Consider the following 72,089-nt stretch of genomic DNA (forward strand, 5'->3'; position numbering starts at 1 on the left):
ACAGATATCATACAATGGGTTGGCTTAAACAGGAACTTACTGGCTCATAGTTTTGAGGCTAGCAGAAGTCCAAAATGAAGGCATCACCAAGGCAATGCTTTCTCTCTCTCATCCTGATGCTCCGTTATTTTTCTCCCACTTCCTTCAGCTGCTTGAGTTCAGGAGAATGGCAGACAGTTGAGTTTCACTTGACTTAGAATTTGGCAAGGTGTTTATGGCAGAGGGAGAGAGGAGCAAAGCTCCCATAATTATATTGTTCTCTCCAGTACCATCTAACTTTTACTGTCTGATTTTCCTTTGGTATAAAAATATGCTCCAGTATCTATCATCCTTAAATAATAACAAAATACAAAGAAAATCTGATTTTTGTCCCATTTTTCTTAGAAGAGCCAAGCTACCAGTTTCTGTTCCCCTTCAGAGCGATTTTTTAAGTCTCTGCTCCATTTCCTCAAGACACATTTTCTCCTAACCCATTCCACTCAGCCCTTTCTGATCACTCTTCTGAGACTGTGCTTATCAAAGCCAGTGATCATACTTGTACCAAATTAATAGTCAATTCTCAGTCCTCATCTTACCTGACCTCTCAGCACTTGACCACTTTCTTCTCTTGGCTTCCTTGACACCATGCATCCCTCTTTCCCATCCCACCTCCCTTTCATTGGCTATTCCATGGAAGTTTCCTTTGTTGGTTTCTCCTCCTCTGCAGGACTTTTAAATATGGAGAGCCCATTCTAGGGGATCATCTTAATAATCAAGGTTTTCAATGGTACTTAATGTCAGTGACTCCCATGAATAGATTTTCCAATGTTGGAAAATCCCTGCATTTCTAGATCTTGATGCTTATGTTGTAGTGTTGCTTTTTTGTAATTGATGGGTACAACTTGCAAATGCTTTATTTAAGAGTTTTGCTATATATTTATTAGTGAGATTATCTAGAATTTCTTTTTTTATACAGCCATTGTGCAGTTTTTGTTGTCAAAATTATTGTGGTTTTGTGAAATGAGTTGGGTAGCTTTGTTTCCGTTATTTGCTTTCTTTTTAAGAATCATATTTTAGGTTAGGGATTGAGTATTTTTGTAAGTGTGGTAAAAACTGACTATGAAACTGTCTCTTACAGATTTTGGAGGAAGGTTTGGGATCACAGATTACATTTCTTTGACAGTTATGGTTTAATCTGATTTTGCATTTCTTGTTGAGTCAAATTAGGTAATTTGCATTTTGATTTTAAAAAGTCTTTTTTATCTAAGATTTTCAAAATCTGAGCAAATTTTTTTCATAATATACTTTTTATGGTGGAAATGGTGAGCTGGCACTTGGTATCTATTCACCTTTTGACCATTGTGCCTTTCCCTAGGCAGAGGGTGGAAAACTAAGAACTGTACTTTCCAGATGCTTTCTTACAGCAATTGTTCTGGATGTAAATTAGGTTCTGCCAAATGAGTTGCTTAGTTGTGATATTTGGAAAGTGAAGCAAAGCACAGGTCATAATACTGTTGCTCCATTTGTTGCTGCTGGCCAGTATGGTCTTTGACGAGGTAGGTATTGGATTTTCATTACATCTGACTTGCAATGTGTGGCAGTTTGCAATTATTTATTAATCCCAAAGAGAAAGATTATATTTGCAAATTATATACCCTTTGATTGTATTAAATTCAGCTGTGGAGCCTTTGACTAGCTTGTCCATTAAATTTAGGGTTTTTTGATTTGACTAGTCAGTGGGCATGACTCAGGTTGAGTTTCCCCTTGCTGGTTCTGATATAAAGGGACACTCGCACTCATTGAGTCACAAGGGAAGAGAGCACAGTCATTTTGATCCAACCATGTGACAGAAAGAAGGGTCAAACAGCTGAAGCCACCGGGGAGAGGAGTCATTTTGCCTGATAGCTTACAGCTGACCTTGGGAAGAGAGCAGGACAGCCCAGACTGATATAATAAGCCCTAAGAGACAAACCCTATGCCAGGTTGTGGCTGAAATCAGGAAGAAGTGGAGCAGCTGAGCCTGAGAGAGGACACCCAGAGAGGAAGGCTGAAACATCACGGAGGTGCCCGCCATCTTTTTTCAACAAGTGGCAGCTGACTTTGGTAAGGATGCACCTCTTAGGGTACCTTGAGTTGGACTTTGTGAGCTTTTATCCCAAAGAAATACCCTTTATTAAAGCCAACAAATTTCTGGCACTTTGCATTGACAGCCCTTTGGCAGACTAATACACATTGTTCAGATACTAGTTTTATGAATGTTGAGAGGCAGCTGTGACAGTGGCAGTTGCATGATCCCTGAAACACAATTAATGCTGTGTTCTTAACATTTCTAGTGGGAGCCTCTGGATTCCCAAATTTCCTGATTGTATCACTTAGTAGTTTTTCTACTGTTGGGTAATTTGCAATTTTTTCATAATAAACATAAAAAAAAAATAAAGGAAAAAAATCACAAACTATTTCAGCCCAAATAGCATAACTTGTCTTCTGAGTGACCTGTCCTGAAGGCCACAAACTTCAACTTCTACTTGTCCTATTGGACTGTTTCAGTTACATGAACTTTACCTTTCTTGAAAAAAACAAAACTCAAATTTTATTTTTATATTTATTTTAGACCTTATATCTTATGTATTTATATATATATATATTTTTTTTTTACCTCATTTGGGGTGGCTTCATCTGTTGACTCTGTATGCCATCTTCACTCAAAGTCCTCAGCAGGAGATCAAAGGGAGAGTGGGAGGAAAGATAGTGGCTGTAAATTGGATGTATCCCTCTACTGCAGGCTGCATATCCTGTCAGGTAGCCATCTCCACCATCTGTCTCCCTTTCTGGCTTCTGGTAATTACGCTTGCCCCATAACCATTCAGGCCCAGGAGTGGTAACATCATCCTACTCTTTCTAGCTCTGGATTACTGAACTTTTCCTCATCTTTTCCCTACATCTCACCCACACTTTTGTAAATAGTTTCTGTATTGAATGCTACTAAAATTACCCAATTTGACACAGAGCATGCTGTCAAGGGTTGCCAAACTCTTAGCTTCTGGGATAAATACTAGCTCTGCCCTTCTGAAATCAGCGGCCTTCCCACAACTACGTTGTCCCGTGTACAAGGGAGCATCCAGAATATTCACTTGTGCCTGCAGCAGCACTCAAATCTGCTTTTCTCTTACCTATTACTGCATCCAGCTAATTCTTTAATCCTGCCAGCAGTTCTCTGTGGTCATGGAGGAAATGAGCAGAGAGTTAACAGCGTAGGCCACCCTAGACTGGCTTCTCTTTCCAACACAGAAGCCATTCAATCTTTCACAAGAAAGGATGAGCTGCTTATCTGAGTATTTTGCTTATACTTCTAACATTTTAGGATGACATTACATTTCTGGCTCTTCTTTTACTCATCCTGTCATTCCATTAATAATGAATTATGTTGTCCTCAATTTATAGGAAGTCTTTCAAGTTGAGAAAAGTGATTACATAAAAGATAGGGTTGGGTTTGGGAAAGACTGAAGGTAAAATAAAGTGGCTTGAGGGAAGGATGGAAAATTCAGATGCTCAAATTGCAAATCTGCTCAGACTCTTCAGTCTGGGACAGGCCACTCAGAGGGCGAGTTATGTACTCTATGCAGAAAAAGTAATTATAATCATCATCATTATAATTACCCCTAGGGTGTACTGTGATTAACTAGCAGTTGTATGCAATTGTAAGGTGTTATGGAATAATCAGATAACCATGAAATATGGAATAACTGAAATCCAGTTTGAGACTTAAGCTGGAACTTTTAAAGAGGGAGGTTCAGAAGTCTTCAATCCCAGAGGGAACAGGACACGGAAGCCAGAGGTTGGAGGATTTGTCTGTGAGGACTGTTGGTAACATATCTGCGGCTGTTTTAGGAGCCACACAAGGCTTAAGAGCAAGCCCCTGAGTGGGAGTGTGAAGACAGTTGAGAGACTTTACTGAGAAGGAGGGGTGTTGTACAGGGATGTCTCCTCCCAGCAACAATAGCTCCTCTCAGAGACTGACAGTTTTGTCAGGAAGAGCTAGACAGAAAGCAGACCTTCAATCAGGGCCCACAGCTCCAGTTTTGCCTCAAAGATGGGCATGTATCCAGTGAATCCATTTTTCATGGTTTGGAGAAGGGTACAGAGGCAGATCCAGAAGCTTTAAAGTATCATGACTGCGTCATCCAAAGGTGAGAAATGCCAGCAGTAGAGGCCATCGTAGAAGTCTCCATCATTTTCTTCGCTCGGTCATTAAATCGATTTTGAAAACAGAAAAAAATAAAAATAGCAAAAAAGCAAAACAAATGATAAAAGCAACCCCAAAGCTGTAAAGTATCACTATCTCTTTGATGGTTCCAGCTCAAGAGGTGAAAACCCTACTGCCCCATCCTATTCAGATGCAATTATTGGTGGGATCCTAGAGGTCCCTGAAGAGGCACCAGACATGACAGAGGCTTAGAAAGAGCCCTGTAATAGCTAGATCCTGGGACCTCACAGATGGGCATGTGTAGCATAGCAACCCTCACCTCTGTTTACTCCCCACAAAGTCCAAGGCCAAAGGCAAGCCGGCCTAGGTAAAAGAGAGGCAGAGGCCTCCAGCCTCTGGGTATTGTAGAGCCCCAGATGATGGTTTGGACTGTCCGGCAGACAAGGATCAGGATCAGGACCCAGTAATTCCAGAGGTGAGTACCAGACAGGGTCTTTGGAGGCCTTGTCCTCTACACAGGTGTTATATGAGTGTTTGTACATCCTTATATTCTGGTCTGTTTCCAAAAGAATTAGATAGCTTACAGAAACAAAAAACAAAACCAGTAAGAATTGAATCAGGGTGACAGAAAAATGATGTTAACGATGGGATTTGTACACAACAGTGCAAGCTGGGAGGTTTTGTTTTAAGGTGTGAGATACTTGAATGTAAGCATGTCACCATGCCAAGGGAAAGGGAAAACTTATAGACAGAAGAGCTGGAGGCGATGACTGCTGGAGCAAGGCAGACTAGAGAGGATGGGATCAAAACCATGAGGATGAGGGTGGGGTGACAGTTGGTCCCCCATGAAACTCAAAGGATGTGTCATTTGTACATAGGGAAGAATCAGCAATGGTTTGTAAGAATCAATATGGAACAAGAAGCAAGCCTACTTTCCTTGTGGTCCTAAGGGATGTGGGGAGTGGAGAACAGCCTCAAATATCCAGTGAGGTCTTGTATTCAAAGATGGAAAACCTGTGTTCTACTTTCCTTTGCCTTTCTTCGCTGCCAGAGTAAAATGCATGGATTCTGCTGCTCATGTGGCAAAGTATAATTTCTCAGTGGTTTATGGGACCACTTGGAGCCTTGGAAAAGATTTGATTATTTTATACACGGCAACCTTTGGCCCTTCATTCGCCTTGACAAGTATAAATTAAAGCCATAGTCCCACTTTTTCCTACCTTTTCCACTCTCTTTTATTAAAAAAATATGAGTTCGTATAAGTCTTACCACCAGCCCCCTTCCATTTTTTAAAATTTTGTCCAGTTTCTGAGGTTGTTGCTAATGAGGAGTTCTGACTCTAATCCAGATAAAAACTATTAATACATTCTATCTTCTATCCAGCAACAAAGGAGGTTATAATTAAACAGTAAGGCCACACACCTTTTTTTTTTTTTTTTTTTTTTTTGCCACACAACAGAGTTTTGAGGACTCTGGAGCCAAGAAAGATCTTGAGGCCACCTAGTGAAACCCAGTCCTTTTATTTTAAAGATAAAAAAATTAAGGCCTCAGATAACTTAATGCAAGCACAAACCTAGTAAGACACAGAGCTGGAACTAGGAACCCTGATCTCCTGCTACTTAGGCCAGTGCTCTTCCTGGCTCACCAAATAAAGCTGGGATAGTGGACTCAAATTTCACAACTGCAGATAGGCATTTCTGAGGGAATAAGATCAAATTTACCTTCCTGTGTGAGCTATAGTAGAATATCAATATTTGCATTTAAAGTGCTTGTTTACCACGGGAGTTATGGTCATGGCCGATGGGGTTAACTACCAGGGCAGATGGCCCCTCTTTGGAAATGGTGTTTATGTGTGATGAATCTGGACTCAGATGGGATCTCCCTTCATAAGACTTTCATGCTAATGTGCTGGAGGTGCAGTTAATGTTGGGGTTTAAGATATATTTAGGGGATTTGAATCTCTGGACTGACAATGTGATAGCCAGGTCCTGAGCCTCAACAGACTCCAGCACCTACAATCTGATTTATTGGACTTACCACACTCAGCTAAGATGGAGTTGAAGAAGGACAACCACCACACCATGGAGCCTAGAGTGATTACAACTGAAAATGGGAGGATTGCATCCAGCATCCATGTGGAATCTGAGCCTCCTCTTGACATAGAGGTGCAATGGACACAACCAATCCAATGTCCACATAGAAGAGGTGGCATTGGATTGGGAAAAGTGGACATGGTGGACGATGGGTATGGGGAAAGGCAGGAAGAGATGAGAGGTGGAGGCGTCTTTGGGACATGGAGCTGCCCTGGATGGTGCTTCAGAGGTAATCACCGGACATTGTAAATCCTCACAGGGCCCACTGGATGGAATGGAGGAGAGTATGGGCCATGATGTGGACCATTGACCATGAGGTGCAGAGGTGCCCAAAGATGTACTTACCAAATCCAATGGATGTGTCATGATGATGGGAACGAGTGTTGTTGGGGGGGGGAGAGGGGGGGTGGGGGGGTGGGGTTGAATGGGACCTCACATATATATTTTTAATGTAATATTATTACAAAGTCAATAAAAAAATAAAAATTAAAAAAAAAAAAAAAGAAGTTTTGCAAAGGAGACAAGAGCCTTGAAGATGAAAAAAATAAAAATAAAAAATAAAGTGCTTGTTTTTGGAGCACTTATATTCATCCTTCCGTTAAAGCAGGCAACCACTGAGTACAAGGATTATCAAAACTTAACAAAACAATGGAAGGAACTAGTGCACTTTCATGTCTAATAATTTCACCTGTGAACTAAGTGCTCTGATCTCCCAAGGAGTTTCCAGGACAGATGTATGTCAGGCTTGAAGGTGGGAAACTAAGATGGCTAAATCATTACGTGTACCACAGATTTAGTACTTGCAAGACCAATTTCTTGGCATTTTGGGGTTTGGGGTGGGAGGGCTATACTGCATCGCTCTGGCTTCTAACTTACTTTTGTGGTCACAGAGTATCAAAGCTGGAAGTGGCCATTTTGTCTATACAATTTAGATGAAGGAACCATGACTCAGAGATTAAGTGGTTTGCTCAAGGTTTCAGAAAAACAGAAAACAATTCGAGCAATTTAATCTCTGATTTCTTCTCATGGATTAATTCAATTCCACCCCCACCCCCTCATGGTATACTATGATCAATCCCAGTTACTTCGATTTCGATTGCTCTTTAATCTCAGAGGTATGCATTAAAAATAAATCTACCTGGGATCCAAAATTCTTCCTGGCCTTATATTTTACCACTTCAGTTAGGACTGTATGGCGATACAGAATCTTGACTCTGGAGTTCCAAGAAAATATTGCCTCCTTCTTAACTATCAAGAAACACAGCTTTCTAGAAGTAGTTCAGACAAAGCAACCTCAGAGAAAAATCAGTGGCATTTACAAGATAGTTAATTTTAACCATATGGCTAAGTTTAACTTATTAGGCTTCTGTTCAAGGCTTCATTATAGTCACAGTAAAAACACCTGAAATGAATTAAAAATATTATCCACATTATAACATATTCTGCAATTTTTATATTGGATGCTGGTTTATAAAAATGTTGAAAGACAAAGACAAAATCTTGAAAGCAGAGAGAGACAAAATGACTCATAACATATAAGGAAATCTCATTAACAGCTAACTTCTCATCAGAAATGAAGGCCAGAAGGAATACTCAGAGTGCTGAAAGTAAATAACCTGACAACAAAAAAGTATTTTATATCCAGAAAAAACTATCCTTCAAAAATGAAGGTGAAGACATAAAATACATCCTCAGATACACAAAACCAGAGAGAACTAGTTGCTAGCAGACCTGCCTTACAAGAAACACTAAAGGAAGTTCTTCATTAAATTTAAGTGTTGAAAGCAAGTGACCCCAAACAGTAATTCAAATCCATACACACAAAACAAAGAGCACCAGTAATTATTCATGATCATGTAATCATAAAAGTTATGTATTATATTTTTTTCATTTCTTATATTAAATTATTTAAAAAGGAAGGCATAAATCAATATCTGATTGTAGGCATAGAACACAGTGAAATGTAATGTATTTGACAATAATAACACAAAGGAGGTAGGTGGAGCAAAGCTGTACTGGAGTAAGGAAATGACAACAGATGATAACCAGAATCTATAGGAACAAATGTTTAAACGTAACAAACTCTCTATATAATCTTGTTCTCCTTTCTTTTCTGCTTCTTAAAAAGCCATTTAAAGGAATTAAAACGTTACACTAGAAAATAATCACTATCAATGCAAAAGAAAGCAGTAATGGAGGAAAAAGACATGAAACACATAAAAAAGGTAGTAGACACAACTCTATCAATAATAAAATTAAATGTTAATGGATTAAACAAACCAAAGGGCAGAGATGGTTAGAATGGATAAAAAACAAGATCCAACTACCTGCTGTCTACAAAAAATACATTTTAGACTCAAAGACAAAAATTTGTTCAATGTGAAGGGATGGTGTTTTAGTTTCCTTCTGTACTCAAATATCATGCAATAGGTGGTTTAAACAATGGAAACTTAATGGCTTACAGTTTTAAGGCTGGAGAAGTCCAAATCAATATGTCACTGAGGCAATGCTTTCCTCTCAAAAAACAGGCAATCTGGGGCTGGCTGCCAGTGATTCGTGGTCATGGGCTCCTCTGTCACATGTTGGCTTCTCCTGGCCTCTCCTTTTTTGGATTCTGTTGATCATCAGCTTCTTGCTTTCATTGGTTTTCTCTCCCTTTGTCTGAATTTCATTCTGCTTATAAAGGACTCCAGTAATAGAAATCAAAACTTACCCTGATTTGAATTGGGGTATACCTTAATTGAAGTAACCTCATGAAAAGGTTCTACTTAAAAGAAATTCCTAGGAATGGATTAAGTTTAAAAACATGTTTTTCTGGGGTACCTAGTTCTAAACCACTTTAGATGGAAAAAGATATATCAGGCAAACATCAACTGTAGTAGGCTGGGAAAGATTTATAGAAAGCTATACTAATGACAGACAAAATAAACTTTAAAACAAAAAGTGTTACTGAAAATAAACAGGGACTTTTTAAAAACGATAAAGGGACCCTTATTCACGAAGTTTTAACAATTATAAACATATGCACTTAACAACAGAGTCCCAAAATATATGAAGCAAAAAGTAATAGAATTTAAGGGAGAAATAGACAATTCAACCATAATATTATTGCAGAATTCAATATCCCTCTTTCAATAATGGATAGAAGGCAGAAGACCAACAAGGAAACAGAAGACCTGAACAATACTATACACATATTAGACTTAACAGACATCTTATAGAATATGCCGTGCAACAACAGCAGAACATATTTCTTTTTAAGACACATAGATCATATGTCTGGTCATAAACAAAAATTCTATAACATTGAAAAAGATTGAAATCATACAAGGTACATTTTCTAATGACAATGCAACAAAATTAGAAATAACAAAGAAAATTTATAGTTGTAAATGCCTACATTAAAAAAGAAGAAAGATCTCAAATCAACAATCTCACTTTCTAGAAAATAAAAAGAGCAAACTAAACCCAAAGCAAGCAGAAGGAAGGATATGATAAAAGATTTGAGCAGAAGTTAATGAAACAGAGATCAGAAAGGCTATGATAAATCAACTCAAAAGTCGTTCTTCAGAAAGATCAACAAAACTGACATTCAGCTCGACTAACCAAGATGAAGAGAAACCACTCAAATTACTAAAGAGGAAATGACTAACAATCTTACAAAAATAAAAACAACTATAAGGCAGTATAATGAACTGTATGCCAACAAGTTAGATAACTTAGATGAATGGGAATTCCTATAAAGACACAAACTATTGGAACTGACTGAAGAAGACATAAAACATTCTCTAAAGAGACCAACAAGTAAAGCAATTGAATTAGTAACAAAACTTTCCAAAGAAAAAGTCCAGGACCAATGGCTTCAAAGGTAACTATCAAACACTTAAGGAAGAAGACCAATTCTTCACAAATTCTTCCAAAAAACAGAAGAGGAGCAAACATTTCCCAATTCATTATATGAAGGCCATATTACCCTGATACCCAAACCCAAAATATGTAACGAAAGAAAAATGAAGACCCATTTCTTATGCATTGATAGTTTGCTAAAGGCTGCCAAAGCAATATACCAATATTGAGTTGCCTTTTATAATGGGGATTTATTAATTTATGAGCCATGAAAGTGTCCAAATCAAGGCATCATCAGACGCTTTCTCCCTGAATTGCAGCTGTGGGTAAGATTGGGCATACGGTGTGTCCACCCATCTCTGCCCTCTCCTCTGGACATTGCTGCTTTCAGTTCTGGCTAAAGTGGCTTCCTCTCAACTGTGTTCCATTGATTTTAGCTTCTGCTCCACCTCTGCCTCTCCAACTTTTTCTGTATCTGTGACTTTTCATTTTTCCATTTATAAAGGACTCTAGTAAGAGATATAAGACCTGCCCTAAATCATGCAATGATTTAGGCCCTTAATGGAAGTAATTCAATCAAATGTTCCCAGTTCCCACCTACAACAGGTTTAAACACACAGGAATGGATTAGCTTAAAAACATTTTCTGCGGTCCACAAGATTCAAACTGCCACATACATAGAGATGCAAAACATCCTCAAAATACTAGCTAACAATACAGCACATATAAAAAGGATTATACATAGTGACCAAGTGGGATTTATTACATGAATATAAGGTTGGTTTAATATTTGACAATCAATTAATGTAATACATCGTATCAACAGAATAAAAGATATGTTTTAGTTTCTTGCCTGCTGAAACAAATACCATATAGTAAGTTGATTTAACAACAGGAAATCTTTTGGTTCATGGTTTCAGAGGCTAGAAGGTTTGCTTCTTCCCGGGGTTAGTATCTTCTGGCTGGATGGCAAATTTGAGTTTTCTATCACATGGCAATGCACATGGTATCCTCTCCTTTCTCTACTGGGTTCCCTTAACTTCCAGCTTCTGGCTGCTCCCTATGGCTTCTTCCTCCATCTTACTTTCAACTCTGCTTATAAAGGACTCCTGTAAACTGGATTAAAGCCCAACCTAATTCAGCTGGGCTACACCTTAATTAAAATAATATCTTAAAATAAATCTTATTCACAATGAATCCACACCCATCACAATGTGGACCAAGGCGAAGAATATGTCCAAACTGAAGTATAGAATCAATCCATCACAGGACAAAAACTACATAATAATCTCAATAGACAGAGTTAAAGTATTTTACAAAATTCAAAACCCTTTCAGAATAAAAAACACTCAAACTAGGATTAGAAGAGAATGCCAAGACAATTCAATGGGGGAAAGAAGAGTTTCAAAAAATGGTGCTGAGACAATTAGATAGTCACAGGCAAAAGAATGAAGCTGAACTCCTACACCTCACACCACAAACTAGAAATAACAACAACAAAAAAATGAATCAAAGACCTACATGTAAGAGCTAAAACTAAAGAACTCTAGAAGAAACTAACAAGAGAGTATAATGACAGCCCAGAAAAAGAGAAAATATTTGTAAATCATAATGGGCTAGTATCCAGAACACTTATAACTTAATAAAAAGAGGAAGGACTTGAGTAGACATTTCTTCAAAGAAGGTATACAAATGGCCAATAAGGACATGAAAAGATGCTCAACATCATTAACCATTAAGAAAATGCAAATTAAAAGCACAGAGATACCACTTCACAAATTAAGTGTGAAACCAAAAGACACATAATAACAAAAAACACAAAATAACAAGTGTTGGTCAGGATAGAGAAACTGGAAACCCCATATGCTACTGACAGGAACACAAAATGTTGCAGATAATTTGGAAAATAGCTTGGTAGTTCTTTGAAAGAGTATAATTACCAAAGGACCCAGCAATTCCATTCCAACGTATATATCCAAGAAAAATGAAAACAATAAGAAGAAATGAAGTACTGATACATACATGCTACATGGATGAATCTTGAAAACAGGCTAAATGAAAGAAGTCAGTCACAAATAACCAACATACATATTGTATGATTCCATTTAGATGAAATATAATAGGCAAACTTATAAGACATAGAAGATTAGTGGTCACTTAGCACTGGGGGTATTGGAGGGAAATGGGAAACTAATAGGTATGGAGTTGCTTTTTGTGCTGATGAAAATGTTCTAAAATTGATTGTAGCAGTAGTTGCATAACTGTGAACATACTAAAAATCATGAATTAATACACTTTAACTGGGTCAACTGACTGGCTTGTGAGTTATAATCCAATAAAGCTGTTTCTCTATTTAAAAAGCGATTAGAGATACATTGAACAAACCTGAAGCACAGACCTTACTAGGACACTGAATCACACTAAAAAGTCATTTGCGGTAATTTTGTGAACATTCATTATGCTTTGCAATTGTGATTATTCTTCACTGTTTTTGTGCTAATTTTTAATAAAAATTTTATAGAAGTATATCATGGAACTGGAAAACTCAAAATGCTAAATGGTTAAGATGTAGCAATATCATTACTTTAACACAATACAGAGGGGACTTGGATTCTTGTTTAGTAACAATGGACTTTGGTTAAAAACAACTAACTCAGTATCCATAGTCAAGAGAACAATACCAGCTCTTCTTATGCCAGGCTGTTATGAACATTATATATACACATAGAGTAGACAAGTCCTTACTTGAAATGCTTGGGGCCAGATGATTTGCATTTAAAGTTTTTCAGATTTTAGGCAGCCCATATATTATACAAACCCTTAAGTGGGGTCAGGGGAGATAACATAAAATCAAATACATTTCTCTAAGAGAAATAAATAAACTAAGGGGGGAAAATCAGCATTAAAACAGCCTCAAATGTAAAGTACTAGAAACAGTTCAGATCATGTTTTGCCACCAAATAAATTCTGGTGTCAAACTTAAAAACACTGTCAACAAAGGCTTTTGATTTTTACAACTTTTCATAGCTCAGAATCACAGATAAGTTACATAATATAAAAAGTAAAGCCTGTTAATATATAGCATTTTAAGAGCAGAAATAACATTAAAAAAGATGTTTCTGGAGTATCAACATACAATAAAAAACAAAGTGCTACCCCATCCCTTCTCCAGTGCTTAAAGAGCAGTTATCCAGCTGTAGTCCACTTTCCTTAATTTTCTCAGTTCTTTTTCTTCAGATTTTGACAATTGATGTATATCTTCTCCTAAATCTGTGTTATTTGTATCCTGGACTTTTTCAGTAAAATCATTCTCCTTATCTGAATCATCACTTTCTTTTTCTTCTTCCATATCAACATCATCAGAAATTTCTTCAGCACTTTAACAATAAAAGAACAAAACGTAAGTATTTACTATTAAAAATACATATTTTCCAAACAGTACCTTAGAAATTTTAGACACCTTCATGAAAATATAATAATCATATGGACAGAGTAAATAAAAAATCTTGTGGGGGAAACGGACTTGGCCCAGTGGTTAGGGCGTCCGTCTACCACATGGGAGGTCCACAGTTCAAACCCTGGGCCTCCTTGACCCGTGTGGAGCTGGCCCGTGCGCAGGGCTGATGCGCGCAAGGAGTGCCGTGCCACGCAGGGGTGTCCCCCGTGTAGGGGAGCCCCACGCGCAAGGAGTGCGCCCCATAAGGAGAGCCGCCCAGCGCGAAAGAAAGTGCAGCCTGCTCAGGAATGGCACCGCCCACACTTCCTGTGCCACTGACGACAACAGAAGCGGACAAAAAAAAACAAGACGCAGCAAATAGACACAGAAAACAGACAACCAGGGGAGGGGGGGAATTAAATAAATAAATAAATCTTTAAAAAACAAACAAAAAAATTAAAAAAAAAATCTTGTGATTGTTCTTCATAAATTATAAATTACAAAGATAAATTTATAAAAAGTACAATTTTGAATTACATACAAAATCCTTAAAACATACTCAAAAGATATCTGATCCTTCTTTTCAATGCGCTTTATTGATTTAATAATGCTATATCCTTTAACTACTTTTAAAAACAGAAATAAGAAATACGATGGAAGAATATCCTCATAAAGGATAGGAAAACACCCCAGGAACCAAGCTGTTTTCCCAAATATAGAATATCTAAACATATTTGAAAAACTGTTTTACCTCTTGGTCTCTTTAGACAGCAGTAATGAATTTATAAACATGGAGCACAGAAAAGAAGCAGATGGCAGGACGTGGGCTGGAGTGTGAAGAAGCTAGAATAAAAAACAGCAAAATGTTTCATTTAAAAAGATTAACCCTTGGCACACTGTTCCTTCCAGTATCATTTATAAGTACCTTTCATTTTAAATGCCAAGAGTTAAACACAAAACACAACCCTCACAGAAGCAGCAAACCAAAGAAATACACTTCCATCTTCCTAAATTTCTGCAAACAACCAACACCTGCCTTCATCCCAGGTCCAGGCCAAAAAACATAAGGTTATGCTACTTGATTTGGGTATTAAAGTTGCACAAAATACAAATGACTGTTCAAAAGTTGTTTGTTACAGAATGATTGTATAAAACTCGAATTTAAAGTGCTTCAATGCATTCAATCTGCTTCACATTGTTTGCTTTAAATAATTAACTTACCTCATTAATTGCAGGTATGTTTTCTGTTAAGGGTAGTTGTACCAGTTCATTCCCTAAATCTTCATTTAATTTTTCATGCTGCTGTTGCCTGTGCTTTCCCAGTATGAAATAAAATGGGGTTGTTGGTAGACTTTCTTCTGCGAGTAGCTATAAGGATTTAAGACAAAGAGAAATTATTTCAATACAATATAAAAAATGTTTGGATATTTTCATAGTGGTTTCAGTTAAAAACGACAACTGAGGGAGTGCTGAATTCCTAGTCAGGGGAGCTCTATCACATTCCTCAATGGAACAGCAACAACCCCCCAAGTGCAATGGCAAAAACCAATAAAGACGGACGGTCCAACAATGAGTGCTTGATACTGATGGCTACTATTATGAGCCTGTGAACTATGAACTAGGCCTAGAGCTGCAGGGTGCCTAAGAGTTACTTCCTGAGAGCCTCCACGCTGCTCAATTGTGGGCGCTCTCTAAGCCAAACTCAGCATGTAAATGCATTATCTTCCCCCTAGCATGGGACATGACTCCCGGGGATGAGCCTCCCTGGCTCAGAGGATTACTTCCAAGCCCAGCTGATGATGTAACTAGAAAAAGACCTTGAATAAAAGAGTCAACTCAGACCAGCAGGATATCTCAGCCTACATGTAATATCAGATGTTAAAAATAGCTTTTTGACTTTGGATAAAGAGGAAATGGAAAGGACGAATGAGTTTATATGGCTATGGGTCTCCAAAAAAGTCAGGAGGTCATCAGAGGGGTAACGCTTATGCACGCCTTAGCAGAGTACCAGAGACAGCCAAAGTAGAAACCCAGTTACTGGTTCTCCTGAGGGCTACAGAGACCCACAGATTCTATGGTCACGGCACATGACTCTGGAGTTCAATGCCACGTCAGTTGGCCCTACTTTGGAGTTTGTGTTCCTAAGTGTGATGGAGTTGGACTCAGATACGACCTTTCTACACATGCCTCTTCTGTTACTTTTACTGGACCTGTGGTTGGCACTGGGGTTGATGTATACTCAGGAGACCTCAATCTCTGGACTGTCCGTGTGATAGCCAGGCCCTGAGCCTCAGTAGACTTGCAATTCCTACCATCTAGTTTATTGGTCTTACCCTGGCCAGCTAACAGGGAGATGAAGAAGGTCAACCACCACACCAGGGAGCCAAAAGTACTACAATTGCAAGCAGGAGAATTGCATCTATCATCCATGTCAAATCTAAGCCCCCTCTTGATGTAGAGGGGGAATGGACATAACCATCCCAGAGTCCATAGGATGGAGGAATAGAGTATGGATTAGAGTGGATGTACTGGTGTTCTGTTGTGGAACTATTGTGATTAGTAATGGAAGAAATTGTAGCACTGATGTGGAGAAAGTGGCCATGGTAGCTGCTGCTGATAGGGAGAGGGAAAAAGAGATATGATGTGGGGGGCATTTTCAGGATTTGGAGTTGTCCTGGGTGGTGCTGCAGGGACAGATGCTGGACATTGCGTGTCCTACCATGGCTCACTGGGTGGACTGGGGGAGAGTGCAGACTACAATGTAGACCACACCACTGTCCATGTGGTGCAGCAGTGCTCCAAAATATATTCACCAGGTGCAGTGAATGTGCAACGATGATGGGAGAGGTTGTTGATGTGGGAGGAGTTGGGTGAGGAGGGTGGGGATCTCATATTTTTTGAACGTAACATTTAAAATTAAAAAAAATTTTAATTAAAAAAAGAAAGGAACTTTAGAAATTAACTAATATGATCCTCTCATTTTATAGGTAAAGCAACTGAGATCACTTACTATGGAAAAAGCAATAAAATGGACACTTAAATGACTAAATAAAGTATGTATTTAACACTGCTTCCTCCCCAAACGGTACAAAAACGAACGAGTTTACCAAAAGGAATATACCCACAATGATAAAGGAAGTGGGTAAGAAGGTCATAGGAGTAATATGCTGGAAGCTGAAAAACAGACTGAAGGGTGGTAACTAACTTTGTAGACCAGGGGAAGGAGAAAGCACCTGCATTTATATTGAAGAGTTCCACAAATGCTCAGAATTGATAATAATACCTCTGTAAGGAGGAGTAAAAGTGGGACTGAAAGAACAGGTAGACAGGTTGCAAGTATATTTAAAAAAGCACGCATGAACTACAATGCAAACTATGGTCCATGTGGTGTGGCAGTGCTCCAGGATGTATTCACCAAAAGCAATGAATAATCCTTACTGATGAAAGGGGATGTTGATGTGGGGGTGGGGTACATGGGAACCTCAAGTTTTTTAATGTAATGTTTTGTATGATCTATTTATCTTTAAAAAATAAAAATAAAAATAAAAAAAAGCACTCAGATTCCCAACTCTGCCCCTCAGTCTTTATTTTTTGGAGAGGGAAGAAGAGTGTCTTTGGACTGGGGAGGTGTCTGTCATAGCTGAAGGGAGCTATACTTACTATAGGGGTTCTTAGAACACTAGCAGCCAAATCTAAACCCATTAGGAAAGAGCTTAGAAGAATTCTCTCTGGGCGATTTGGCCACCTTAAGAGAAAAAGACCAAAAAATAATGACATGGAGATTTTCTCAATAAAACAGTGCAGCTAGAGAGTGGAGAGCAAAGGAGACATGTTCTATCTAGGCAGAGAACTTCCAAATGGCTTTTTTTTTGCCCACTTGTAGATAACAGCAGACAGCCAAGAATCATCAGATTGATGAAAACCTCTAAAAATGGGAAGCGGATTTGGCTCAACTGATAAGAGCGCCCACCTACCATATGGGAGATCCAGGGTTCAAACCCAGGGCCTCCTGGCCCGTGTGGTGAGCTGGCCCATGTGCAGTGCTGATGCTGATGCGTTCAAGGAGTGCCATGCCACGCAGGGGTGTCCCCTGCATAGGGGAGCCCCACGTGCAAGGAGTGCACCCCGTAAGGAGAGCTACCCCATGCGAAAAAAGCACAGTATGCCTAGGAGTGGCGCTGATGAAGGAGCAAGATGATGCAACAAAAAGAGAGACAGATTCCTGGTGCTCCTGACAAGAATGCAAGCGGACACAAAAGAACACACAGCGAATGGACAGAGAGGGCAGACAATGAGGGGGTGGGGGGAGAGAGCAATAAATTTTTAAAAAACCCCTCCAAAACGAAAGAGAACAAAATAGAATGAAAAGGAGGAAATAAGAAGCTGAAGAAAAAGGACTATGCAAAATAAGAGATTAGATAAAAAAGATGAGGAAATCGCCCAGAAAACAGAGAAAAGAGAAAGTAGAAAAAATTAGATATTGAGCAGCATTTTAGGAGGTCCAGCACTAAATAACAGGAATTCCAGAAAAAGAGAAAAAATGAAAGCAAAGTAGTAATTAATCCCTCCCTAGTCAGTTCTTTGCTCAAAACTCTCCAAGGATGTAAAATGGTGCAGCTGCTATGAAAAACAGTTTGGTGGTTCCTCAAAAAATTAAGTACAGAATTACCAAGTGTTGGTTTGAGTCTTTTATGTAGACCCCAGAAAATTATGTTCTTAAACCAAACCTACTATGAAGCTATAATTAAATCAGTTAAGGGCCATTTGATTAGACTGCCCCAGTAGGGCAGGACCCAGGGTGGGTCTTAATTCTCTTACTGGAGTCCTTTATAATGCAGGAATGAAGCTGTAGACACAGGAAAAAAGCTGGAGAGACAGAGACACATTCAGAAATTGAAATCAACAAATCTTGGAGAAAGAAAAGCCACAGAAAGAGCAGCCTGAAGGTGAAGCTTGAGGCCTGGAGGAGAGGGGAGAGATGAGTGGACAACTACCATGTGCCTGACTGCCCACAGCTGAGCCTGGGAAGAAAGTAAGCCTGGAGAAGGCAGAGACCAGCAAAGCCACCACTGTGCCCTGCAACATGGCAGGAGTCCTGGGTTGCCAGCTGACCTCTGGTGAGACAGCATCTCTGATGATGCCTTGATTTGGACGTTTTCACAACCTCAGAACTCTATGTTTTTAACCTAATAAATTCCCATTGTAAAAGTCAATCCATTTCTGGTACATTGCATTGAAAGTCTTTTGCCAACAAAAATACCGTGATTCACAATCCCACTTGCAGATATATACACAAAAGAAATGGAGGCAGGTACTCTAACAGATATTTGCACTCGTCATAGTAATATAGCCTCTGCATGAATTCAAACTTATCTAATTCTGTATCCAAGTGTGTCTAGTTTCTAGAAAGCCAATTAAGTAATATAGGCTCTATAGGCTTTAAATATTCAGAAAGGATGTAGACTGAATGTGTATTCAAAGTTGGGCAATATGTTAATCCAAGCTTACCTGGAGGGGGGATGATATGTTAATGCAAGCTTACCTGGAATGTGGGTGATATGCTAATGCAAGCTTAGGTGGTATTCAAACAAATGGCTAAACCCTAAAAAAACTAACAAACAAAGTCTTTTTGACCCCTAAACCTCTCCTGGCCCCACCACGTGTGTCTCTTATGTAAAATAACCTGAAACCTCAACTCAGAATTTGGCTTTTTGGACAGGAGTCTGCCGGGCCCAGCCGGTTATTATAAATCTTCCTTCTCAAAGAGATTCCTGAGTCTCAGCTTTCAACACACGGTCATTGAATCCTCTCTGCTTCCACTACAATAGTGACGTAAGTTATACTGCCAAAAGGTTGAAGTCCATCAGTGGAAGAATGCATAAATTAAAGTGGTCTATAGATACAATGGAATATTATTCAGTCATAAAAAGGAATGACAAGTTCTGATACATGTGACAACACGGATGAACATGGAAGATGTCACGCTAACTGAAATAAGCCAGACACAGTAAAGGAAAAATATATAATGATCTCACTCTTTAGAATATGCAGTTACTCAGAATCTAGAATATAACTTACCAGGGACGGGGTGGGGAATGGGGAGCTAATGTTCAATTGGTACAGCTTCATTTTGGGGTGATGGAAAAGTTTTGGTAATGGATGGTAGTGATGGCAACACAATAATGTGAATGTATTTACCACTGTATTGTTACGTTTCAAAATGGTTAAATGGTTATTTTAGGTTATATATATCTTATAAGAATAAACTACAACACAAAGAATGAAACCTAATGTAAACCATGGACCACAGGTAATAATATAATTATAATAATAATGTTTCATCAATTGTAACAAAAGTAACATACTAATGTAAAATATTAATAGGGAAAATTATGTTTGTGGGGGGAGGGGTGGTGTAGGGGAACTCTGTACTTTCTGCATGATTTTTCTGTTACTGTATAAATGCTGTAAACAAAACAAAACACCCAAAACTTTACAAAGAGCTCCATAGTTCACTCAAACTCAAAGGCCTACCTATGTTGAGTATCCTATTTAAAACTGCAAGCTACACCCTATATTCTTTTCCTCTATTTCACCATACCCCTCATTATAAAACACTACATATTTTGCTTATGTAGTATTTGCTGTTTATTGTCTACATCTTCTTGCTAGACCGTAAGCACCACAAGGTTAGAGACTTGCTATTTTGTTCATTATGTCCCAAGTATCTAGAACAGTATCTGGAATACAGCAGACAATCCACAAAAAAATGGTTGAATGAGTTCAATGAGTTTTCAAAGAAAAATACTTAAACCAAGTTATCCATAAAGAATCAAGAACAAGAATGGTATTAGGCTTCTGGAAACACTAGAAGCTGTAAGATACTGGGATGGTACCTTAAAAATTTAAAGAGAAAGTGATTTGCAAACAAGAACTCTATATTCAACCAACCTGTCAAGGGGGAGAGTAAAATAACATTTCCAAACATGCAAGGTCTTAAATTTATCTTCCATATGCTAAGAAAATGTGCTTCAACAAACCAAGGGAATAGACAAAGAGGAAAAAAATGTAATCTAATTGTAATAGAGATGAAATGAATTCACAGAATGTAGGCAAAGGTAGATCATAAGCTGTCTACTTTACAAGGGTTCACAGAGCAATCAATTCAGAGTGAAGGAGGTCAGAAGGCTCTTGGAAATATTTCCTCAAGACTAGAAAGAATATCTGAGTGAAAATAATGAGAGAAGATTTACACAAATTGGAGAGTATGGCATTGAATTAGGTTAGAGGTACACAGACAACTAAGCAACTGAAAAAAGAAAATTATTAACTCCAAAGGAAAAAAGTTATTCATAAAAGGAACAATAGTCTGTGTATTATCACTACATGGCTCTGCTATGAATAGTGTATACACGGTTTTAACAATGAAAACTTACCCGAGCAATTTATGATATTACTACACTGACAAAACCAGGGAGCAGGAAGAGTCTGTGTGTGCTGTGTCTGAGTGTGGGTGTAAAAAAAGAGGTAAAAATCTCAAATAGATGAGAGGTAACAGATGATACCTAAACCTGAAAAATCCACAATTAGCAACATTCATGTTCCTTAGAGATACGGAGGTAAATAAAAACTTCATCTAGGAGCCGAGAATGATTGTGTTTGTGATAACTGTAGTGGTGCTGAAGATCAGTTTTTCCTTAAAAGCCTTAGAAGAACTATTTAACTTTTTAAAATCATAAGCATATATAATTGATAATACAAATTAAAACTGAATTTCAGAAGACTGATATGATTTTAAGAGATTTTAAATGTGTAGCTCTTAATTCCATTTTAGGGCCAGGTGAAACATTTTTCTCACAGCTGAGTTTCAAAAGAAAACATTATCTTTGTGGGGAGGCAATGCACTCTGCATTGTCACTGGTCAAAACATAGCATACCTGTTTGCTTGTTGGTGTGAGTTTCTCTTCTGGAGACTTTGTACTGAATGTCAATAAACTCTGAAAAGAGATTGATTAATGATACAAAAAATAAATTGTAGAATACAAACCCAAATAAGGTGTTTACAAGTTAGAAGATGAAAAAGTCAATTTTTTATTTTGATATGTATCTGCTTACAGAAAAATAAAAGATTTAAGGCATTTAATAACAGCTGTGAGAGCAAAAAGTAGGAGATCAGGGAAGTGGACTTGGTCCAGTGGATAGGGCGTCTGGCTACCACATGGGAGGTCCGCAGTTCAAACCCCGGGCCTCCTTGACCCTGTGTGCAGCTGGCCCATGCGCAGTACTGATGTGTACAAGGAGTGCCCTGACATGCAGAGTGTCCCTGCGTAGGGGAGCCCCACGCGCAAGGAGTGCACCCCATGAGGAGAGCCACCCAGAGAGAAAGGAAGTGCAGCCTGCCCAGGAATGGCGCCGCACACACGGAGAGCTGACACAACAAGATGACTCAACAAAAAGAAAAACAGATTCCCGTGCTGCTGACAACAACAGAAGTGGACAAAGAAGAACACGCAGCAAATAGACACAGAGTACAGACAACTGAGGCGGGGGGGGGGGGGGGGGGGAAGGGAGAGAAATAAATAAATAAATCTTAAAAAAAAAAAAAAGTACGAGATCATATTTAAGAACCGACAATGAAATAAAATTCAACTAATAGATCCAACTTAAGCCACCATTTTCTTTTTGGGAAATCAAATTATAAAATTTAAAGAAAATGAACCATGCTAATAAATAAAATTTAAAATAATTTTACTTGTCTTCTGCATTTTTGCCATCTCTGAGAATCAATACAAGTAATAATTTAAAAGTTTCAAATGTATGGTAATTAAAGTGGCACTAATACACTCATTAATAATCTGCTGTTTTGAGCATATGAGACAATTATCTTTTTGGAAATAATCTTTTATTGGAACTATTCTACCTGGCATAGGATGACTATTACTCTCCAATATTAAAACAACTAGAAATTATACATACAAAGTGATTGCCTTTTCTGAGGGAAGGGAATTACCTGTGATTTTGTTAGGAAGTAAAACTGAGATCTGTTCAGCCACTGGTAAGCTTCTGAGGTGAATGATTCAGGGACATCTCGTGGAACAAACACTCCCCAGTGGACTTCCTCTCTGGAGATATTTTTTTGAATATACAATGGCCTTGGCTCACTAGGTTTAAATACAAACACTAGAAGGAAAAAAACAAACAGACATTAACAATTTTGCCCAAAAAGTTTAGTTTTAGCCTTACAATGGCAGACCATACTAATCCTGGATTCCTGTCATTGAGTAAATAGCCCAGATCATGACTATTTTAGGCTTCTGAGTGAACAAATATCTATTAGGTGCCTACTAAGTGCCAATAGGTTAAGTATGAGGACCACAACATGTGTAAGAGAAAGAAGAATCTCTCTCTAGAGAGCTGGGCCTACTGCAGAAGAAAGATGAAGGAACAATTAGTGCTTTTTGGGGGAAACAGAATAAGTCAGAAAGGTGGTATCTCTCTTGATGTTTGAGGGCTGGGTAGAAATTGATCTGTGGATAAATGAGTGATGTATTGGTACTCTCCCAGAACTAAGTATGAATGCATAGGTGTTAGAGAAAGAAAGGAAGGGCAGAACCTCAGGCAAATGGCTTTAATAAACATATGATTAGAAGGCAAGTTTTACTCAAATGATATTTAAAAATATTAAAATGAAAAGCTAGGTAATTGAATGCTTCTTACTATGAAGTATGGTCTGTACTTACAATCTGAACCCGTCGTAGACTGAGAGATTGCAGCAATATTCTCTGAATTAGGATCAGGCTCCATAACGCTAACATTTAATTTTGCACTCCATTCCACTGGGGGAAAAAAAGTGATTCAGTTCTAAGAGTTACTAAAAACTTGATATATTTAAATTATCTGTGGAAGACTGAACTAAAGTTAGGGGCAAGAAATAGAAAAACAAAGTGAATTTCAGTTACTTCCTCCATTATGGAATGATTATTATATCAGTGAAACTACTATCTAGAATTTTTCCACTGCCTCTAAATATGAGAAAAAACGTTAACCAGAGTCACTGTACAAAATGAAAAAACGTTCCTTACTAAGCTGTCATGCGTTTTAAACAAGTACGTAAATGAGCAAAATGCCACTAAACCGACATTTCTTAGGAGGGTTGTGGCAAGCTACATTCAAAATTTTAAGCCACCGGTTAATATGCATTACAAATTAGTAGAGATATTCCCCATATTGTTGTTTTATTCAAGTACCATCATTCAGCCCTAGTACCTGAGTGAGGATGGAGAATAAGGCAATGAAAACTCACACACAGTGAAGACAGTGGAAAAAGATGAGGATAATGGAAGCTGATTTAATAAAAAATTAGGCCGTTTATTTATAAGTAATCTAAGTCTAATCTAAGTCTATTACAGGCCTAGTACTGTACTTTAAGTTTTGGTGGTATATCATGAGAAAAATTTTACATTCTCAGGGCGGACATAAGATATGTTACAAAAGGACTAAAATGCCAAAATTTAATGGCAAGTTCCTATGTGCTTTGCCAAGTCACTTCATAATATAAGGATATCTTACAGGCACAACTGAGCAGATTCCAACAGCAAAGAATGCCATTTTTGGTAGTACCAAGAAGATACTTTGAACACGTCAATCTCCCAAAGCAGAGGTGCCTAGATTAAAACCACAAAGAAGTTAGCAACAGTCAGTTCCAGCACATGAAGCTACAAAGGATTGCAGACTTATGTGCACTGTATTAATTTTGTGCACCACAGATTTTTAGACAGACCTGTGTTTTGCTTATACTTAGCTGGCAGAAAAATGGGGCGAAGGAGTACAGAAGGGAACATAACAGTTTTTATGAGAATGCACATAAGACAAACATTGTCTTATGCATAACTTACTATGTAGCATTTGTTGCAAAGCATTCATAACCATGAAAGTGTTTATTACAAATAAAGAATTTCTATGTCAAAGTACTGAGTTGAAGGGAGTAAACCCCAAAATTCATGTCTTCCTGGAATCTGTGACTTTATTTGGAAATAGGGTCTTTGGAGATGTTAATCAAGTTATGATGAGTCAATAACTGGACTAGGGTGGCCCCTAATTCAATGACTAGTGTCCTTACAAGGGGTGGGGAATTTGGACACTGATACATAAAAAGGGAGGATGGCCACAGGAAGACAGAGGCAGAGATTACAGTTATGCTGCCCTAAGTCAAGGAATGCCAGAATTGCCAAAAACCAGCAGAAACTAGTAAAAGTCAAGGAAGAATCCTTCCTAAGAGCCTTTGGAGGGAGCAAACTCTGCTGACACGTTGATTGTGGACTTCTAGCCTCCAAAACCGAGAATAAATTTGTTGTTTTAAGCCACCCCGTTGTTGGTACTTTGTTATGTAAGGAATTAAAACCAGTGAATTATCAAATATTAATCCCAACTTCAGAAATAGATTAAATCACAGCACATGGTTTATGTACCCAGAATTTTTAGTTTTCCCGCATTCTGACTGCTGCTTGTCCCACAGACCTACAGGCTATCTTTGGAGAAAATATAAATTATTACTAGCATCTATGTAGAAGGACTTCAGTTTAAAACAAGATAAAAAAAATAGTAATAAAACAAAATAAAATAAAAGGACTACATGGTCCCCAAGTTATTTACCGACCTTATTTTTCCAGCTCGTTGGCAAAATGTACATTTAAGCTCCCATGTCTCTGAATCCCATAGTGTAACAATTTCCTCAAAACTAACTGCAAGTAAAGAGTCATCTTCAGAGAAACAACAGTTAGTTGCTTGGTATTTGTGGTAACTACCTACAAAGTCACAGGTCCAGCCAACAGCTTTTTCTGTGAAAACAGAAACCATAAAGTTCAGAAATGGTATAAATGCTAGGTAACATTATCAGAAAGTTACAAGCAATAAGGATTAAGAAAGAAAGAAAACAGCTGCTCTCCCAATATTGATGTCACATCTCTTTTTGGAGTCTTTCATCTCCCTCTAGTGGAAGAGTGAAAGGACAAAATTTGAAGGTCCTTTTTACTATACCCTCCCAGATGGGAATAATCAGCACACGAATGATAAAGAGTTTCACTAAGATAGTACAGATTTGAGGGGAGGGGATGTAAAAATATTTCAACTTTTAAATCCATTAAAATTAGTCAGTATCCTATAGAAGTAAACAAGGCAGAAGATGTACTCCCAGATAAATACAAACATATCAATTCTTAAAACTATACTCTTTAGACATGGTATAATTAGCTTACTGTATATATCAGAGTCATCTGTTAATATCCACACTTTGAAGTGACCATCTTTACTAGCTGTAACCAAGGTGGGGGTTTCAGATTTTTCTGCATTACAGAAACAGAGAGCTGTGATGTGGTCTTCATGCGGCATGTTAATCTTTGTGTTAAGAATAAACCTAGTAGGAAGGAAACCACAAATTTATTCTTACATCAGGATACTATGATATTCTGTCATACAAGTATCTCTTAAATATTACGTTTCTATATATAGCATCTTTAAAAATGTGAGTAAATCAGAACACATGCCATTAATGTAGCTGCTTATTACCACCTGGACTGATAATCGAGTGCTCTATTTATAATGGTCACATAATGCACGGTTCTAACACATTATCTCTGTCCTCTTAGAACATATACAAAGATAAGTATGGATAGTGGTTAACTTACTGGGTTAAAATAGGGGTCATCACAAAATGCTACCTGAAAGCCTACCAGGTACTAAATGGCAGGAAAATCGTAAAGAACTCAGATACCTCATTTCTAATTACGAAAATCAGCAAAAAATGGAATGGCTTGGAAAACTATTTGTGGCAAAAAAGTGTTAAAACAGTTCCTATCCAGGTTGCTCTGGATAATAGTTTATATTTACAGTCATCAAACCATCCCAAAGCTTATTTCCCACTTAACAGGGCGCCACTGTGAATGAGGGATGACGTATGCTAGCCAGCACTGTGTTCTTAAAGGAAGATGAGGGATGGAGAGGGTAGCAATTTTGAAAAAGCACAGGTGCTGAAGCCAGATGACTTGGTTCAAATCGCTGCTCTATCACTGATGAGAGATGACTTTGGAAAAGCCCTCATTCTCTCTGGGTATGTTTCCTCACCTGTAAAATGTGGATAATGGTGTTTATTTTTAATGTTGTTGTGAAGATTAATAAGACAATGAGTACAAAAGTACTCAGCCTTGAGTATTTGATACTTGATAAATGGTTATATATGAAAATCTAGTGGGGTCTTTGTCTAATTGAAACACTTTACACCATACTACACCTCCTGCTTTTCCAAAGCTGGTAGAATGCTACTGAAAAAGGGAATGAGGCTATTTGGATTCTAATCCTGGATTTGCCTAGAATTAGGTATTATATCCTTGAGGGTATCATTTTTCCATCTTTCCTTATTTAAGGGATGAAATGACATGACCTGAAGGACACAAATGCTTTCCTAAGATCAGAATGCTTAAAGGATATATTAGAAGAAAAACAGTTCTCTCTCTATATCTGAAACTTACCAAAATGAAATATCTTAAAGATTGATAATTTCAACTATAACATACGAAGTCAAATATATAACACTCTGAAATTAAGAAATGGTTAGATAGGTAGTCTTACCCTTGTGTTTTCTTATTATATGCCCACAGTTTCATTTGCAATTCAAGTTCAGTCTCTTTTTCTTGCCGTTGTTCCACTGTTGCAAGCCAGTTACCTTGGCACCCAAATGCAGCCTTTATTAGTTCAATTTGGATCAGACCATAATCATTGATATATTCTTGCTGTATAATATCTAACTGATGGTTAAAAAAAAACTTATTAATGTAAATACATAAATGTTAAAGCATTCAAGGAATAACTATACCCAAGGTTAACTTCTATAAAGTATCATAATAGATTTTTAGATAAAGGGAAAAATAAACTGTTAGCATGGACATCAATATTGCCATTAAAAACAGATGCATATTATATAGTGCCAATCTGGTTATGGTTATTCTTCAATGACCTGAATATTATGCAATGATTATGATCCAATTATAGAATATGATAAAATAGAACCTTGAGCTTACAGTATTTTTCTCTTGTTCCTAAGAACAAATAGCTTTATGTAAAATCTCAAAGGTGGCCAGAATCCATACCATTAGATGAGAGAGAATAAAAACCTATACTTTTTCAGTGAAAAAAGATGAACAATTTCATAAGCCAGTATTTTATTTATGGTTGTTTCTTTCATTCTATTTCCTGAGCTATTTACTAAGCATATATTAAGTATCTATAGGGCAGTGGACTTGGCTCAATGGTTAGAGCGTCCATCTACCACATCGGAGGTCCACGGTTCAAACCCAGGGCCTCCTGGACCCATGTGGAACTGGCCAGCACGCAGTGCTAATGTGCACAAAGAGTACTGTGCCATGCAGGGGTGTCCCCTGGGTAGGGGAGCCCCATGCGCAAGGAGCACACCCTGTAAGGAGAGCTGCCCAGGAGTAGAGTCACACACACACACACCACACACACATGGAGAGCTGATGGAGCAAGATGATGCAACAAAGAGAGAAACAGATTCCTGGTGCCACTGACAAGAATAGAGGCAGACACAGAGAACAGACAACTGGGGCAGGGCAGGGAGGAAGGGGAGAGAAATAAATAAAAATAAATCTTTAAAAAAAAAAGTATCTATTATTTCCAGGTATTACGCTAGATGTAAGCAAACAAAGACCAATAATTAAAAAAAGCTTTCTTTCTTTGAGGGAGAGAAAGACAAACTGTTACATTTGCTATGATAGAGAGCTGTAAAGGGTCCTGTGGGGCACAAAGGAAAAGGTTGGAAGTCTAGACTACACTTATGAAGATTCTAAGAAGCATTCCTCTTTAATCTATATTGAAAATTCTATCTATAGTATGTGATGATGGCACTGTTTCACCACGAAGTGGAGAGGGATTTATATTGTCAATCCATTTACTCTCATTTCCTCATCATTGTGACTCATAGACACAGGTGTGTGTGACAGCTAATCAGACTATAGTCTGAAACAAAAAGAGACTGCGAGAGCGTGCACATGCACATGTAATAGCAGCAAGTGGGTGAAAAGTGGCTTACATGTAGTCCTCTTTAGAAGTACGCTTTCAACAAATGAACTAACCACAGATAATGCTACATTCAAGTAAGGATAGGCACAGGATATTGTTTTAGAATCTAACGTTATCTGACCCCAGTGGTGCTGTAAAGTACTTTCTTTAAAGTATAATTAATTGATTAAAACCTCACATTGTATAACTGTTTATCGTTTTGCAGAGAATAAAACTGTAGGTGGCCGGGTTTTCCATTCAAAACCAAAGCTTTAGTTCTTGGATCAATCATCAAACCAGTAAAGATACTGCTGTCTGTAAAAGAAATGACAATAATATTTGAAATCAGAGTAGCAATCACTTTGAAACGTACACGATTCCAAATCCACTGGGTGCTGCAATACCTTTCACTAGGCCTTGAATTACTGCAGATGCCTCAAGATTCCGGTGAATGACTATTATCTCTACAAGTAAAAATAAATAAATAAATAAACAAACAAACATAAATACACCAGAGTTTCAAGGTGAATTTACATCATCTTGATATACCAGAACACAAAACCACTAAGTAAATTCAATTAATTTGGAGTGTTATTGGAACATCAGGAATATATTTTGTGATTTAGCTGAAATAAACTAGGAATGGGGAATGGACGCACTTTTCTGTTGAGATCTTATCATTTGTGGCTATGAATAGATATTAATGTTAATTCAGAAACAATTTACCTTAAAAGAGAGGCTAGGTAGTTTACTTTGAAATGACCTTACCATCAATGGATTGCTCATAGTTATTTTCCTTTTTGGTGGGAAAGGAAGCAGTAGGCAATGAGATCCACAAAAAGGCCCTGGTCTAAGCTAAATAGGAATGAGTTTTGCAGGAACACAAGACTGGATCCACTTCTGTCAGAACCCACAGGACCCCCACACTGAAAGCTGAGATAATGACTGTATTAAAGGAGAATCTCACAATATTCTTTTGAAAATGCCATATCTACGAAAGCACTAATGCCTACTTTAAAACCTCTCTTTACATCCCTCTATCACCCCATATCAGATTTTGAAAATAAAGGTGGCACAATAAGTAAATACAATTATCCACGTATTTTCATAAAACATTTTGTAAACATTTTCATAAAAAACAATCCTGAAAATATTGGATTCTGGTAGCACCTGAGGGCAGAGAAGAGCAGAGAAAAGAAGATGAGTAGGAGGGGTAAAAGCTCATTAAATCTTATACTTACTTAATTTTAGGTATATTTTCCATTTTCCCTTTCCTACAGATGATAATTTACAGCATTATACACATTGTATTTCACACATTTAAAAATTTACTTACTATTATCAGAGTGAGAAGTACAGAACAAATCTCCTGCAGGTGAGACTGAGATATGTTCAATAGTAGCTCCTAAACGTGGTAGAAACTCTTTATTCTTCTCTGTTGCATCACGCCATTCTACAAGCACAGATTCAAGACCACCGCTCAGCAGACTGGTGCCTTTTCATTCATACAAAGAATTTAAAAGACAGCATTTGGGGGAAAATAGAAAAGGAAAAACAGAATTAACACTTATTATTACCAAGTTAAACTAGTTAAAACCACATACGAACAATTCCTTCAGATCTCTTAATAGGCTAAAATGAAATCAAAAAGAAGGTTAAAAAAAAAAAAGAACAAAGAGTTGGGATTCACAGAAAATAAGGTGCAGGATGAACAGAGTAAAACCCAATGAAACAGATTCTATTAAGTGTAAATGGGCTAAATATCCAAAAAAAAAAAAAAAAAAAAAAAGAATAGAAAGATGCCATACTGAGCGGAGAAAAGAAACAGAACTGTATCATATGCCGCTTATGAGAAAAAAAGCTAGTTAAGTTTACGTGTCCATAATTACTTAGTCTCAGAATATATAAACAGAAATGTATAGAACTAAAAGGAGAAATAGATACACTTAGAGTAGAAATTTTGATGTACCTCTTTCAGTAACTTTAAGAATAAGAAGATTAAAAGATCAACAAAGATACAGAAGACTTGAATAAATTAATAAAGGTAACTTACTTTACTTTTTTAAGAAAAATTTTTATTCTAGTAACAACCCAATTTACTTTTGAACTAGACATTGTACTCAAAACAATAATATATTCTTCTTCTGAGCACATGGAACATTTACCATCATTGACCATATGGTGGGCTATATAAAGCAAGTCTCAAAAAATTTCAAAGAACTCAAATCATATTGAATAAACTTTGAGACTACATCAGAACTGAGTTAGACATCAATAACACGAACATTAGTATGGAAATCTAAAGTTTGGACATCAAGCAATACACTTCTAAGCAATCCCTATACCAAAACAGGAAATTACAATGAAAATCATAAAATATCTTGAATGAAATACAATGAAAATACATGTCAAAATTTGTGAATTACAGCTAGAGCTTTGCTTACAGGAAATTTTCAAGTCTAAAAGCACAAAATAGAAAAGGAATAAGGCTGAAAATCAATGACATAAGTATCAACAAAGCCAAAAAGGTGATTTTTTGAAAAATTGAATAAAACCCTCTGGCAAGAGCAGAAGACAGCAACTAATATATAAAAAAAGGCAATGTATCACTACAAATCCTACAGATATTATGATAAAGAAAAATGGAAATAAACATAGAGGAAACTGCAGAGGCAGAAAAGAACCATTTCGTATCAAAGTAGTACTTGTCTTGTAATTGTCAGCTAAGGATAATCAATAGATGCCAGTATCATTATGTCAAAAACTATTTGCTATTGAGATATTAAGAAAAATTTCAAAGTACCAAATTATTAGTAAAGTAATAATATACTTTTTAATTAAAGGAAAAAAAGGAAACTATTTAGAAAAATCAAGCAGATATCACTTTAATTGAGTGATCAAACTTAACACTGCAGTGATGGGACAAATAGGTATTTTATCCTCCATCTTGGATGCACTGAAAAAGCCACAATGCTATCTACTTATATAGTTATTCCTGCCAAAAATGAATCAAGTACATGGAAACAATCAGTCCAAACATTATGCAGATCAACTGGCCTGGATTTTTCAACAATTCAACACTGTGGAAAACAAAAAAGGCATGACAATCAATTGTAGTGTATGATTCTTGATTGAATCTGGATTAAAAAAATATTAGCTACAAAGGACAGAGGGGTAAGGGGGAAATTCAATTATATATACATACACACACATAATGTCTAAAGTACATTAGAAAATGTACTTTATTGGTGTTAAATTTCCTGAGTGTTATATTATGGCTATGTAAGAGAATGTCTTGGTTTTTGAGAAGATACATGCTGAAGCTTTTAAGAGATGCTCATGCCTACAACTAACTCTCAACTAGTTCGGCCAAGGCAAAGAAGAGGAAATGGGCATGGGAAGAGGGGAGAGGGAGAGAGAGAAGTAAAACAAATGTGCTAAAATGTTAGTTTGTGAATTTAGATGGATATATAGATTTTAAATTGTACTATTCTTGCAACTTTCTGTAAAATTTTCCACAAAACTAACACACCAACCTACAAACATTCTCCAGGCCCAAAGTACTCTACTGGTGAAATCTTCCTAAATATTTAAGGGAAAAAAAAACTGATTTAACACTCTTTTAGGTCCAAAAAAAAAGAATACTTCCCAACTTGTTTCATGAGTCCAGCATAATTCTATATCGAAGTAGAAAAGAAAATTACAACTCAATCTTATAACAGATGAAATATCCCAAAGTATTAGCAAACTGAACCCAATGATAAAATAAATTAACATGATAAATTATGCTTATCATTCCATTTGTTTTCTTAAAAATTCACTTGTCTAACTGTTCCTCTTTTCCAAAATCCTGAATATCCCAGTGTTAAAAGATAAGGCCACTATAAAAAGCTGTGACTGCTAACTAGTAGGAGAGGAGGTGGGCAAGATATAGAAAGGTATCAAAACAGAGAATTCAGTGACCATAAACAAACTGGTCTTTGATCTGATCTGAGCAGGGGTCACAGAGGAGAAAAAGAGAAGCAAATGAGAGACAGAAGAAATGACCAAGAGTAGGAAAGAATAAAGACACTGCCTGGAATAGTTATATATTTGTGTTATATACATTCATTTGCATTATTTAGGATGGGGAGGAGGGAGAAGATAAAAAAGCAGCCCATATCTCTTATTGGTAGAGTTAAAAAATACCCTCCCTCATTCCCCTTCTATTCTCAATTCCCATTATGTTACAATTATACTCTTGTTATACTCTTCTAGATATGTTAGGTTGAATCCCAGCTTCATATACTACTCATTGTTCTAAATCTTTCCAACTGTGAATACAATGAACTAAATACTTGATTCATATACTTTGAAAGTTCATTTTAGTTATTAAACCTACACTTACCTGTCACTGAAAAAGCCAGATCCATGACCATATCATGGTGCCAATGTAAACACGTATACGTGTATTTCTTATCATCATCAAAATTCCTCCTATTGGAGAAAAACAAAATTTTTAATTTGACCAAATGCATAAATCAGGAAAATAAGGGCATGCCAAATACCTTAATAGATCATAATATCAAGCTTATTGGTTTTAATAAGCACAAAGTACATTTTCTTATTTCTAGCCAGAAATAAGAAAGAACCAGTTAGTTCTACAAACAAATCATCTGTTATATCCTACTTGTCAGATATTTACCAGTGCTATTTTTCCCTTTTTAGCTAAAAGCTGATAAAAAAAAGTTCTCAAGAAAATGGTTACAGCCAACATGGGATTTTTCACTCCTTCTCTAAGTCCAAGGTTAGAAAATTCTAAAATAGTAATTCTTTGAAATGAAAAGCACAATAATAAGAGTCAGGGAGTGTTAGTAAAGCCTAATCTCTATTACTGGCAGTGGCTTTTTAAAATATTCTACTTTTTCCTTGACCCAGAGGTAGCCCTGTTCTGCAGGACTATTATAAAATAGTATATAAACGATCATGTTTTTCATGAGTTAACTGACCAAAGACGAATTTTGCCATCCTTGTGACCAGATGCTATGCAGTCTTCCTGTGGGTGACATGCTACACATGTAAAATTGTTCTTAGAATGTTTCTTATTCCTTGATGATGACAAAGTAAACCTAAAAAAAAAAAAAATTCCTGTAACTATTAATGTATCTTGGTAAATGGTGATGTAGTTAAGTACAATGGAGTTCCCACCCTTATTAAGCAAAACTGCAGAGCTCTTGGAATGCAGAATTTCGATGAAGAATATTTTTAAAGGAACACATTGATCAAGAATCAAGTAATTTGTTTTGTAAACATATATACATATACAAATATAAACTTCATGCAACTAACATTCTACCACAATAATCTGTCTATGGAGGCCTTGACAGGTAAGTAGAGAAAAGACAGTTTTTATAGTTGTTTCTGGGCTGGGCAAACCTAGTTCAAATTTCTCACTGAAGCTAAGTTTTAGCACAAGATATGGACAAGCCTAGGGAAAAATATATGACAACTGGGTAATATGTTGAAAGGGACAAATTCATAGGGATAAATTCACTTGTTATTATGGATTTGTTATTTTCTATTCTTAAGCTGATTATGTGTCAATCTTCTGTCTATGAAGAAGCCAAGATCCTTATCATTACTGCAAAGGAAAAAACACATCAATTTTGGCAGGTTAAAAAAAAAAGAGTAGAATGACTGACTACCCAATGTGCAGCACTCATCTCTTTAAATATATTATCTTATTCATCCTCACAAGTGTTCAATCCTATACCATTCCCACACTTACAATGACAACGAGAATCACCTGGGGAAGCCTTTTCAAACTACATGTAATTTTGACACTTAAGTATGCACATGAGAATATAGGTGAATAGGGGGTTTGGGCTGGAAAAAGCTCCTTAGCTTTTTGTAACTAATGATTCCCCTACCCCTACCCACTGTGGATTAAAAACTCAATCTCTTTACTGTGTGACCTCAATCACTTGTAACAGAAAACTAGAAATGTCTTTAAATCTCAGGTTAGGACTATGTAATAAAATAATAAAAAACCCTTGAGTAAATAAAACAAAGCTAATAAAAAGGAATTCTTACCTTGATGTTGTTTTCTTTTTGAAAAAATAAACAGACAAATAAAAGTCCCGTACAGCTGCAACATATTCTCCCTAATATTTCAAAAAGAAGATAGTGTTAAATTCACAAAATTAGAGTCAATGCTCTTTAAGAAATATTCCCATTACAAAAACTAACACAGCAACAATAAATGGGTTCAGCACATTATTAATATTAATCTCTAGAGATAAACCTTAACAGAGATTATAATGCTTATAATATTACCTCTATAATACTTAATAGAGGAAAGTGGTCTTGGCCCAATGGATAAGGTGTCTGTCTACCACATGAGAGGTCCATGGTTCAAACCCAGGGCCTCCTTGACCTGTGTGCAGCTGGCCTATGCGCAGTGCTGATGCGCACAAGGAGTGCCGTGCCGTGCAGGAGTCCCCGTGTAGGGGAGCCCCACGCACAAGGAGTTTGTCCCATAAAGAGAGCTGCCCAGCGCGAAATAAAGTTCAGCCTGCCCAGGAGTGGCAGCTGCACACGCGGAGAGCTGATACAACAAGATGATGCAACAAAAGGAAACAACAGATTCCTATGCTGCTGACAACAACATAAGCGGACAAAGACGACGCAGCAAATAGACACAGAGAACAGACAATTGGGGTGGGGGGAGGGGAGAGAAATAAATAAATAACTCTTAAAAAAAAAAAAAGAATAGACACAGATTCCTGGTGCCCCGGACAATACAACAATACAAGCGGACACAGACGAACACAGCAAATGGACACAGAGAACAGACAACTGGGGTGGCGGGGGGGTAGGAAGGGGAGAGAAATGAAAAAACAAATCTTAAAAAAAAAAACTTTAGAGATTAAGTATTAGATTATATATTAACCAGAGAATATTACTATAAAATGATATATTACAATTTAGCTGCTAAAAGAATTCAATAATGATAGAAAATTAAAAGATCTTAAGTTCTAAATTCTAAAATTAAATACTCTAGCTTTAAGTAGGATTTAATGTTCTTCCCTATTAAGGCACATAATTCATATAAAACACACTTTTTGATATATGTTATCTATGCAATCATCATTGTATCACTATTTAGCATTTCTTTCACCTCAGAAAGTTCCCTTGTGATTCTTTTCAGTTGTCCTTCTGACACCCTTATCAGCAATTATGATTTCTATCATCACAGGCAATTTTTCTCCCTCTTCTAAGGTACTTTATATATTTGGAATGACACAATATCTTTTGTATCTGGATTCTTTAGTTCACATTGTATTTTTTGAGATTCAGCCATGCTCCTTATGTTACTGGAGGTTTCTTTTTACAGCTGAGCAGCACTCCACTGAGGGAATATATGCCATAATTGGTTTATTTATTCTCTTTTTGATGAACAGTTGGCTTATTTCCATTTTGGAGCTATTATGAACAATAATCATTCTTGTAGAGATCATTTTGTGGACATGGTTTCATTTTTCTACTTAGGAACAGAATTACTAAGTGATGGTAAAGGTGTATGTTTAACTTTGTTCTACATCCTGCCAATACTTGGTATTATTAGTCTTTAATTTTAGGTGTTCAGTGGATGTGAAATAGTATCACATTGTGGTTTTATTTTATAGTTTCCTAATGACTAATGATACTAAAGAATGAGGATAATGTTTAAATGTTAATGATTTAAAGATTTTTCAATACTCTAAGAAATAAAATCTTTTCAGAACAAATCCAAAGTAATGCTATAAAACTAGGACTAAAATACATGCCACCACAAGGATGTTCAGGGGTTTCTGACCATACTTAAAAAATATGAATTAAGTGATTATTAATAGGGGACAGCCAAATAAATCATGGTATATAAGATTAATAAGTATACACTCATGTTGCACTATTAGTGGGGGAAAACACAGGACATAAAACCTTCAGATTCAAATTCATTTTGTAAGAAAAGTATATTATATATGTGTAAGAAAAAAGACAAGAACGAGTTCCCTCAAATATTATCACTAGTAAGATTATACATTTTATTTCCTCACCAAATTTTCTGTAATGGGCTTATTAACTATGGCTAATGAGGCCATATTTTCTAAAGACTCATGGTCTAAAATCAAAGGATTTAGGTGGCTTTTATGTGGGACAGGCTGAGAAATAAAGTATAACTGTCAAAACATTGATACTTTGAGGATGGTTAAAGGGTTTATAAGGGCAACAGGACAGGATATACAAAATTAGGATGGTCCTAGGAAATCTATACTGCAAATACATGATAGAGCAATGACAGACTTCTTAGTTACTAAAAAAATAATTGTAACTCAAGGCCATATTAAATCACTTTAATGTAACACAAAATGCTCAAAGGACAGATCGCAGGAAAGAGATTTTACGCAAAAAGAAAAGAAAACCAACAAAATAAAATTTACCTTATTCCCAAAGGCAATGCACTTGGGTGACTTATTTATGTAATCCAAAACAAAGGATACCTCTTTAGCTTCTACTTCCTGGCTTGATGATTTGGGTAGTTTCACTGAAACCAGCTGAAATATATCTAGCCAAAGAAAGCCGTATTAATATTGAGCTTCTTTGGAGAGAGTGAAGATGTACATTAATTCATATCAAATTATCAGTAGTCTAGAATTCATTTGATGCCAAAATAACTTTAGGCTAATCTTAAAACAAAATGCTTCTTAAAAGTTGGACTCTACATTTGAACACACTAGTTTTAAATTAAAAATAGGATTAAAAAAATGTCCTTTTCTGTAACAACAACATGCTCTTCTTTTTATAGCTCTTTAAAAAAATTCCTAAGAGGAAATAGCTAGATTTTTTTTTACCAAGCTACCTTATCTTCCTTGAATTTATGAAGAGTGTAAAATTCTGTAACACCCTAATCTACTATTTCCCAGTTTTCCAGCCTGCTTATAATGTCCTCTAAACTCTTGATTTGTCTAGTCTTCTTGTCATCTCAAACTTTAAATGCCGATATACTGATTTTCTCTCTAAATCTAGTCTTTCCCTATCATCGGCCATTGTAATGAATGGCACCATCATTTACCCAGCTGTGTAGGTATGATTTACCTAGTTGCTTCAGACAAAATCTAGAGTAGTCTGACTTCTTTTTCATGTTACTCATCAAACCATCAGCAAGTCCTGTAGGCTATACCTTCAACAATATGCCCAAAATTCAACCATTTCTAATTGCTTCTGTACTACCACCTAATCTAAAGCCATCATCATGCCTCGTACTCCAAGCATTAAGAGCAATAAACTCATAACTGTCCTCCCTTCTTCTACCTGTGTCCCCTTAAGAGTCAAATCACAAAACAGAAGCCACTGATTCTATTTCAACTAAGTCATGTCACTCTCATGCTAAAAAGCCCTCAGCAGCTTTTTTTTTTAAATTTTAAACTTAAAAAAAAATTTCCTAAGATATTCACTTATGTATCTATCTTAGGTGCAGTTATCAAACTCAAGAAACTTAACATTGATATAAAGCTTATAGTCTATATATGATCTTTTTCATATGTCCCAATAACGTCCTTTGAGCCTTCTCTCCTCCCGTTAGATTCTACCCAGGATCATGGAGTGCCTCTAATTGCCATTGTCTCTTTATCTACTCCGAGTAAAAGCCAAAGTCTTTCCAACAGCCTACAATGCTGTGCATGATCTATCCTCTCTTGGCCCACTCCAGTCCAGTCTCTCCGTGAACATGTGAGTAATGCTCTAAAATCTCTAGGATAGCTGCGGTTTACTTTTCTTCCCCACAGGGACCTTCCCTGACCACTTATTTAAAATGCACTCTTCCAATGTTACTTATTCCCCTCTCCTATTTTTCTCCAAAACACAAATAATCTTATCGTATTATAAAGTTAATCTAATTGGCTTAATGCCGGGAATTATTGTGTTTTGTTCTCTGCAACCAGAATACTACCTGGCAGATGTAGATGTTCAATTAGCTCTTGAATAAATTATTACATATAGTCAAGAAATGACACCTTAAAGATAACATGTAGATTAAAGATTTTGCTTTTACATCAGAGAAGCATATTTCAATATGACTTAAACAATTTTCTATCACAGACTCTGGTTTGGGGCTATGTAAAAAGATGAAACAAATCTTTATTTGTTTCACCTTTGGGTATATATATTTGAGTATGAGAGACCAGTGTGCAGTAATTGAGCCAGTGATCCCAGGTGATCTTTTCAAGCTTGATTCACATTTTTATGTAATAGGTATCTAGATTTTCATATGCTGGGTGCCCATTATGCAGCAAGTACTGGAGAATAACACCAGATCCCAGAATGACTGGAATTCCATGTAGATTACAGTATTTAAAGTTTTCAGGGTTAATGCCAAAAAGGCTAATGACCAAGATCTTTACTTAAGACCAGGAGTATTCAACCCTGCCTTACACATTAGATGCAACTGAAAATTTTTAAATTAACAACTAGGCCCTGCCCCAAAGAATCTTATTCAAACGGTCTGGAGTGGGACCTTGGTATCATTTTAAGTTCCTTGAGATGCTCCTAATGTGCAGTGTTGAGAATCAGTGGTTTCAGTGTTATGGATAAAAAGTTATAGTATAACTACTGGCAACTAGTTTTCTGAATAAGAAATCATGAGGTTAGTATAGCGGGTGGTTACCAAATTGAGTGACAAGAACAATCCCCTGGGAAGACAGTAAAAATGCAGATTCCTGGACTATATAGCCTTGATCTAGTGAATCAATTGCCAGCCAGGAATCTGGAATCCAGGAATCTGGATTTTTAATAAGTGCATGGACTGTTTTAAGAACCCATACAGTTGCATATAAAACAGAACTTAAATGTTGCAAAAAGTGTTATCTTCAAAGCAGACACCTGGGAAGACTACTTATTTAGTTTGAGAACGTTACCATTCCCAAAATATTTTTTGGAATATTCTTTAGAGATGATTTAGGGCCACATAAGAAAACTAAACTTACCGCTTTTTTATATGTTGATTCCCCATTCTTGATAGCTAAATCACCAGATTTAGCTCCAAATGATTTCTGTTTTAAGATTTATTTTTTTAATTTATTTCTCCCCCGCCCCCCTCAGCAGTCTGCTCTCTGTGTCCATTCACTGTGTGTTCTTCTGTGACCGCTTCTATCCTTATCAGCGGCACCAGGAATCTGTGTTTCTTTGTGTTGTGTCATCTTGTTGTGTCAGCTCTCTGTGTGTGCGGCGCCATTCTTGGGTAGGCTGCAGTTTTTTTCTCACTGGGCAGCTCTCCTTACTGGGTGCACTCCTTGCACATGGGGCTCCCCAACGCGGGGGACACCCCTGTGTGGCACGGCACTCCTTTCACGCATCAGCACTGCACATGGGCCAGCTCCACATGGGTCAAGGAGGCCTGGGGTTTGAACCGCAGACCTCCCATGTGGTAGGCGGACGCTCTATCCATTGGGTGAAGTCCGCTTCCACAAATGATTTTTAACTACAACAGATTTGGCTTTCACAGTTTTGACTATTCACAGGGTACTTAATAGTCCATGGCAGATAGCAATTTACAAATTTGTTTCAGTCCCACCCCTCAAAAAGAATATCCAAAAAAGCACAACGTGGAAAGGATTAATTTAGTTAGCCAACCTAGCTGACTGTCCAGTAACCACTTTTTAATACTGAATACAACTATAATTTGTTGGAGGAAACTACAGGGTGAAGTTGTGGTATTCATGTATTCTGGGACTAGAAAAGTTCTTTGGCTACATCCTTTACATCAAAGTTCTGATGTAACAAATTCTCCACTTCAGAACAATTACCTTTAACCACTGAATATATTCCAGGAATTTTCAAAAAGTTCTGAAGCATAGCAGTTTCAGTGGAATAATGTCCTAACGACAGTGAAAACATAATTAATAATAACTTAGTCACAGTCCTGGTTCTTATTATCAACCTGTTTTCTATACCCTTTCCTCAGTTGATACCAAGATCAACAATCAGGGGTATTCGATGATGAGTAAAATGATAGTGATGTTTAAGAAACATAGATTTAAATTCAATTGGAAGGTTAATTCAAGCCAACCTCTATAAAACAGCTTTAAAATTTGAGCTCTGTAGTCTATTACTTCAACCACGTAAAATAATCATTTCTTCCTTGCATATTTAAGAACTGATACAAAGCCTCCCAAAAATGAATGCAATAACTATGAAGGCAATGTAAATGTAAACTCCAAAAACTGTTAACTTTAGATAAAAACCAAAATGTTTATTTTTGAGGAATCATAAAATGTACAGAGCCTTTTATTGCCACGGGGAAACAAATTAATTTAATTATACTATACCTGGTTTTTCTTTATTTATTATAACAAAGACAGAATCTTCAGCACTGGCAAGAGCAAAGAGGGCATGAAGTTTATGTCCAACTATGTAAGTCTGAAAGATAAAAATCACCATCTTGTTTGTTGTCTGTCACTCTCCATAAGAACTTAAGTTCCACAATGGCAGTATTTTAACAAGACTTGCTTACTTACACAGGCCCCATATCAGAAGAGCATCTGGTTCAGAAAAAGATACCAGAATATACTTGCTGAATAACTTTTCAAGGTTAATCCGTATAGATCTACCTTAATATTTTTAATGATTATAGAGTATCCTATGAATAAATGTATTATACTTTTTACCAGCTACCTATCAAATGACATCAAGGTTAAAATCAACTCCCCTACCCCATCAATGTTGCTGGGACTATATATACATGCCATTATTTTAATAAGAGATTTTTATAAGTCAGATTGCTGGAGCAAAGTGTATTTATTCATTTTCAGTTTTACTCCTCTTAATTGGGTAGATAAGTGCCTATTTTTCTACACATAGTTGATTTCTAATTTTTTTCAACCTATAACTTGGACAATCTGATAGGGAAAAATTCTATGCCATATGTTTTATATCATATTTAATTATTAATGAGGTTATGAATCTCTTAATGTTTACTGGGCATCTGTATTTATTCTTGGATTATATATTCCTACCTTATGCCTATTTTTTTTTACTGGGCTTATTATTCATTTTTTCTTAATGATATTTGGGAGATTTTGTAGATTAGGGCTAACATTTCTCGTAAATATTTTCTCAGTTTTATTGCCTTTTTATTTGAAGGTAAAAATTTTTATATAAATTTGTCTTCTCTCTTAGGGTATTGAATTTCATGACTTGTTTAGGAAGGCTAACTAACGAGTAGACCTTATAGAAGGAAATAACACGTCATTAAATTGTGTTGCCATTTCTTTTCTGAGAAGGAAAACTGAAGATCAATCCACCTACCTTTATCAAAATGCCATCTATATAGTCCCACAGTTTAATTGTGCCATCAAAGGAACAAGAATATAGCTAAAAGGGTAAAAACGGTACAAAATTGATTAAACAGAATCCATATGATATCAAATGAATAATTAAGTCAGAAGGCATTTTCTGTATATTAATTCATTGCTAGCCTTTTGATTAAAACTAAGGGAAAAAAGTCAACCCCCTATTTTCCACTTTTATCTTACATGAGTACTAAGAGAGTACGTCTCAAATTACCTGAGAAGGATCTTTTTTATGCAGTGTGTACATAGGTTCTTTTTTTGCTATGAAAGATGGTAATATAAAATTCACAAATTTCAATTTTAGTAAGAAAATTTTTTGCTATGAAAAACATTCAAAGACTATATATAATAAACTTTTGCTGAACTACCAGGGGACGGAAAGGACTTGCGGAAAAGCTAATTAAACGTTGAGTTTCAGGAGTAGCTCTTTAATTTTAGAAGAAAAGATCAGTGTTACTTTATGCCCACTTCCTTTGTGATAATGCAATGCAGTAAATGACAATGCAAATCCATCCTTAAATGAAGCAATTACTTTTAGGTTGGCTGTGACTAATCCAGAAAAATAGAACTTGCTTAAAAACTGGAACAAGAGCAAAATTTGTAGATTACTCTTTAGGAGCTTTGCTGAAATTTAAGAAAAGAATTAAAAATGGTCAATTCATTATCCTTGAATTCTGAGAAGCAAAGGCTGCTTCATGGGGGAAGTGGAGAAGTCTGAACTAAAATAGATTCCCAATTTGTCCTTACATTACCTGGTTGATCGATTAACTAAAGAAGTCCCTCCTGACTATACACCAGCCTTAAGGTTAGGTAACATTTGCACTAACTCAAGAGTCTCACCTCTAAAGGGACAAAACTACCAAAATAATAATGCTAGGTCAACATTTTACAAAATGTGTTCCCGTCCTGATCCCTCAAGGTGCTCTGAGGAAACCAAAGGGTCAAGTAAGTTTGAGAAACACCAAAGACTATATTTATATATCCCTTTTGGTTATTCATAATGGATATAAAGAGACCCTAGAGTCCTACAACCTAGAAATCCATTTAATTGTGCTTAGCTCTGAATTTTAGGAATTCATACAGCCAAGGACCTCTTCTTTCAAGTAATATCTACTAGCATGCTATAGAAGAAACGGTACAAACAGAACATGAGCAATATAATGCTGGGCTGTGACACTATTTTAATAACGAAAAAGAAATGAAAAACAAAGTCCGAATTAGAAAACCAACATATATTTCCTGATTATAATTTCAAATTTTTCTGGCAATAACAAAGCTAATGTTAAAATTTGTAATTATAAACAGTTTGACACCTGTAAATGGTTGTTGGGGTTGAGCTGAATTCCAGTCACCAGATTTCTGTGTCCATGCAATACATGTACACATTCTTCTGTAGCTGTACTATAAACTTTAACAAAATCTCCAGAGACACAGAAGATATACCTAGATATAAGAGAGAAAAATAAATTTCATGTACTCTACAGGTACTATAATCTTTTTATAGTCCAGCATAAAAATAAAAATATGCAACAAAGGTTTCTTTCAAAACAATGAGCATTGACTACTGTCTATTCAAATTTATGTGCTGGTTAAGCCTTGGGGTATCTAAGGTAGATCCAATCAGAAGAGCAGATTAATGAGGCCAAAGTCATATATCTGACTTGTCACATTAGGCAGAGTTTGTACGGAAGCATCCTGCAAAAATAGCCAACTTAACCAAGTTGTCTGCTCACTAAATATATGCAAACAAAGTATTATGTAGTCTCTTATTATCAACTACTACCATTCAATGGTACTGTCCCCAACAGCAGTATCTTCCCATGCCCCAAATTCTTCATTGTTCAAGGGGCACAAAAGCAAATAAATGCTGAGTGAAAGCTCCTATTCTGGTCTGTGAGACGCAGGCCTCTCATGCATGGCAAAGTACAAAGAGTTTATGACAGTTCTTTCTCTTGTTGCTGAAACGCTAGTTTTGCTTTTGTCTTTCTGGATTTGTGGCTTTCTTCCATATAGCAGAAGCTGCTAAATTACTAAACGTGGCTAAGCTGTGGTAATATCTGTTTAGCTACTTTCATAATAGATATAAGCATAGCACAAAGCCCAGACACATAAATCTTCTAGTACTATCCAAATAGAAACTGTTTGTTCAGAGCCTACTATGTCTAAAACTTTTCCATACACTGTAGAAGTACAAACCACAGAATCCTCAGGCTGGACCTCTTTATGCTCCCAAAGAACCCTGTACATAATTCTATTCTAGCACTTTACATATTATGTTGAAATTATTTATGTACATGTTCATCTCCCTTTCCATAAGCTACTACAGGGCAAAGTCTAAATTTATTTTCAATTCTCAAAGTCCAGTCCAGTTTGTTGAGTGGAAACCTGTCCTGTCCTCAAGGGGCTTATGAGCTAACTGGCTAAAATGAACCAATGAAAAACTGTTACAAAAGAATAAAAATAGTAAATCTCCTAATGTTGACAGCTATTACTCTATTTTAACAATTTTAAGATACTTGACTTTTTACATGTTCACTTTTTCTAAAGTCAGGGCACATCTTACAATGAATCTTCTGGCTGTTAGAGATAAGGAGGCAATCGTGATGTGGTTGTGTGAAACTGTCTAATAAGATCAAGAAAGTATGAGCAACAAAGCATCTGAGATTTATGGTCTTCTCTTTTGTTGGATTCTCTTCTCCATTCCTATGCCCAGGACCTTAGTTCAGTCTCAACATCTCCAGATTGCACTACCCTTAACAGCTTCCTACCGTCTCCATGCAAGGCCCTTTAATTCATCTTTCACACTCATACCAGACTAATTTTGCATACGTGATATATCGATTCCTTACATAAAGATAAAATTCAATTAAAATTGGTCAGTGATTTCCCACTGCCTTCAGGATATGATCCAAACTCCTAAGATCATTGGTGATTTAACCTTGGCCTGACTAGAATTAGTAATACTTTTTCCCTTGAACATGGTGCTCCAGACAAGTAATTCACAACTCTAACCCACCTACCTCCCACAAACACATTCCCATCCTTATCAACAGATCCTTTAGGAAGTACTTCTTTGAGACTTGGTAGAGGTGGGGAGTTTGGTCGCCAAAAGCCTCTTTATAGCTGATTACCATATGCTTATGCTTCCTAAGAGGGTCGAATTTCCTCAGCAGAGAATCTAGACATTTCTTCTCCTTGACTTCTTGCTCCTCCCGTAAGGTTCAGCTCAGGGGCCTCTCTTTTAGATGTTTACCCTTAATCAGATCAGTACCAGTCCAAAGGTTTGCCTACAGGATAGTGGGCTTTGCCTTCAACACGGCATTTACCACATGGCATTATGATCTTCTGTGTACTTATTTTTCTCCCCTATTAGACTGTAAGCTACTTGAGGGGAGGGATTGTGTCTTATTATAAATGACAATAGGAATATTATATGGTAGAAAAAGGATGCATTTTTAAGAAGTCAAATATAACTGGGTTCAAATTCCAATTTTACCACTTACTAGCTGAATGATGTTAGAAAATCTACTTAACTCTCCAAGCCTCACTGTTCACTACTGCAAAATGCAGTTAACACTTTCTCATAGAATTACCATGAGATTAAATGAAACAGTGCATGCAACTACAAGTTCACACATAGTAAGCACTTCACAAATGGTTTAGTAAAATGGGGATAATACATTTATGAAGTATTCACCATTATGCCTGAACATTACTCCATCATCTCTGTGGATGAAGTGTAAAAGAAAACAATTAGGAATGGTTGCAAGAAAGGATTTAAATTAAGCTCTAAGAAATGCATGATTGAGGAATGGGAAGAAAAGGGAATATCAACTAAGCAAAAACAGAGAAATAATTAACATGGTATGTTTGAGAGGCCACGTACATATTTGACAAGCAAAGTGTTCCAAACATGGGTAGTTGCAGCAAACAGATTTGGATAGGTAGACCTGATATAGATCATGGAAGGCCCTAAAAGGCAGTAAGAACTGTAATTATGGTAGGCAACAGGAAAGTGTTACAGGGTTCTGAGAAAGAGCAGGAATAAGGGTTAGGGTAATAACGTTGTGACAGGAAAGCTTTAGGGAAATTATTATGGCATTAATGATTTACAAGGGAAAAGTATTTGGAGCCAAGGACATTACCTTTACATTAATCAAGGATTGTAAAAGTATGAAGCACAAAGCAAGAATGACCCACTGTTTTATTTTTCCACATTCTAGCAACCTGAATTCTATAATGCATTTCACCAAATATCTGTGGGAGGCAGTATGAAAACAGCACTGACTGGGAAGTCAGAAATATCTGATATGGGACTCCTGGGCACTTTCATGTTCACTCTACTTTCTTCTTACAACCTGATCAAGTAGGCAGAACAGAGTTTTAGTCCTAGTTAAAGCTCTACTTAATTTAGTGACCAAGAGGAAGTTAAAATCCCAATTCTGTTGTTTCATTTACTATTTCAGGTTTCTTGAAAGGTTCCTTAAGTTTTAAAACACAAAATTGTTCCACTCCTCTTTCTAAGCTAGCCGGTTAGCGTCAATGGGTTCATTGAATCTTTTAGATATTGGATCTGTAAAAATTCTTGTAATTAGGATTTCCAGAGAACTGGTTTTAAATATTAGCTTTTATATAGATGACGGCCAAAACAAAACATACTTTCACTATGTGACTCTCTCTTCTATACCACTGTACCTTGAGTATACTAGTCTACCTGCTCTCATATCTTTACAACCCATCACATATTATATAGTTTTCATATTAATATTCCTGAAGAAACACAATCATGTGTGCTTTTCACATCTCTGCCTTTCTATACCCCTTACCTAGAGAATTAAAAAATACACTCTCTTTGGACCAAACAATTGAGAACTGGCTCCATTTTACTTTTTCCAACCTCATTTCTTACAAGCTAACTGCACCACATGTTCTTCAATATAAATATGCCCCTACCCTTGCTTGTGCTTTGCCTACCTGGAATGTCTTTCTGCCCTTATCTCCATGTCCAAATATCATGCCTCCTTGTGGGCCCAGCCTAAATGTCACTTCCTCAGAAACAGTCTCCATACTTTCCATTTTAAGTACTCTCCTCCTTATGAGCTCCCACAGTGCCAGAGCGTGAAACATGCTACTGAATACTTTCTTTTCCTCACTAGACTCTATGCTCCTTGAAGGTAGGAGCCAAATGTGAACTATTTTAGCTTCTGTCATCTCAGTTTGTTATAAAAGAAGTACAGCAAGGATTCTAACCAACGTTTATCAGTTCCCCATCTTATAAGGCTCACATATATAATAAAAAACTTAAGTGTCAATTGATTATAATTTCCATTCAAAAAAATCCTCTAATTGCCTTCATAAACGCTTTAATCTGCTTCTCATCTAGAGATTCACACTCTAATTTCCCCGCTTTAAAATTTCTCTGCTCCAAGAGCATTTAAATAAACCTACAGCTTTATTTGTGACTGTGACTGTTTTCTACTGACGTATGTTTTAAGGCATTTAATCCTTCCAAGAATTCTACGAGAAGGGTTACGAAATTTTATTCCCATTTTACCTATGAGGCAACTGAGACTGAGAATAAGAAACTTGACAAGGTTATGCAATGGAAAAACAGGGTTTGGAAGCCAGGCAGTAGTTGGTTTCCAGCTACAGTGAACACCTGAAAAAAATGACCAAGTCTTGTTTATTTACATTTTTATCCCTAACAGTTTAAAATCAATTTTTACACAAAGCTCCAAAACGGCTGCCAAAGTGCATTTTTGTTTCCGGGATGGGGCATGGAAAAAGCGGAATCTTTAAATATTCTGTAATTCCAGGGCACAATTCTGTTGAAAAGAGCTGGGATATTTCTGGTATTGCAAGGATAGCAGCATACACATCCTTGTCCGGACCACTTCCCATCCACCTCAGCGCCAAGCCGATTCATGATTCCGGGGCCCGCCCCAGCCTGCGGTGCGACAGGACTCAAGGGCTTCCATATTCCTCTTACAGCGAACTGACCCCGGATCTTTCCCCCTAGCCCTGGGGTTTCCCGCACACGAGCTCTTTTTCCAGCGCTCCGATCCGCCGACTGGCAAGACCCGACTGGCCTCTGACACTTTGCACCATCGCCACCCCGATCCCCTCGGGGACTCACGACCCTCCGTTCGGTGGACAATGCGTGGTGCCCCCATACTTAGAATCCGCAGAAAACACCGCTCTTCTGAAGTTCAATTCGCTGCCGCCACAACGAACCACGCGGAGATGCTCCTCCACCATCTTCGCGCAGACGCAAGAACTCCTGAGAACAGGCCCCGCCCACAACTTCCTTTATCGAAGCCCGACGCCGGCGCGTGTTTCCCAGCCCCAGGACGCAGACGCGGGCTCCTCTAGGCCTGAGCTTCTATGGTAGAACCCGAAGCTTGTGGCGCCGTCTTTACTTTGGGAAACGTTAAAAACCGGCACATGTAAAAAAAAGTTTAAAAGTAAAACCTAAAGACTTAAAGAAATGGATTTATAGTAGGTGCCTCTAACTGTTATTTAGTATAAGTAAAATTCTCTTTTCAGTCTGGCTATAGCGGCTTCTGCCAGAAGGGAAAGGTGGCTTTAAAGGACCACGTGACCTCCAGTTTTCCCACCGAAGGTTTCACTTTGTAATTGGGATTTGGGCGCTGCGAGATGGCGTCATCATGCCGTGCCAACTAGTCCTTGGCCGTGAGGTTGGCCTGCTAAAGGAAAGAATTTCTCCCGAACATCACATGCGTTCCGTGAGAATCTCCACAGTTCCAAGGGCCTAGCTTTTTTCTTTGAAACTCTCGCTTCCGTTCCAGAATTGTGGTGCATTCGTCCCTCTCCCCTTCAGTGAGCTATTTCGGCAGAGCTTAACTTTCCGCCCCATTACCGCCAAGCTCCACGACCGCTGCTTCGTAGTTTGCTCTGGGTTCTTTGCGTGTAGCATAGGTTTTAGCTTCCTGCGTTAGTCGTTCGTGCCTGTGAGAAAACCCTGAATTCCGAGGATGTGTGTTTGTCTCCTAATTTCTCTTCATAAAGCTATATGTATAATTTTCGTGGCCCTTGTATTATTAAGGGTTGCCCACCTTTCTTCACGCATTGAGTAAATATTTACCGATCATCTCTGCCGACTCTGCTCTTCCTAAGGCTAAAGAGTCACTGCAATATGATTGCGTTACGATGAATCAAATACATTGTGTAACGTATGATTAAAAATGTTTTTATGTATTCAGTACATTTGAGATGTGTTTTTATTCAGCTGTTTTGTTTTTATTTTCAATTATTAAATGTACAAAATAAAGTTTAAAAAAACTATATAAAGAAAGGCACTGCGAGTTTAACACGAACAGGGGCTGTGCCTTGTGCTTTTCATTCTTAACGTGTTGAAATTTAACCACATGCTTTCAGTATGTCTGGAGGCAAATAATACTGAGGATCTTCTGTATGGGAGACACTATGTAAAATAGACGTGATCCCTGCATGTTGCATTCCACGGGAGAGAGATAGTAAACTGTTGAACAAAATGATTAAAAATTGTGTGCTGAAGAACATATAAGAACTTCTGAGGAAGCCAGAGGGAAGAGCAGGAGCTTTCCTGTTAAGATTCAAGATAAGATAAGCGACCAAAGGTGTTCTTATCGGTGATACCTAAATTCTTACACCCACCATCACAAACAGAATACAGAATAATCCCAACATGTCAGAATAATCCGTAGTGCGCCCTACTCCTTTGTAATCAACCCTTCCGCAGCAACTACTGATCTGTTTTCTTCCTACAGTTTTGACTATTCCAGAAAAACATGGTGACGCTGTACATAACCTTTTAAATCTATCTTCTTTTACGCAGCATAATGCATTTGAGATTTATATTCTCTTGTGCATCGATGCTTTTTTTTTTTTTCTTTGCCCAGGGATATTCCATTGTCTGGATAATACACAGTTCATTCATCTGTTCACATTCCCCCCCACCACCCCCCACCCCCGCCCCAAGTTTGGTAATTATTACTACTACTGCTCTAAACATTCATATGTAAGATTTTGTGTGTAAATAAATTTTATTTCTCTAGGAATAATTCCAGGATTTGGTATTATTGCTGGGCCAAATACTAAGTACATAGATCTTGTACATATTTTGGTAACTTTATACCCAGCTTTTTGGGTTTGTGTGTGTGCTAAATGTAAATGATGTTTTTAATTTCAAATTCATTGCTAGTGTTTGGAAAACAATTTACATTTGTATATTAACCTTGTATCCTGCAACCTTGTTATAATTGCTTATTAGTTCTAGGAAGTTTTTGTTGATTCTTCAGAATTTTCTACATAAACTATCATATCATCTGTGAACAAAGAAAGTACTATTTCTTCCCAAGCTGACTATCTTTTATTTACTTTTCTTGTCTTTTTAGATTAGGTAGGGCTTCCACTACAATATTGAATAAGAGTGGTGAGAGGACAAATCCTTATCTTGTTCCTGATCTTGGGGGAAAGCCTCTAGATTTTGTCAAATGCTTTTCCTGCATCTATTGATATGCTCTTGTGATTTTTTCTTTAGCCTTTTGATATGATGAATTACGTTAATTGATTTTTGAAAGTTGAACCAGCCTTCAGACTTGGAATAAATCCCAGTTGGTTGTGATATATAAATCTTTTTATACGTTGTTGGAAATGATTTACAAATCTTTGCTGAGGAATTTTGTCAACCATGCTCACGAGAGATACTGGTCTATAATTTTTTTCCCCTAGGATTGTCTTTGTTAGGTTTGGTATTAGGGTAATACTAGCCTCATAAAATGAGATAGAAAGTGTTCTTTCTGGTTCTGTTTCCTGGAAGAGATTATAGAAAATTAGTATCCTTTTTCTGTAAATGTTTGTTAGAATTCACCAGTGAAACTATCTGGCCCTGGTGCTTTCTGTTTTGGTAGGTTATTGTTGATTCCGTTTTTCGATAGTTATAGGCCAATTTAGATGATCTGTTTCTCTTTGTGTGGGTTTTCGTAGATAGTGTTTTCAAGATATTTGTCAATTTCACCTAAATTATCAAATTTATGGGCCTAGAGTTCATAATATTTCTTTATTATCCTTTTAATGTCAGTAGTATTGCTTGTGATGTTCCCTTTTCATTTCTGATATTAGTACTTCGTGTCTTCTCACTTTTTTTCTTGCTTAACCTGACTAGAGGTTTATCAATTTTATTGATCTTTTCAAAGGATCAGCTTTTGGTTTCATTGATTTTCTCTGTTAATTTCCTTGTTTTTAATTTCCTTGATTTCTGCTCTAATTTTTATTATTCTGCTAATTTACATTTAATTTGTTCTTTTTTGAGTTTCCTAAGGTGGGAGCTTAGGGTATTATTTTAGGTCTTCTATTGTAATATATGCATTCAATGGTATAAATTTCACTATAGGCACTGCTTTTGCTGCATTTCATAAATTTTGAGAAGTTATATTTTAATTTTCATTTAGTTCAAAATACGTTTAAATTTCTCTTGTGACTTCTGACTCGTGTTATTTAGAAGTGTGTAGTTTAATTTAGTTTTTGCTTAATGTATTTTGAAACTGTTTTTAGGTATGTCTTTTTAAATTAGGTAGGGCTTCCACTACAATGTTGAATAGGAGTGGTGAGAAGACACATCCTTGTTTTCTTGATGTTTCATACTGTAACGTTTTTCCTTATGACTTTTCTTGTTCAGAACTCTGCTTCACCTGGCATTGTTGTAAAATTTAAGAGAGGTTTAATTATTTGCTTATAGAAAAACCAGGACTCAGGAATGATTTTGAAAAGGAAAACTGATTTATTGACGGCCGGCCGGACTCGGGAGCTTTCTGTTTCAAACCCCAGCCCCGAACAAGATTTTTGAGTTCCTTTTATACAGAGACGAAAGGCCAAATGGTCCTTTTGTTTCAGTTCTCAATAGGCTTGAATTAGCATATATCTTCCACATCCTAGGTAAGCTTTTAGCATGGACTTCATACATTCTAGATAAGCTTTTAGCACATTTGGTTTGCATTTTCCCTTAATATTTAAAGTTTATAGAGTTTGCATTGATAAACTGTTTCCTGGGACTGGAGTCGTTGCCATGGTTACCAAGGGCAGGGCTGCAGCCTCTCACCATCCCACACCCACAAGTCAGGACAGACAGTTTAGGTTAAGGTTATCTCCGAAGAGACAAAGAGCCTCCCACCCATAGCCCACATCATTTCCCCCCTTATGCCGAAGCTTAACTTGCTAAGCTTTGGCATAATTATTGTTGGAGCTCTGAGGTGGATGGCTGTTTGTTGTTTTGATTGATTACCTTACCTATCAATTTTTAGTGTTTTAAGTTTAGAAATTTTCATTCTGGACAGCAGAATCCTGGGACGGGGGCCCCCCTGCAGTCATCCTAGGGCCACTGGCACTCACGTGGATTTCCAGTCAGGCTCCAGAGCCATCTATTAATTTTGTTTTACCCTTAAAGAGTTTATACCTTTAATCTTAAAGGGGTGCTGAAGGGAGATAATCTCTTTTCTGTAACTGCTTCCTGCTGGCCATGGGCTGTAGTCATTGCTTAACAAGGTGTAAAACTCTTATTTTATTTTAACTGGAGGAAGATGATGGATCTGACATTCTGTATGAAGTTGGATGAAGTTTTCATATGGTTAATAAGATGTTCACTCTGGAAGAAACAAACTTAATTTAAAAATTGGAATACCCATTTTTAAAAGAGGACATTACAGAGGTAGACAAGGTTAGGTGCTTATGAAGATGGCACCCCTTTTTAAAAGCTGGTGGGAACAGTATATATATATATTTTTTCTCTAAGGTATTTTAGAGAGAAATTGCAATAAATACTTAGCTTTGTTTTGAAGACACATTTCAGGCTGTTTAATAATTGGCACTCGTGTTCTGTTAGATGCTCCTGGTGAACTGGTACCTTTTGGAGAGTTGGGTTCATTCAGGATTAGTGCACTAAGATGGAAATTTTCTTAGTTTTTAGCTGTGGGAGTGGATCAGAACTACAGAACAAAGGTTTTTTTTTTACATTTCAGTTTTAATTGTACAATTTCTGGTAATTTTGACTGTTTAATAGGTGTCCCATTATTAGCAAGCAAGCTTCATTTTTGCTACACAGTAGAATACACTGGAATAGTAAGTTGGCTGAGCCTGGATAAAACCGTTGCTTATTTTATAGACATGTTTATTAATTATTTAGAAAATAAAGTTACCAGAAATTTAACATATCTAATATACTTCTGTACCAGATCCAGAATAGAAAAGATAATGTTATAATTATTAGGCGTATATTTAGTACTGGATAAAAGTACAGTACTTTAATATTAATTAATGCATTAGGATTCTGAGTTGCAATGAATAGTTTTAAATTTCAGGATTGTAATATTTTACATGTTATCTCTCCATGGGAGCAGGCCATAATGCCAATTGTGTTTAAGTTTTACTTACACTATCCTGGAATCATGGCTCCACTTAGCATGTTCTTCACAGTGAGCAAGTCGCAGCATTGTTGATCCTAGAGAGAGTTTCTAGTATTCTACCAGCCTGGTGCATAGTGCTCTCTGGCCCTATGGAACAGTGCCAATCTGGAGGCGATATCCATTGTACTGTTGGCTGTAGTGAGTCATCACTGGCTGCTGCAGGAGCTTGAAACTGCAATGTAGTTTCCATCGACTTCAGGAGCAGAACCAGAGGCTGATATAGCAAATATTTCTAATTGAGGGGTCAGTGACCAGCCTAGCCAGTAACTCACATGGAGAGGCAACCTGTAATGTATTCAAGGCCTGGTTTGAATGCACAAAAGAGTTTGACAATGTTAAAGTTTATTCCTTGTTTTTATATATATTTTAAACAATTTAATGCAACACATCATATATCAATTGACTGTTTACTTATACAATTTTACCATTAAGATAATAGTAGGTATTTTACTTTAGTAATAGAGGGAAAAAACTATATTTCATTGTTAATTTGAAAACAGATTCCCAATAGAATCAAGATAACTTTTTATTACTACTTACTTAAATATGCACCTTGCTGTGGCCTTCGGACAGGTTTTATTATCACGAAGTTGTTCTTTGCCACCAATACCAATCCAAGTTTTTAGTTAGCAATGACTTCTAGAACTAGAACTCTTTAAACATTTTCAGTTTGGAAGATGTTTTACAAACTCTTTATAATTGACTACAACCACATTGACTAGTTACCTTATGTTTAAATAAACTTATTAAATTACAATTACAAACCAAAGAAATTTATTTATTTAAGAGAGCATATCTACAATCTTTTTTCTTTAGCTTACTTTTATTAATGTGAACTTACAATTTTTATTACTCTAAAGATTTTGTACATAGAATGTTAATTTAGTTTATAAATTAATTATGGGAGATTACACTCAAGCTAAATAAAATTGAAACCATTATAGATTATGCAAGGAATGTTGTCTTCTTTTCTCTGCAGGAAGCTAAAACTTTTTTTTTTTGTTTGTTTAAGTTATGAAAATGAATAATTTTTAAAAGCATACTGACTACCAGTTTTCAAAACACATTACACAATTACCTAATTTGTTTAATCATAATCCAGGAAAGATTTTTCCATACTTTTTATGGACTTTACTTACTGAAATTTGTCAACAGAGCCACAAATTACCTTTATTTTATGGCTGACAAAAGGTTTAAACTGGGAAATTACAGGGCAAACTGATTTTTAATTCCCCAGCTTAGTAGATAGGTTTAATCTGCCAAACCTAGTCTTGCCTTCAAAGCTCTTGCAAAGAGGAGGCCCTCTCCCGATAGTTCCTATAATCAGATTTTTATATGACTTTTTCATCCTGCTTAGTCTAATTTGGGCTCTAAGAATATTTATTCACATATATAAGTGCATATTTAATTTTTAACAATTTGAATAGAGCTTTTAAGAATTTTTATTTGTTAATTTGGTATTATCCTGATGTCTGAAGACATACACTGAGCAAATGGGCAGACACAAATAGACACAGAAACACAACTCCTTGATATTACTTATAATTTACATTATTTTATATACTGTTTAGCTTAATTTGGGTTCCAGAAATATATATTACTCATATAACTGCATATTTAATCTCAACAATTTGAGCAAATAGGCAGACATGAGTAGTTTGACACAAAACATAACTTTATTTAAAACTCTCATTTTTTTTTTACAAAAAAGTGTGACTGCAAAACATTTCAACGACTCCTGAAACTTTTCTTAATTTACACTATGACTGTGCAGTTTTACACTATGACCATGCAGTTTTACACAAGAATTTTGTTTCTTAACTAATGGCTTATAACCAAAATGTTCCCAATGCTTTAGTACCATTTTCTTTTGTTTCAGAACCATATATCTTACTTTGAATTTAGCAGAATTTTGATAAGCAACAAGATTAATTCTATGTATATTTACCGAGGCTATTTGAAGTCTCAGGGAAACTGGTTTCTCTCATGAATTGCCACTTTTAGGAACACTGAGAGTCAAGGCAGGAGACTTCCTCCCCCCCCCCCCCCCCCCCCCGTCCCTCCCGTCCTTGGGAGTTATAAAACTGCAGTGGTTGTTAAACCCAAGGGCTAAGAATTCCACCAGGCAGCAATTTAGTTTACACTTGGATTCATGAGAGAAAGCAGGGGTGCTAATACCAGTAGGACAGGAGACAGGGATATCTCAGCTCTTCTCTGGACTGTAGGGGCAGAAGCTGTTATGAAATAACCATAGGCAAAGGCAACGGCTTGAGGCTAGGCTTGAAGTAACCATAAACGAAGGTTAGTTTAGAATTTATACTTACAATAATAGTTTCAGGCTAAATTCACCCAGTTATAATTTCAGTTGTTATCTTTCCACTGTTTTATAATATAAATGCATCTATAAATGATCTTTACTCTTAGTTACAGTTTTTATTAATTTTTTAACCTTAAGGTGAATTGGATACCTTTATTAATTAAGCTACAAGAATTTTATTACTAACAATTCTGTGAAGTCCTGCCTTTTTTTAGAAATGGAACAAATTCTCATCTGCAAGTTATGCATTTAATTCACCAACAAGAGAGTATTGGCATTTAAAGATTGATTTTAAACTACGTTTTTACCTTTTTACCGTGAATTCTTAGGTGTCAGCTGCTGACAAAAGCCAAACATAGATTCCAAAGTGGTGTTTCATTCTTTTTTTTTTTCTTCCTCTATACTCTCACAACCCTGAAGTTCCCAGCCAGACCATTGAAAAGGGTATCAAGTGATTAGAGGTCTATTGTTTCAAGCGATAGCCTCCTTTCTTTAGACAAGTTTACAGTTCTAGTCTTATGAAGGGAGATCCCATCTGAGTCCAGATTCATCACACATAAACACCATTTCCAAAGAGGGGCCATCTGCCCTGGTAGTTAACCCCATCGGCCATGACCATAACTCCCATGGGTCTCTTTAGCCCTCAAAGGAACCAATATCTGGGGGTTGTATCTGCTTTATCTGTCTCTCTGACTCTGCTCAGTTGTGCATGAGGGCAAACCTTCTGCCAGCCTCCAGACTCTTTTTTAGAAACTCGTAGCCATATAAACTCATTTCTCCTTTCCATTTCCCCCTTACTTTAGGTCAAACAGCATTTTAAAGTCATGGTATTTTATGTAGACATGGATATTCTGCTGATCCGCATTGAACCTTCCGTATAAGGTCATTTTCCAGTTGCATCTGGACTCAGATGGGATCTCCCTTCATAAGACTTTCATGCTAATGTGCTGGAGGTGCAGTTAATGTTGGGGTTTAAGATATATTTAGGGGATTTGAATCTCTGGACTGACAATGTGATAGCCAGATCCTGAGCCTCAACAGACTCCAGCACCTACAATCTGATTTATTGGACTTACCACACTCAGCTAAGATGGAGGTGAAGAAGGACAACCACCACACCATGGAGCCTAGAGTGATTACAACTGAAAATGGGAGGATTGCATCCAGCATCCAGGTGGAATCTGAGCCTCCTCTTGACATAAAGGTGCAATGGACACAACCAATCCAGTGTCCACATAGAAGAGGTGGCATTGGATTGGGAAAAGTGGACATAATGGACAAAGGGTATGGGGAAAGGCAGGAAGAGATGAGAGGTGGAGGCGTCTTCGGGACATGGAGCTGCCCTGGATGGTGCTTCAGAGATAATCACCGGACATTGTAAATCCTCACAGGGCCTACATGATGGAATAGAGGAGAGTATGGGCCATGATGTGAACCAATGTATATGAGGTGCAGAGGTGCCCAAAGATGTACTTACCAAATCCAATGGATGTGTCATGATGATGGGAACAAGTGTTGTTGGGGGGGGGGAGAGGGGGGGGTGGGGGGGTGGGGTTGAATGGGACCTCACATATATATTTTTAATGTAATATTATTACAAAGTCAATAAAAAATAAAAAAATTAAAAAAAAAATAAACATTTTAGAATAAAATAAAAAAAATAAAAAATAAAAAAAAAACATTTTAAAGTATTTTTACAGTCTTACAGACAGAGAGATTCTTAAAAGTAAAGAACCTGGGGAGAAAGTGAATGTATTTTTGGCTTTTGGCACCCTAGGGAGAGAACTTTACTGCATTTATTTTGATTCTGCTTTTCATCCCCTTCACTTCCCCCCCTTCCAGGCAGTCGGGTGCACAACAATCAAAAAGGCTTATGAATAGAAGGTGTGGACTCACTGGAAAGGGGCAAGCTGCTCCCCCCTTTCCAGCTTTCTGCCAAAATGGGCAGACAGAACTTAACTCAAATTCTGCACTCCTCCGGGGACCCAGCCACCCTGTTAGGTTGAACATTAAGCTCTTTAAAAGTTGAGAAGACTTGCTTTTCTTAAACAACCAAGGACACGATAAGGATAAAGCACAAGAAGCTACTTTGATAAACAGACTTTTTGCTCTGTGTATTGATTACTTAGGAGAAAATTCTGTAACTTTCTACTAAAACAAACTAATGGTTTAAGGAACTTTGGCACTTTAACAGAGAACAAAATTTTAGTTTTGCATCAGTATACTATTTGATATTAAGGCTTTTAAAACTTTATGGATAGACCCCTTAAATCTTACCCAACTTTTACCATAAAAATTCCTTTTCCACGAACCTTCTGTACTTTCTGTATTTATTCAGCTTTTGTCCCATATTTTCCTCTTTCTTAATAACCATTGTTTTCTCTTAATAAAAAGAAAAGCATATACCATATACCTTACATATTTAAGTTACCAAATTGATTTGGAAACTGTCTCTGAGCAAACTTCTTAAAACATAAAATTACCATTAACACTAAACAGTTGTCAGAGTAATGAGTCAATCTGGTTATATGCAAACATAACTTTTCATTTTAAACACCTACTAGAATGCTCTACCAGAACATCGATAGCTCATAGGGGATGGTTTTGATGGTTTTTAGAAATATATGCCTTTTTTTAGTTTACTATTTTATCAGTTCTTCAGAGAGCTATATTATGAAACATTAACAAGGACATATTTCTGAATAGTTTTCTGGAAGCAAGTTGACAGGAGAGGCTGGCTGCTCTGAGAGCTAAGCCATGACTGAATTGCAGGCTTACAAAACAACCAGCATTTTTCTGTTTTTTCCCCCTCTTTTACTTTCATAGAGTTATGCAGTTAAAAAGTTACTAAACTTTAACAGCACTAATTTTATTAGTGCTGCTATCTTAGTGTTGCTTTCCAGGCCCAATTAGAATTAACATGGAAACAAAACAGAGAACAGTACTGTTGTTAAATTTTTCTACTTCTCCAGCAGTTAAACTAATTCCACCAGCCTCCAGTAGTCATGCCATTCAGGTGGCAGGGGATTTGTGGAGTTGCTACTGTAATATTTTCCTTATCTCAGTTAATTCTTTAGCAGAATGTTTTCTTACAAGCATGAGTTCACTGACAAGTGTCCTGTTTAGCGCTTCTGCTTGTGTGGGATGTTCTATCTGCGGTTAAGCCTTTCTTTGCACAAGCAGTTTATCATGATTTAAAAATTCTTCTTTAGTTTCTACATCTGAATCACTATCTCTTTATCTAGTTGCTCAGACACACCTTCCATTAAGGCAGAGGTGGAAGTCTGCAAATTCCTTTCTAGCTTTAACTCTTCTGAGCAGTGGATTTCTTTAATTCCTTGAGACAATCTGCTGTAGCTAACCATACCATCCCTAGCAACAGCTGGCCAACTGCTATAGCACGGTGCCTGAATTCTTTATGAAACTTTATGATCTTTTGTTCTTGCAGCATGCAGTCTGCTCCCATCAATGTTTTTGCCCACAACAGTCAAGCAAGTGGGCAGCCCCATGTTCTCTTGGCCTTCCCCACTTGTCTAGGTGGGCAGCCACTCCTCCCCACCTGCACATTATAGGACAAGTCAGGATTTTTCCCACAGATTCTCCCTTCTTGGAGTTCATGCCCACCACTGCCAGTGGTCCTTCAGTCTCCTGGCTGGCTCACCAATTGTTTCAGCCCAGCTTTGAAGGGCACAGGTTGGGGCAGCCATAAGACCAAAGAATATACCAGGCAAATGATTAGACACCAGCTTTATTGGGACTTATGAAAAGGAGAGATTTTTTGATGGCGGCAAGTAGAAAAATGAATTTAGCACTCTGCAAAGAAGTAAGGAAAGGAGGGGGAATTTAAGGGTCTCAGGACAAAGACATTCCATAGGGTATGAGAACAGAGTTTCTGCAAGTTACATGAGGTACACAAACCAGGCGTTTGGTGATGTTATCGCAGAAAGGGAGTATACAGCCTTGAGGGGATTAAAGTTTGCCATAGACCTGTTACTTTTTAACTAGTAAGTGTCCAGGTTATGCCGGGCAGCTAAGTGCTTCAGGCTGTTTCTTTTTTTTTTTTTCAGATTTATTTTTTATTTTATTTCTTTCCCCTTCCCCTCTCCCCCCAGTTGTCTGCTCTCTGTGTCCATTCACTGTGTGTTGTTCTGTGACCGCTTCTATCCTTATCAGCGGCACGGAAATCTGTGTTTCTTTTTGTTGTATCATCTTGTTGTGTCAGCTCTCCATGTGTGTGGCGCCATTCTTGGGCAGGCTGCACTTTCTTTTGTGCTGGGCGGCTCTCTTTATGGGGTGCACTCCTTGCGCGTGGGGCTCCCCTACCCGGGGGACACCCATGGGTGGCATGGCGCTCCTTGTGCACATCAGCACTGCACATGGGCCAGCTCTATCCTGGTCAAGGAAGCCCGGGGTTTGAACCGCCGACCTCCCATGTGGTAGGCGGACGCCCTATCCGTTGGGCCAAGTGTGCTTCCCAGGCTGTGTTTCATTTAAGAAGGGGGCATCTTGGTTCCTTGGCTCCCACAGTATCCTCCACTCTTTGGCTTTTTCATACTTTAATCCAGTTGGTTCTTTACGGATGAGGACTGTGTTGCTGTAGCACAGATAACTTGTATATTTGGCATCTGCCAAGTAAGCCCTTAACTTTAGCTCATCTTTGTCACTATCAACAAATCCCATCTTGGAAATGATATGCTGTGAACATGACTTTCCTCTTGATGGAAATGCCACTGGACATTGAAGGGCACTGCATTTGACCAATGTGCAGTGATACATTTCTTTCTTTCTCTTATTGTCTGTGCATACCTACTAATGACTTGACTTTCACACAGGAGGTATGTACATCTACTAGTGAACGTAGGGTCCACAGTGCCACCATGTGCTTGAATTACCCATTTCCAGTGGCCAGCAGTTGCTTATCAGACATCTGCTCTGGGTAATCCACAGTAACAAATACATGTCCCAGTAAGAAGCCACCTTCTGGAATCTCTACTGCTGAATCATGTCCAAAAAGCTAATGATGCTGTAACTGTGACTGCTGGTAGTGGTAGGTGCTGTTTGGGTTGCTAAGGTAGAACCTGATGCTGTAGTGTCTGGGATATTTGACATAAGTATTGTGCTGTTTGACTTTCCATTTGTTGTTGCTGACACTGTTGGTGTAGGGGTTGTAGTTGCTGCTGCTCTAATTGCTGCTGCTCTAACTGTGCTAACTGTAAATGTAGTTACTGCTGCTGTTGCAACTGATGTACCTGTTGTTTGAAGGCTATGCTGTTGCTGGAATGGCTGTAGCTGTTCAGGGAGATGCAACTCTTGCTGTGGAAACTGATGTTGATAGACTAGCTGCTGGTCCTGCTGGTGTTGTTGTGAAAACTGATGTGATTGTTGCTGGGGCTAAGATTGTTGCAAAATCTGTTGCTGCTGGAGCTACTTAAACTGCTGGGATTGAAGATGTAAAACTGGGTGGTATTGCTGCTGCTACTGTTGTTGGGTTTGATGCTGCTGTTGTAACATGGGTCTACTTTTACTTGGCTGAACAGCACTACATTTGCATTTGCATGTCCTTGCTGGCAGTGATTCATCTACTTTTCTAAATTTTTTGTAGGTGCTGAAAGAGACTGCAAGATATGTGCTACATTTGATGGTTGGTTAATCTACTGAATGTCAGTATATTTAGTAATATTTCTCAATGTCCACACAGCTGGACTCCAAGTAGCTATTATTTCTGATCTTTCAGAGCTTTGGAGATTTTGTCCCAAAGCCATTAAATTACTCAGGCTATCAGGAGGCAAATGTTACCTTGTGGTGGCACAGTGGTGCATAAATTAATCAATCCAGGCTCCTTTCTTTGAGGTAGTCTGCACTTTGCTGCAGTTAACTGTGGGACTTCAACTGGGGTCCAGTTTAAATTTCTTGTTTTTCAGGTGTTGAATCTGAAGAATCATCAAATATTAACTCCCCTTTTGATTTTTCAGTGTTTGCTTTGGGGAAAACTGTTGCTCACCTGAAGGAAATCCTTCTTGAGAACTGGCTGGGCTCGATTTTTCTTCTCTACTACCCTCAATTTGAGAATCTTGTTCCTTATTTTCCATCTCCTCCTCTTCTTCTTCCTTTTCATAAATAATGAGATGAGGATGATAAAATATTTCATCCTTTTTAGTTTTATCAGATACAAAATCCAGACCCCAGTCAGGTGTCACAATTTTTATATTTGCTTACTGAAAAGCACATTTGTATTTTTCCTTTGCCATATACAGCAAACTTCTACTTTAAAGATTCAGTGCACTATGGCAAAGACCAATAAAGAAGGATGGTCCAACAATGAGCCCTTGATACTGATGACTATGCTTATGAGTCTGTGTGCCTGAAATATGAACTAGGCCTAGAGCTGCAGGGTACCTAAGATTGACCTCCTGAGAGCCTCCATGTTGCTCAAATGTGGCCACTCTCTAAGCCAAACTCAGCATGTAAATGCATTACCTTTCCCCAACTTGGTACATGACTCCTGGGGATGAGCCTCCCTGGTGCTGAGGAGATGCTACTAAACACCAGCTGATGATGTACTGGAAAAAGACCTTGAACAAAAGGGTCAACCCAGACCAGCAGAATATCTCAGCCTACGTGTAATATCAGGTGTTAAAAACTGCTTTTTGACCTTGAATAAAAGGGGGAAATGGAAAGGACAAATAAGTTTATATGGCTTTGAGTCTCCAAAAAAGAGTCAGGAGGTCATCAGAGGGGTCACACTTATGTATGCCTCAGCCAGGTACCAGAGACAGCCAAAGTAGATACAAGCCCAGGTACTGGTTCTCCTGAGTGCTACAGAGACCCACAGGTTCTATGGTTATGGCAGATGGCTCTAGAGTTCAGGGCCATGTCAGTTGGCCCTACTTTGGAGTTTGTGTTCGTTGTTCCTGAGTGGGATGGAGTTGGACTCCATGTGACCTTTCTACACATGCGTCTTCTGTTACTTTTAACTGACCTATGGTTGGGGCTGGGGTTGGTGTATACTCAGGAGACCTGAACACTGGACTGTCCATGTGACAGCCAGGCCCTGAGCCTCAGCAGACTTGCAACTCCTACCATCTGGTTTATTGGACTTGCCCCGGCCAGCTAACAGGGAGGTGAAGAGGGTAAACCACCACACCAGGGAGCTGAGGGTACCTATAGCTGCAAGCAGGAGAAATGCATCCATCATCCATGTGGAATCTAAGCCCCCTCTTGATATAGAGGTGGAGTGGACATAACCATCCCAGGGTCCACAGGATGGAGGAATAGAGTATGGATTAGAGTGGACTTGCTGATAGTCTTCTATGGAACTATTGTGGTTAGTAATGGAAGAAATTGTGGCATTGATATGGAGAAAGTGGCTACGGTACCTGCTGAGGGTAGGGAGAGGGAGGAAGAAATATGATGTGGGGCATTTTCAGGACTTTGAGTTGTCGTGGGTGATACTGCCGGGACAGACGCTGGACATTGTATGTCCTGCCATGACCCATTGGGTGGACTGGGGGAGAGTGTGAACTACAGTGTGGACCAATATCCATGTGGTGCAGTGGTGCTCCAGAATGTATTCACCAAATGCAGTAAATGTCCCATGATGATGAGGGAGGTTGTTGATGTGGGAGGAGTGGGGTAAGGGGAGTGGGGGGTATATGGGGACCTCATATTTTTTTAATGTAACATTTTAAAAAAAATAGAGAAAAAAAGATTCAGTGCACTAAGATGAAATAAAATGATGACAATGTTAATTCAAATTGAAAAAAAAAAAAAAGAGAAAGCAGTGCCCAATGCATTGGAACATGGACTAGTTAAGACTTTTTATTATAAATATAAAAATATTTAGTTGTCAAATAATTTTCAAATTTTTTTCACAAATAATTTTCAAAAATCGTCCACAGGAGAAAAAAATTTGATTTCCATAGAACACTGGTTGGCAAACTTTAATATACACCAGAATCACCTAAAGAGCTCAATAAATCAAATTGCTGGGATCCAAGGTTCTGATTTAGTAAATCTGGAGTGGGGCAGGACAATCTGAATTTCTAATAAGTCTCCAGGTGATACTGATGCTGTGATCTGGGGACCATATTTAGTATAAGAACCATACTTTTATCAAGATAAATTTAGTTTTGACATGTTCTAGATTGAGAATGAAATGTGTTGAAAACCTCACCAAATGCATTTTTGTTTGTTTTTTTGAGGTACCAGGGGCTGGGAATTGAACCCAGGACCTTGCATGTGGGAAGCCACATTGGCTTCCCTGAGTTGTTTTTTTTTCATTCATTTTGCTTGTTGTTCATTTTTGTTTTGTTTTGTTTTAAGGAGGCACTGGGAACTGAACCTAGGACCTCCTGTGTGGGAGGTGGGAGCTCAACTGCTTGAGCCACATCCACTCCCCCAGATGCATGTTTATAATTACCCAGCACAAAATTCTTTTGGAAATTGCAAAGGGGTCTAGCAATACATTTTTTTCACAAATAAAAGTGAACTGAAGTTTTACTAGATTTTTAAGACTTCAAAAATGTTCTCATTTTCCTTATGAAAAGGAGCCAAATTTCTTTGTATTTGGAAGTTATATTAGTCTCATTATATTAACAATCATCTCACATCCTTGGTGGCATGAAGCTGGATATAAATAATATAATTAATATGATCATATCTTGCAAATGGAATCTAGTAATTTAAAAGATCAAAAAACATATTTGATTACTAGAAATATTTAAATGACACAAAAAAGGAAAATATATATGAAATACTATTTGGACTTTTAAAAATATAATTTATAATCTCTCATTTTTAATTGGTATGTTTACACCATTTACATGTAATTATTGATTAGTTGGATTTAGGTCTGTCATTTTGTTACTGGTTTTCTGTTTGTCCCCTAAGGTTCCTTGCCTCTTTTTTCCTTTCCTGCCTTCTTTTGAATTATTTGATTTCCTTTATAATTCCATTTTAATATATCTATTGGATTTTTTACTGCCTCTTTGAAATTTTTTTTTTAGTGGTTGATACTGTGATTACAATACACTCACTTATCTACTCATAATCTACTTAGAATTAATATTTTTGCACTTCAAATATAATGTAAAATCTTAAAACCACATTGGTTTATTTGCCTCCCCCATTTTTTTTAGATTCCTTTTTTATTTATTTCTCCCCTACCCTCCCCCCCAGTTGTCTGCACTCTGTGTCCATTCGCTGTGTGTTCTTCTGTGTCTACTTGTATTCTTGTCAATGGCACCAGGAATTTGTGTTTCTTTTTGTTGTGTCATCTTGCTGCATCATCTCTCCGTGTGTGTGGTGCCACTCTTGGGCAGGCTGCACTTTTTTTTACGAGGGGACAGCTCTCCTTATGGGGCACACTCTTTGTGCATGGCATGGCACTCCTTGTGCACATCAGCACTGCGCATAGGCCAGCTCCACACGGGTCAAGGAGGCCCTGGGTTTGAACCCCAGACCTCCCATGTGGTAGGTGGACACTCTATCAGTTGCGCCAAATCCACTTCCCTCCCCCATTTTATATTGTAATGGTCATTTGTATTTCATCTACATACCTTGAAAATCCCATCAGATGATGTTATAATTTTTGTTTTCAATAGGAATAAAGGACTTGTGAAGCACAAAATAGTTTATTTTTAACAATGCTTACCATTTTTGTTGCTCCTACTTCATTCCTTCCATTCCAACTTTTCCTGTTAACATTTCCATTCAAAAACTTTGGAAAGTTGCTCCCACTTCATTCCTTCCATTCCAACTTTCCTGTTAACATTTCCATTCAAAAACATTGCAGGTCCACTAGCAATGGATTCTCTTAATTTTTGTTCTTTTGAGAATGTCTTTATTTTGCTTTATTTCTGAAGTATATTTTCATTGGATATAGAATTCTGGGTTGACCATTCCTTTCCTTAGCACTTCACACACTTTTTTCCTGTCTTTTGGCCTCCATTTTTTCTGATGAGAAACATGCAGTCATTCAAATCATTGTTTATTTGAATGTAGTGTGAGCTTTTCTCTGGTTCTGCCAAGACTTTTTCTCTTCATTTAGCTCTTTGTTTTTCAGCAGTTTGGTGTATGATGTGCCCATGCATGGTTTTCTTTGTTTATCCTGTTTAGGGTTTGCTGAGCTTTGTGAATCTGTTTATGTCCTTCACCATGTTTGAGAAGTTTTCAGTTATTTATGCTTGCAAATTTTTCCAAATATTTTTTTGTTTCTAAGGTAGAGATATTACAGCAGTAGTTGGTTGATGGAAAGAACTTACACAAAAGAGAAAAACTTATAGTATAGAAGAAGGGAAGAATTTCCTGAATAATTACTTAAATAAGATGACATAGAATAAAATCTAGTGTACATTTGGTTATAAAAGTATTATAATAGAAATTGTTTCACAAGCAGAAAACATGTAAAACAGTGTTAAAATTTGAGCAAAAAAGTGTTCTGTATCTATTTTTAAAAATCTAGTGTACAAATAGAGGGACTGACCTTTGCTAGGATTACAGTCAGTTTATCCCTAGTAACTAGAGAGAAGATAAAGATGCTGGTAGATAGGTAGATTTGGCTTTAGGAGCTTTTGAAATTTCTCTTCTGATTGCTTTCTATTTTTCACTGAAACAGAAAACAAGATGATGAGCTGAGATAATGATGAGGAAGGATGTTGAGAATTGGAGAGAAAGGAGAAATGAAATAATTGTTTAGGACAGGGCTCCAGCAAATTTGGCCTGTAGGCCAAATGTGGCCTGCCACTTCTTTTGTAAATAAAGCTGTATTGGAACACAGCCACTCCCACTTGTTAACATCCTGTTTCTGGCTCCATTTGCACTGCAGTGTTAGAGTTGGGGAGTAGTAACAGAGATTGTATGGCTTGCAAAGCCTAAAATATTTACTATCTAGCCCTTTTCAGAGGTTTGCTTACACTCAATCCAGTATACAGGAAGAATGAATGGAATGTGGTCTTAGAAATTGGAAACATAAATGATATTATTACTATTTTTTACGGTTTGAAGGTATCCTTGACAAAAGACAAATGTATTAAGCTGATTCTGCTGGGTGGACACCAGGACCGGTAGTATTGATGAATAGCAGAGCACTTCCATGCATGCTGTATTAGTCAGCCAAAGGGGTGCTGATGCAAAATACCAGAAATTGGTTGGTTTTTATAAAGGGTATTTATTTGGGGTAGGAGCTTACAGATACAGATCTTGTTGGAGCAAGATGGCTACCGATGTCTGCGAGGGTTCAGGCTTCCAGGGTCTTGCTTCTGTCTGGTTTCAGGGTTCCTCTGTTCCTGGGGCTTCGGCTTAAGGCTTCAGCATCAAACTCCAACATCAAACTCCAACCCAACTCTGTCCTTTGCCATCCCCTTTATCTATGAGTTCCCACCCACCAAAGGGTAGGGACTCAATGCCCTACTGGCACAAGAGGTTTACATGATTACTTAATCAAGCAGACCTCTGAATCCAATGTAATCTAATATGCCCAAAGGAAAAAATCAGTTTACAAACATAATCCAATGTTTCGTTTTGGAATTCATCAATAATATCAAATTGCTACACATGCCATCTTGGAAGAACTGCTTTTTATAGCACAGTTAGAAAGCTTGTTCAGAAATTCAAGGATGTAGGTAATGTTTTGGACAAATCCCATTGTAGATATCCATCTGTTTCTAATGAGGTGAAGGAAATGATGATTGCAAAGGTAATACCCAGCCGACAGAAGTCAACCTGTGTAACATCCAAGGAACTGGGGGTGCCTGGTAGTAGTATTCAAAAGATGCTTAAGAGAAATGTCTTTACTCCATAGACGATGCAGTTCCTCAGATAAGCTGATTCTGACTGTAGTGATGAAGGATGACACATTGAACATATCATGTGATGTTACTGAGCAAATTGTGTATTGTAATATATTAAAAGCGATTAATATGTCTTTTTTTCCTATGTTAACAGACCTTTCGACCACTGTTTATATCAGTGTTATACTGGCAGAACCTTTAGAATCAAAGGAATTTCTTACTGCAATAAAAATACACATAACATGAAACTTGCCATTAGTAACATTTAGTACCTTTACATTGTTGTGCAGCCATCACCACTATCTACTTACAAAACATTTTCATCACCCCAAATGGAACTCCATGTCCATTAATTGGCCACTCCCCATTCTACCCTTCCTCAGCCCCTAAAAACAACTAATCTGCTTTCTGTCTCTATGGATTTGCCTATTCTGGAGATTGCATATAAAACGGATCGTACAATAGTGGATTTTTATGTCTGGCTTCTTCCACTTAGCCTAGTGTTTTCAAGGTTCATACATGTTGTAGTATGTATTAGTATTTCATGCCTTTTTATGACTGAATAATATTCCATTGTATAGATAAGTTACATTTTGTTTACCCATTTATCAGTTGATGTACCTTTGGGTTCTTTCCAACTTTTGGCTAATCTGAATAGTACTGCTATGAATATTTGTGTACAAGTTTTTGTTTGATCATCTGTTTTAAATTCTTTTGGGTAAATACCCAGCAGTGAAATTCCTGGTTCATATGGTAATTCTGTTTGACTTATTGAGGAACTGCCAATCTTTTCCTTGGTGGGTGCACCATTTTATATTCTACCAGAAATGTACAAGAGTTCCAATTTCTTGACATCCTCACCACCTATTACTTTCCTTAAAATTTTTTTTATTATAGCCATTTTATTAGGTGTGAAATAGCATTTAATGTGGTTTTGATTTGCATTTCCCTAATGACTAATGATAGGAACATTTGGACACATTTATATACATTGTATGTATGCCCAGTTGAACTTCCTCCAATGTATCCCCCATCACTGACACCCCACACTAATGATCCTCCCCTGCTATGGTTGTAACCCTTCTGTGATCCAAAACTTCTTCAAAAACGAAGCCAGGAATATTGCCAAATACAATTAATAGGAAAATGAAATAATGATGATAGGTTTAAACATAATAAATAAAATACATAATAATTTAGAAAACTAAAACTAAGATAAAATTTAAAAATTGAGATATTTAAAAATGATGAAAAAATATTAAACATTTTTTGACATTTTGCCTTTCATCAGTGTAATATCTGTTGTCCTGTATGTACAGTGACATTTTCTTCTATTTCTTCCCCAGTGTCTTACTTTTTTCCATTTTGTCTTCAAAGAAGCTTTAGGTCACAGTAAAGTCACACACAGAACACAGAGGACTCCCATATACCCATCATCCTCACCTTTTCCCCCTACCCATATCAATAACCTTTTTATATGTATATGGTACATTTGTTACAACTGATGTTCAGATATTGAAACACAGCCACTAACCATAGTCAATGGTTACATTATGGTCTACCATCTAGACCATGCACTTTTATAAATTTTTGATCAAACTCAACATGGTCTGTATCCATCATTGCCAGATCATGCAGAATACTTCCATTGCCCTATGCAGAATACTTCCATTGCCCTCTAAATACTCCCTCTTCCATCTACTCTATTTCTCCCTCCACCTTGCCTTGGGGCCCATGGCGGCCACCAGTCTTCACTCCTTGAAGGAAAAGATTCATAGTTACTTGCAACAACACTGACGGCTTGCCACACTGGTCTGTCCTCCCCTGTTAGGAACCACCCATGATCTCCAGAGACACCCACCCCTCTGTTTGAGAGTATATCAGTCCTCCCCAGGATGGGAGTCCAACTCCTTCATAATGAGTGGGTCTCCGCATAATGATACAATACACTATGACAAAATGATCTCTCATACATTCTCTAGAAGACTGCCCTAGGTGCACCCTGTCCTGACTGCCCCCCCATCCAACACCCCAAACCAGTAACCCTTTACTGTCATGTTGCCGAAAAGAGCTTTCCCAACTTTGTAGTTTCAACCACATACCCACCAATCCCCATTGTTCATCTGCTTCTTCCTCCAACCCTACCCCAGTTCCATGGACAGTCCTACCCCCCTCCCCACCCTACCCCCTGTCAAACTTGCACAGCCCAACCCAATAGTATCACTACACCCATTTGCACAACTACTTATGTCCACCTTATCACAGATTTTGCCCTTATGGACATTGGCTTGCAACTTTCTTCTCCCTTTCTATTTCCTGTAAACCTATCTTCCAGACTCTAGCTCTCTGAATCTGCTGAATTTGCTTAATGCATATCAGTGAGATCATATAATATTTGTCCTTCAATGCTTGGATTGCTTCAGTCAACATAAGGTCCTCAAGTTTCATCCATGTTTTCCCCTGTGTTAGTACTGTATTCCTTCTTACAGCTGAGTAATGTTCCATTGTATGTATATACAACATTTTGTTTATCCATTCATCTGATGATGGGCATTTGGATTGATTCCAACTTTTGGCAACAATGAATAATGCTGCTATGAACATTGGTGTGCATATATTTGTTTGTGTCCTTGCTTTCAATTCTTTTGGGTATATACCCAGCAGTGGAATTGCTGGATCATATGGCAGGTCTATAGTTAGTTTTTTGAGGAACTGCCAAACTGTCCTCCACAATGGCTGGACCATTCTACATTCCCACCAGCAGTAGATGAGGGTTCCCATTCCTCTACATCATCTCCAACACTTGTAGTCTTCTGTTTTTTTTTAATGACTGCCAGTATATTTAGGTCTTTTATCCATTTTGAGTTAATTTTTATATATGGTATGAGGTAATGATCCAACTTCATTTTGTTGTATGTAGCTATCCAGTTGTCCCAGCACCATTTGTTGAAGAGACTGTCTTTTCCCATTGAAGTGTTGCAATCCCTGGTTTGAAAATCAATTTACCATAAATGTGAGGGTTTATTTCTGAGCTCTTATTTCTATTCCATTGATCTATATGTTTATTCTTATGCCAGTTCCATGTTGTTTGATTACTGTAGCTTTGTAGCAAATTTTGAAATCAGGAAACATGAGTTGTCCAGTTTTGTTCTTATTTTTCAAATTGGTTTGGCTATGCCAGAATCACTTGGAATTCCATATGAATTTTAGGGTCAGTTTTTCTGGTTCTGCAAAAAAGACCATTAGGATTTTGATAGCAATTGCATTGACTGTGAACATCACTTTGGGAAATATTGCCATCCTAATATTATTGATTCTTGTGAGATATGAATACAGTGTATCTTTCCATTTATTTAGGTTTTTAATTTCTTTCAGCAATAGTACTGTTTTGTGGTGTTGAGTGTACATGTGTTCTGTGTACAAGTTGTGTGCTTCCTTTCTTTTAAAATTTATTCTTAAGTATTTCATTCTCTTTGATGCTATTGTTTTCTTAATTTCCTTTTTGGGTTGTTCATTGCTATTATATAGACATACACCTGATTTTTGCATGTTGATTTTGTATCCTGCAACTTTGCTGAATTTGTTTATTAGTTCTAATAGTTTTTCAGTGAATGCTCACGATTTTCTCTCCATAGGATTAGTCATGTGAATAGAGATAGTTTTATGTCTTCCTTTCTAATTTGGGTGCCTTTTATTTCTTTTTCTATCTAAATACTTTGGCTCAGACTTCTAGTACATTACTGCAGAGCAGTGGCAAAGTGGACATCTTTGTCTTATTCCTGATCTTTGGTGGAAAGCTTTCATCTTTGAATATAAAGTTAGCTGTGGATTTTTCATAAATGTCTTTTTTCATGCTGAGGAAGCTCCCTTCTATTCCTAGTTAATTGAATGTTTTTATCATGAAGATGTGTTGGAGTTGCTAGGTGATTTTTCTGTTGATTGAGATGATCATGGATGTATTAGTCAGCCAAAGGGGTGCTGATGCAAAGTACCAGAAATTGGCTGGCTTTTATAAAGGGTATTTATTTGGGGTAGGAACTTACAGTTACCAGACCATAAAGCATAAGTTACTTCCCTCACCAATGTCTATTTCCATGTGTTGGAGCAAGATGGCTGCCGACATCTGTGCGAGTTCACGCTTCCTGAGTTCCTCTGGGCTCAGATCTGTTTTCTCCACAAGGTCAGCTATAGACTATGAGGTTCTCTAGACATTGCCTCCCTCCACAAGGTCAGCTGTGGACTATCAGGTGAATGGGTCTGTCTCTCTCCCTGGGATTTCTGCCATGTCTAAGGAGCTGTCTCTATTCCTCTGTGTTTTTCTCCTGGCTCAGGTCCTCTCTTCCCGGGGCTTGCTTCTCTTTCCTCTGCATGCTGACTTCCTGGGGCTCCAGCTTAAGACTTCATCATCAAACTTCAACATCAAAACTCCAACATCAGAAAACCCTCAACTCTGTCCTTTGTCATGTCTTTTATCTGTGAGTCCCCATCCGTGCCCTAATGACATGGCCAATCAAAGCCCTAATCATTACT

The 72,089-nt window shown here is 37.4% G+C and overlaps 1 protein-coding gene and 1 pseudogene across 3 annotated transcripts; both read right to left on the minus strand.

Annotated features, from left to right (window-relative positions):
• Nucleotides 1-8,118: 8,118 nt before the first annotated feature.
• On the minus strand, nt 8,119-48,310 carry WDR75 (WD repeat domain 75). 3 transcript variants are annotated; one of them, XM_004452534.5, is made up of 21 exons: nt 48,170-48,310; nt 43,308-43,437; nt 41,951-42,016; nt 40,972-41,062; nt 37,090-37,214; nt 34,700-34,770; nt 33,616-33,735; nt 33,015-33,103; nt 29,964-30,122; nt 29,032-29,091; nt 28,827-28,942; nt 27,182-27,357; nt 25,813-25,970; nt 25,215-25,395; nt 24,128-24,222; nt 23,299-23,394; nt 22,569-22,738; nt 21,496-21,555; nt 14,780-14,926; nt 14,310-14,401; nt 8,119-13,499 (listed from the first exon to the last, which is right to left on the minus strand). In XM_004452534.5, exons 1-21 carry the CDS (start codon nt 48,250-48,252, stop codon nt 13,298-13,300), a joined length of 2,487 nt encoding a protein of 828 aa, XP_004452591.1. In that variant the 5' UTR covers nt 48,253-48,310; the 3' UTR covers nt 8,119-13,297. The 3 variants fall into 3 exon arrangements, with proteins under 3 accessions (XP_004452591.1, XP_058156488.1, XP_071072323.1); XM_058300505.2 differs by lacking the exon at nt 21,496-21,555 and having other exon boundaries at nt 48,170-48,305; XM_071216222.1 differs by lacking the exons at nt 37,090-37,214; nt 40,972-41,062; nt 41,951-42,016; nt 43,308-43,437; nt 48,170-48,310 and adding an exon at nt 34,943-35,464.
• An 11,909-nt stretch (nt 48,311-60,219) lies between these two features.
• Nucleotides 60,220-62,018, minus strand: LOC101436658 (PAX-interacting protein 1 pseudogene; annotated as a pseudogene).
• Between the last annotated feature and the right edge of the window lie 10,071 nt (nt 62,019-72,089).

The sequence above is a fragment of the Dasypus novemcinctus genome, chromosome 7 (assembly GCF_030445035.2).
Source record: "Dasypus novemcinctus isolate mDasNov1 chromosome 7, mDasNov1.1.hap2, whole genome shotgun sequence".
Classification (NCBI taxonomy): Eukaryota; Metazoa; Chordata; class Mammalia; order Cingulata; family Dasypodidae; genus Dasypus; species Dasypus novemcinctus.

Bases quoted from the DNA above. Each gene is read 5' to 3' on its own strand.
- WDR75 (XM_004452534.5), bottom strand. From the start codon at position 48,252: ATGGTGGAGGAGCATCTCCGCGTGGTTCGTTGTGGCGGCAGCGAATTG. The intron at 42,017-43,307 runs GTGTCAAACTGT...TTACCCTTTTAG, and splicing joins ACCCCAACAACCATTTACAG to CTATATTCTTGTTCCTTTGA. The intron at 28,943-29,031 runs GTATTGCAGCAC...TTTCTTTTACAG, and splicing joins AATTCAAGGCCTAGTGAAAG to ACAGCAGTATCTTTACTGGT.